The sequence below is a fragment of the Peromyscus maniculatus genome, chromosome 6 (assembly GCF_049852395.1).
Source record: "Peromyscus maniculatus bairdii isolate BWxNUB_F1_BW_parent chromosome 6, HU_Pman_BW_mat_3.1, whole genome shotgun sequence".
Taxonomy (NCBI): Eukaryota; Metazoa; Chordata; class Mammalia; order Rodentia; family Cricetidae; genus Peromyscus; species Peromyscus maniculatus.
In genome coordinates this window covers 117256134-117311575 of record NC_134857.1, presented here as the reverse complement: position 1 = coordinate 117311575, position 55442 = coordinate 117256134, and the positions used below count along the sequence as shown (strand labels likewise).

The 55442-nt window shown below is 42.6% G+C and overlaps 1 long non-coding RNA gene across 2 annotated transcripts; it reads left to right on the top strand.

The window, feature by feature from the left end:
- The first annotated feature begins 4799 nt into the window (after positions 1 to 4799).
- Positions 4800 to 39645, top strand: LOC143273997 (uncharacterized). 2 transcript variants are annotated; one of them, XR_013052385.1, is made up of 3 exons: positions 4800 to 6801; positions 28534 to 28652; positions 38585 to 39645. It is a non-coding gene; the product is annotated as an uncharacterized LOC143273997 (long non-coding RNA). The 2 variants fall into 2 exon arrangements; XR_013052386.1 differs by lacking the exon at positions 38585 to 39645 and adding an exon at positions 29599 to 29908.
- Positions 39646 to 55442: the final 15797 nt, after the last annotated feature.

Genomic DNA, 55442 nt, shown 5'->3' with positions numbered 1-55442 from the left:
CACCACCACCGCCTGGCTCCATTTTTTTTTTTTTTTAATTTTTTGAGACAGGGTTTCACTCTGTAACAGCCCTGGCTCTCCTGGAACTCCATTTGTAGACCAGACTGGCATCAAACTCACAGAGATCTGCCTGACTCTGCCTCAGGAGTGTTGGTATTAAAGGTGTGCACTGTCATACCTGGTTTTTGTTGTTAAAAACAAACAAACAAACAAACAAACACTATCTTAATTCTGTAGCCTAGGGTAGCATGGGACCTTCTATATATATATCAGGCTGAGTTCAAACTTGTGATCCCCCTGCCTCTGCCCTCTAGGTTCATACTACCATGCTTTTCAAAAAGATTATTAACCTTCTGAAAGCTCAAGTTCACACCATCTGTTCTGTTTTCACATAGCTGTTTAAAGAGTAAGGAAAAGGGTATGCAAAGTACATGATAACATGTGCTTGACTGACACATAGTAAATGCTTAATAAACAACTATAAAGATAGTAGGGAAGGTTCAGTGGTTTGAAAGAGAATGGCCCCGTAGGCTTATATATTTGAATGGTTGGTCCCCACTTAGTGGAACTGTTTGGAAAGGATTAGAAGGTATGGCCTTGTTAGAGGAGGTGTTGACTAGGGATGAGCTTTGAGGAAAGTAAAACTATGCCAGCCATAGTCTCTCAGCCTGTGTGCGTGCAGATCAGGCTGTAATAGCCCCAAGCCTGCCTGCCTGCTGCCATGGTGATCATGGACTAAGCCCCTGAAACTGTAAGCAAGCCCCAAGTTGAATGCTTTCTTTGATAAGACTTGCTTTGGTCATGGTGTCTCTTCATAGCAATAGAAAAATAAAAGAGGGATAAATAAAGTAACATATTCCTAATCTGTTTGTCCTGACTAGTAGTTTTGCTTCTTTTGACGTAGAAACAGCAACCAAAAGTGTGGTTGAATGAAAAATGTTGCCCATAGTCTAGGACATTCAAATACTTCGTCCCAAGTTTGGGGAGATTAGATATAGGTGGTGCAGCCTTGCTGGAGGAAGTATGCCACTCTGCAGGCTTTGAGGTTCCAAGCTTCACACCACTTCCATCTAGTTCACAGTGCTTACGATTAAAGATGTGTAGACAAAATTCTAAATAGTCCCAGTAAATAAGGAACACAGAGCCAAATACAGAGGAAATACCCAAAGAGATCAGAGTCATGACTACCTTATCTTACCTCGCCACCATCGCTTTCCCAGAGAGACCTTCTTCCTGTCTGACTTGTGTTTTTATTGCCTTTCTGTTCTGCCTTCTAATTGGCTCTAAACTCAACCACATGACTTCCTTGTCACTGCCTGTCTATACAGACCTCCAGGTCTCTATGGTTGGTACTGGGATTAAAGGTTCATGTCACCACGCTTGGCTGTACCCTTGACCACACAGAGACTCTGCCGGCCATGTAATTGCATTAAGGGCATGGGCTACCACCGCCTGACTGCTGTTCCTGGCTTGCTATGACCTCGGATCTCCAGGCAAACTATTTATTAACATATAAATAAAATCACATTTCAGCACAAATATCACCACAAAGATGTGAGTTCGTGGCTACCTTTTCCTCCTGCCGTCCCTGCCGTTTGCTTCTGTGCCTTTCCATGCTGATAGAGATATGCCCATTGGAACTCTAAGTCAAAACAAACTCTCATGTATGCTGTGGATGATTGATTGATAAATAAAACGCTGATTGGCCAGTAGCCAGATAGGAAGTATAGGCAGGACAAAGAGAGAGGAGAGGTCTGGGAAGTGGAAGGCTGAGGCTGTCGCCATGAGAAGATGTTAAGATACTGGTAAGCCACGAGCCACGTGGCAACTTATAGATGAATAGAAATGGGTTAATTTAAGATATAAGAACAGCTAGCTAGAAGCCAGAGCCATTAGGCCAAACAGCTTAAATAAATATAAGCATCTGTGTGTTTATTTTGTAAGTGGGCTATGGGATCTTGCAGGGGCTTTGTGGGATCTGGAGAGAAACTCTCCAGCATCACATGTAAGTTGCCATGGTCATGGTGTTTATCACAGCAACAGAAAGGTTCCTGATACAAAAGTTGGTACTGAGAATGGGGTGCTGCTCTAAGAACCTGACCATGTCAGTGGAGGAATGTAGAAGACCGTGAGACTTTGGACTACTTACATCATGGTTGCATCATGATGTAAGTAGAGCTTAACAGACCATCAAAGTCGGAGCCTGGAAGACAGTAGTGCTGAGAGCCACATGGACTGTGGGTCACCTGCCAAGGAGAACTGCATCCATGGAGCAGAGCCAGCCCAAGAAAGAGCTGTTTTGTAGACAGGAGAGCTGGGGGGTAGAACCCTTGATACCAGGAATAGAACTACAGAATTTGGTATTTGCCCTGTTGAGTTTGGTCTTCCATTGAGCCAGTGTAGCATGAATCCTAATTAGTTTTAATAAAAACCTCAGGATTTGTGCTACAGGCCACTATTTCCTCATTATGTTGCTAATCCCACTGGGTGAGAATAAGAACACTACCACGATTTTCTTACCAAATTTGAAGCAATCTTTATTAAATACTGTCCAGGACGATGGACACCAGCCAGATCTATAGCTGGGATTCCCAGAGTATAGCTTTGAATTACATTAGTCAGGGGCTTATAAAGGCAAACTCCACAAGCCTAAATACTTCCTGCTTTTGTCCAATCAGGGGCAAGCATACTTCCTGACATACTTCCTGCCTATATACCTCCCACCTACATGTGGTGAAGCACATCCTGTGTGGTTGAAGCAACCAACCTTGTTTACAGAAGTGAAAACGCGTGGCTTATTATCTTACATGAGCAACAGCCCCCAGCATTCCAGGAAGTTATCTGTCCTTGGGCAACTGGGGCTTACAGGATAGAGGAATTTTTGTTTTCTTGATCTCTTAAATACAGTCATTAAAATTTAAAACATAATTTTAGCCCCCACAATGTCCCTACTCCTCTCTTTTGGAATGATAATGTATACTCTGTAACATTATATATTGGAAGTGTGTAATTTGTTTTTTATGTTTATAGGGTGCTCTGTACTATTATATGTTGGAAGTATGCAATTTGTTTTTTTAATTTTACAGAGTGTTACAATAGATTTCCTTGAGTCTTAGAAGAGACTTTGGACTTGTAAATTGTGTTAAGACCGTGAAAGACTGTGGGACTTTAAAAGTTAGGCTAAACATATTTTACATAACGATTTGTCTACAAGCTGATGGGGACCAGGAAGTGGAACATTATGATTTGAATGAAAATGTCCCTGTTTTAGTTAGGGTTTCTATTGCTGTGATAAAACACCACAACCAAAGGCAACTTGGAGAGGCAAGGGTTTACTTCAGCTTAGTCAGTTATCCAAAGAAGTCAGGGAAGAGACTCAAGGCAGGAACCTGAGGCAGGAACGGATGCTGAGGCCATGGAGGAGTGCTGCTTACTGGCTTGCTCTCCATGGCTTGTTCAATGTGCTTTCTTATAGAAACCAGGACCACCAGCCTAGGGTTGGCATCACCCACAGTGAGCTGGTCCCAGCCACATCAGTCACTCATATGCACTATAGACTTGCTTACAGGCAGATCATATGGAGGCATATTCTCAATTTAGAGTCCTTTTCCCCAAATGACTCTAGCTTTGTCAATTTGCTGTAAAACTAACCAGCACAGTCCCTCATAGTCTCAGGCATTGAACACATGGTCCAGTTTGGTAGTGCAGTCAGGGGAGGTTTATGTAGTTCAGCCTTGTTGGGGGAAATATGTCACTGGGGGTGGATTTGCAGAATAACATTTCACTCATTTCACTTCCAGTCCACTGTCTCTGCTTATGCTCGCACTTGACAAGGTGAACTCTCGGCTTCCTGCCCCTGCACTCATGCCTGTCACTTGCTGGTATGCTTCCCTGCCATGATGGACTTTCACCCCTCTGGAACTGTAAGCCAAAGTAAACGCTTTCTTAAGCTGCTTTTGGTCACAGTCTTTTATCACAGCAACAGGAAAGTAACTAATATGCACAACCAGGTCACCCACCCTCCCAACTAAAACCCCGTTAGTTTAATACAGTAACAAAAGTTTTCCTTTTCTCTCCAAGAAGAAGCCAGTATTGGTTTATCTTCTTTTCACTGTATTTGTGTGATGATCTCCCCAGTCCCTTTCCTGGGCTGAAAAGGATATGATGCAACTGTGTTACTATTTGGGGGTTATCTTTGCTGTAGTTGTGGTCATGATAACACATGTATATATGTGTACATTGTTCAAAGCAATACCAATTTTTGTAGTGTGTGGTGCTGAGGATCACACCTAGGGCCTCCCACAGGGTAGGCAAGGACTCTACACAGAGCTACGCCCCAACCCCACAATTACCAATATAATAAATACTCTTATCACAAAAAATATAAAGTAGTAGGAAGTAGATGGTTCCTCTATTATGGACTTTACAGCTTTCTCCTAATAGACAGAGTGTCCATTAGCAGCTACTATCTTCTCTCAGGGGCCAGCATTGTCCTTAGCTTTTCATAGAAAGAATTTGAGATAATGTCACACTTGGAAATTCTAAATTTCGCCGGGCGGTGGTGGTGCACGCCTTTAATCCCAGCACTCGGGAGGCAGAGCCAGGTGGATCATTGTGAGTTCGAGGCCAGCCTGGACTACCAAATGAGTTCCAGGAAAGGCGCAAAGCTACACAGAAACCCTGTCTCGAAAAACCAAAAAAAAAAAAAAAGAAAAAAAGAAAAGAAAAGAAAAGAAAATTCTAAATTTCTCAATACATATTGCTTTAAATGCCTATTTTTAAGCAGAGAGGAACAGATTCCCAAGCTATTTCAAAAGATATTAACATTTATAGACAATGGCAGAATTTCTAACCAGAAAATTCATGTCAGAATCTTGATTCTCATAGGACATGGGGTGGAGGGACTTTAAGACTCATTCATCTGTTAGTAACTGAATTCCAATGTGATATGTACAAAATGTTGACTGAGAATAAAAGAAGCAGCCACTCACATTCTACATGGCTTCAAGAAAGCAAAGTACTTGAGCCATGGTTTTTGCATTTATTAAATAGCTCACAGAATCAGATAAACCAACACTGCATAATTGTGAAAAGGCTTACTAAGGTGAGAACATATACATTGATACATTAATATCCTTGTCACAGTAGCCATAGCTCTTCCAAATTCCTCACATAAACATAATTAAGAGATGCTTTGGGCCCTAAGAGAACCATTTAATTCAGTGGTAAAACTAAAGCCATGTGTTTATAGCACACTTCTCCTGATTCCTGATGCAACACTAATTCACAAATGTAGGGCATAAGTTGTAAACATAACCAGCAAAATCTACTCAACCCAGACTTTCACATCAGGAAAAAAAAATTGATAGGCTATGGACTCCATTGTATCCTTTAATTTTTAATACTTATTATTTGTTTTCTTAATTTTATTTTTATCTATGTGTATGGGAGTGTTGTCTGTATGTATGTCCGTGTACCCTGTGTGTGCCTGGTGCTCATGAAGGCCAGAAGATGGCACTGAGTCCTGGGGCACTGGAGTTACAGATGGTTGTTAGCCACTATGTGTATGCTGGGAATTGAATCCCAGTCCTCTGGAAAAGCCATCAGCGCATTTAGCTACTGATCCAAGTCTGCAACCCACTCTACTATCTCTTTTAACTCAGTAAACAATTCATATCAGAGTTTCAGAGTTTTTGGACATTTGCTGTTTTAACAAAAGTGAATGGTGTTTCCTTCTCATGATATTTAATTATCTAATATTGTGAATAGATATTAATGCTAATCTTTAAGAGTTATGTGATATAGGGAAATATGTCTATGCATTGATATTATTTTCTTAAATAAGATCTTAATTGCCTATATTAGTATTTTATAACTTTTCTCTCCAGGTAATTTAACAAATCCACATAACAACAAGGAGATGATTGCAGATTCTCAACATGTTTTGATTATTCTCGTGACTCCTTTTGTCTCCATATAATCAAGATGGAATACAGAGACATACGTTACTGCATAGGATATGCAACACTCCCTAGCAATGGAATATATGACAGCACCAGATTGGCTCCGCCAATCTCTTTGCTACAACAAGGCACGGTTAGCCAGTTGTTCTGTGTCAGGCATTCTGCCAAGCAGTAGCAGCTGGGAGAAAGGACATACTGGTCAGAGGTCTAGCTGAGGACATCAGACCAGGAGGAAACTTCAAACAATGATTCAGCCATTAAGACCATATTGACAAGGCTGTTACAGACTACAGAGCTGATGGGACACCAGGTGGACGGCATCTCTAGTTCAAAGAACAGAGCAAGTGTAGGGGTGCTTTTGAAGACTATGTTTAACTGTGTTAGTGTGGCTGGAGGGGCAGGTTGGTCAGAGGAAGTGGCAGTTGGAAGGTAGGTGTGGTAGAGATTTCCTGTTTGTAGTATAAATTAGTAAATTGTCACAGGCTGTGTATCCTTACTGAGGGCTGACTCTGAGAACAAGCAAATGTGTCTTACTTCAAGTAGTCCCCAAGTCTCCCTTGTCCTGGAGCAGACTGGCTCCCTGGCCCTGTAACAGAGAGAAAGGAGGACAGCAAACACCTAAGGCTATTGAAAACATTGTGCCCTTGGAAACAGCCAGAAGGCAAACAGCTCTGGTGAGGTTGCCATTGTTTGTCCTGGGGTATAAAAACACCCCTGTGGGGTTGGGGATCCCGAAGCTCATCCAGAGAGTGCTCTGCTCTGCCTGTATTCTCTCTCAGTCAGACACTCTGGCATGGCTGTCTCAACTAGGCTTCCCCAGTCATCTCTGATGGACGTTGTAAGTACCCGATTCGATGATGCTTTGCTGTCTATCTGCTACCTGCTATTGGTCCTTTTACTGTTGCTTGTCACATCTTTGATGAACTCGCTCACTGGACACTGAAAGCATGCTGTAGTGGTTCATCGTGGTGGCCAACTTCACTATATCTGGAAATAAATAAAACCCAAGCACCTGGACACATCATGAGGGGTTTTCTTGAATTATTTGAGGTGGGAAGACCCACCCTAAACCTGGATCATTTGAAGTTGGGAGAACTATCCTAAGTCTTGGCCAGACCTTCTGGTGGCAGCCAGCATGAAAGGACATGGAAGAAGGAAGCGGTTGCCTTTGCCTGCTCGCCCTCACTCTCACTGTCTCACTGGCAAGTTCATCTGTCCTGTTCCTGAGGCATTCCTTCGTAGCAGTTAGAATTCTTCTTCTTCTTCTTCTTCTTCTTCTTCTTCTTCTTCTTCTTCTTCTTCTTCTTCTTCTTCTTCTTCTTCTTCTTCTTCTTCTTCTTTTCTTCTTCTTCTTTTCTTTTTTTGGTTTTCCTAGACAGGGTTTCTCTGTGTAACAGTCCTGGCAGTCCTGGAACTCACTCTGTACACCAGGCTGGCCTCGAACTCACGGAGATCTGCCTGCCTCTGCCTCCTAAGTGCTGGGATTAAAGGCGTGCACCACCACCGCTTGGCTGGAACCTACTTCTTTAGGATTCTACCCCAGACTGAAAAGTGGCAGCTCTCTAGGACCTCCCTGGGACTCCAGCACCAGACCGAGACTGCCGAGAGAGACATCCAGTATCGAGAGCTGAAGAGCTACCAGGTCCTTGGCCCTTCTGTCAGGAGACAGCCATTGATGCACTACTCAGACCACAGCCCAAGCCATATATATATGGTCAGTCTATTGGGTCTGTTCCTTTAGAGAACCGATACACATGGCTACAGTGTTCATTCTCTGAGCCATGTCTGCTTTCCTATCTTCTTCAGCCTTAGAACTTACAGTTTTCAGCAGGACATAAGATAAGTTTGTTTTTTTGTTTTTTTTTTTTCAAGAAGGGTTTCTCCGTGTAGCTTTGGAGCCTGTCCTGGAACTCACAGAGATCTATCTGCCTGCCTCTGCCTCTGCCTCTGGGATTAAAGGCATGCGCCACCACCACCGCCCGGCTGCTATGTTTGTTTTTCAAGATAAGGTTTCATGTATCCCAAAATGTCCTCGAACTCTTGATCCTCCTGCCTTAGTCTCCCAAATCCTAAGATTAGAGCTAGAACACCACCATACTTGACTAGGACATAGGATGTCTTCATCCACTGCTTGCTGCTACAGAAAAATGCCTGAGATTGAGTAATTTAATTGTGCTTATTAATATTTTCAGTTAGTATACAAAATAATGAGTTGGTTATTTTTATTATATTTTTACTTATTGATGAACCCCTATATCAAGCACTGACTTTCAATGAATTCATTATGACATTTTCACACACACACACACACACACACACACACATATATATATATATTTACATACATATATGTGGTATTTTGCTCATATTCATCCCCCCAACTTCTCTCCATATGTCTTCTTCTCAACTCCTTATAGTTCTGGAAGCTAGAAAGATGACAGTGAGACTCCAGGATGTTAAATTATCTGATGATAGAGGCTTCTTAATACCAGGTTGGCACCACCAGGCTGCATCCCCTGGTAGGAAGGAGCACTGTGTCCAGTGGACAAAGAGTGAAAGTAGATGAGCTTCCTCAGGAAGACCTTTCCTAAGTGCCTCTGATTGTATTTGTGAGGACAGATTCGTCACGACACAATCACTCCCACTCCTGCACTGGGGGCTGTTGCATTGGTTTCTGTTGCTGAGATAAAACACGAGTCAAAACCTACACGGGGGAGGAAAGGGTTTATGTGGCTTTACTTGCCTGTCACAGTGCATCGTAAGGGAAGCCAAGGCAGGAAACCAAGGCAGGAGCTGACCCAGAGACCATTGAGGAATGCTGACTACTGGCTCACTCCTCATGTCTGGATCAGCTTGCTTTCTTATACAGCCTAGGACCACATGCCTAGGAGTGTCATGGGAAGGGTCCTTTCATATCGATCATTAATCAAGAAGACCCCCATTGGCATGCCCGCAGACCAGTTCGGTGAAGGTGGTTCCTAAATTGAGTCTCCCTTTTCCTAGGTCACTCTAGTTTTTGTCATGTTGTCAAAAATCTAACTACCACAGAGGTTAAATTTCAGCAGCGAGTTGAGAGGGATCAAAAACATTTCAATCAAATTACTTAGTTTTTATAATGTGTGCAGACAAATTTCTAAACAGTCTTAGGAAATAAGAAACACAGAGCCAAATACAGAGGAAATAGCCAAAGAGATCAGAGCAATAGCCAGGACTAACTTTAGCTTACCACCAGCAGTAGAGAGAGAGCTTCTTCCTGTCTGACTTGTCTTTTTATTGCCTTTCTGTTCTGCCTTCTAATTGGCTCAAAACTCAACCACATGACTTCCTCATCACTGCCTGTCTATACAGACCTCCAGGTCTCTATGGTTGGTACTGGGATTAAAGGTTCCTGTCACCATGCTTGGCTGTTTCCTTGACCACACAGAGACTCTGCCTGCCATGTGATTGGACTAAGGACGTCTGTCACCACTGCCTGACTCTGCTTATTGGTTCACTTTGACCTCTGATCTCCAGACAAACTTTATTTATTAACATACAAATAAAATCACATTTCAGCACAAATATCACCACAAATGTGTATTGGATACTTTTCTCATTGCTCTCACCAAATACCGGACAAGAAACTACTTAAGGGAGGTTTCATTATGGCTCAGGGCTTGAGGTGATGTCGTGGCAGGGAGGCCTTGGCTGCTAAGCACCAAGGAAGCTTACTGCATGGTGCAGATCAGAAAGGAGAGAGATAAAAGGGTGGCCCATAAACCTCAAGACCTGTTCCTGTGGTCTGCTCTCTCCTGTTAAGCCCACCTTCTAGAGTTTCTGCCACCTTTCAGAATAGAGCTGACAGTTGGTCTAGTGTGCACAGCAGCAAACCATCTGTAGAAATAGGAAAGCCATAAGCTGGGGCTGCAACTGGGTGGCAGAATACTTGCTTCTTACATCTGAAGCCCCAGTACTCATACATCCCAGGTTGACCCACAACTTGGTAAGTACCCAAGGATGACCTTGAGCTGTGGATCCTTCTGCTTACACCTTCTACTTGCTGGGATTACAGATGTGTGTGTGTGTGTGTGTGTGTGTGTGTGTGTGTGTGTGTGTGTGTGTGTATGCATATGCTACCACACCCAACCCTCTCAGTGTAAACAAAATCTGCAAAGCATACAGCTAAACAACTTTTAAGAGATCTGTGCCAGTTTTCAGAGGAATGTTGTTTACATTGTCCTCTGGTGTCTGTCCTAATTTTTCAAAAATAGTCATTAATTTCTTCAGCAAACCTCAACTGCTCAGAATCCTAACTGGAAGCAGAGATTTTTTTTCCTCCATTAATAGATTAGTCCAACTCCTCTAGGCAGGAACTGTCTAGACCATTTATCATATTTCACCACAGGATGTGGAAATTTACACTGTCTCTTTGTTCTTTTTTAATATCCTATCTTAAAACAGCATGCTTATCTTAATAATAAAAAAATGAGGGCTGGCTCAGAGGTTAAGACAGTTTATTGCACTTCTGGAGGACTGGAGTTCAGTGTTCAGCACCCATGTTGGGCAGTTTACAACTGCCTGTAAGTTTTGTTCTAGGGGATCCAATGTCTTCTTTTAGTCTCCAAGATATCTACACTGATACACACACACACACACACACACACACACACACACACATTTTTAAAACAAATAAATGCCTGGTGGTATATGTTTTTAATTATAACACTCAGGAGTCAGGAGGATCCCTGAGTTCAACATCGGCCTGATCTATATAGGGAATTCCAGGTCAACCAGGGATACACAATGCGACCCTGTCTCAAAAAAGAATCTAAAACTTATCTTTAAAAGCAACAACATATGGGTGAGGTGGCACACATCTTTAATCCCAACACTCTAGAGGCAGAGGCAGGCAGATCTCTGTGAGTTTGAGGCCAGCCTAGTCTACAGAGTGAGTTCTAATCCATCCATGGCTATGTGGAGAGACCTCAGAAAACAAAAACAAAGGAGCTGGGCAGTTATGGCACATGCCTTTAATCCCAGCACTTGGGAGGCAGGGAGGCATCTCTGAGTTTGAGGCCAACCTGGTCTACATAGTGAGTACCAGGACAGCCAGGGATGCACAGAGAAACCCTGTCTCAAAAAATAAAACAAAAATAACAATGAACAAAGCTGGACACAATGGCATATGCCTTCAATCCCAGTATTTAGGAAATGGGAGGATCAGGAGTTCAAGGCTGTCCTTAGCTATATGAAGTTCAAGGGCAGCCTGGACTCTTGAGACCATGCCAGACTCTTCTCTCCTTCAAAGCAAAAAACGAAAACATGGAACAATTCATTTTCCCACCAAACTACGCTGAAAATTTATAAATTTTATAAACTGTGGGAAAAACCAGGTAAGTACATGCTATTGTATCATTCTAATGTAGAAGTTCTTGTTTCATGTCATTAATTTGTGGCTTTTAAAAAAGATTTATTTCCTATTTGTATTGATGTGCACATGTGTGTATCTGCATGAATGTATGCCATATGTATGCAGATGCCAGAAGAGTCCAGAATAGGACATTGAATCCCTCAGAGCTGGAGCAAGAGGCAGTTGTGAACCACATGATGTGGATGCTGGGAACTGAGCTTTGGTCCTCTGGGAGAGCATCAAGTACTCTTCACTTCTCTCCAGCCCCCAATTTTGTGACATAGTAAAAATCTTATTCATTTGAAGAAAAGGATTTGTAGCTAGAGTTTTCCTGCCTTGCCCACAGTCAGGACAAATCTTTGTCACCCTCCAGTCCCACAGCCACTCAGACCCAACCAAGTAAACACAGAGACTTATATTGCATACAAACTGTATGGCTGTGGCAGGCTTCTTGCTAACTATTCTTATAGCTTAAATTAATCCATTTCCATAAATCTATACCTTGCCACGTGGCTGGTGGCTTACCGGCGTCTTCACATGCTGCTGGTCATGGCGGCAGCTGGCAGTGTCTCTGCCTCAGCCTTCTGCTTCCCAGAATTCTCCTCTCTCCTTGTCCCACCTACTTCCTGCCTGGCCACTGGCCAATCAGTGTTTTATACCAATCAGAGCAACAGATTTGACATACAGACCATCCCACAGCAGGGATTGGTCTGTTAACATTGTAAATTACAGAAAACTTGAAGACAATGTATGTGTATATGAGATGCATAGTATAAATGTATACTTCTGCATACAACCATCCAAAGCAGTGGTCCTCAGCCTCCCTAATGCTGTGACCCTTTAATATAGTTCCTCATGTTGTGGGGACTCCCAACCATAAAATTATTTTTGTTGCTGCTTCCTAACTATAATGTTGCTACCATTATGAATCATAATGTAAAGATCTGTGTTTTCTGATGGTCTTAGGTGATTCCCTGTGAAAGGTCCTTTGATCTTTAGAAGGGTCATGACCCACCACAGGTTGAGAACCACTGATCTAATTCAACAACAAACACTGATAAAGAAAAGGGATTATGGGCAATAGCATTAAATTAAAAAGGCGTTTACAGTAGCATCATCTATGTATGTATCAAGGCTGAAGAACTTTACAAGATGTCTACCTGGGGCTGGTGTGATGGCCCAGCTTGTAAAAGCTCTTCTTGCACAAACCTGATGACCTGAGTTCCCCAGGAACAGTGGAGGGAGAAAGTCAACTCCAAAAAGTTGTTCTCGGTAGTCATTATTTTCTATTGCTATGATCAAACTCCATGACCAAGGCAACTTGCAGAAGAAAGAGTTTATTTGGACTTTTGGTTCCAGAGAGATAAGAATCCATCATGACAGAGAAGTGACCAGGCATGGCTGCTGGGAGCTCACATCTCCAACCACAAGCAGGAAGCAGACAGCAAAACTAGACCTAGGTGAGGCTTTTTACTCTTAAAGCCTGCCCTCAGTGCCACACTTTCTCCAGTAAGAACATACCTCTTAAACCTACTCAAACTGTGCCACCAACTGGGACCAAGTATCCAAATGCCTTAGACTCTGAGGGCACTTTTCATCCACACCATCACATTCTCTGACCTCCACTCACACGCTGCTGTGGCACACTAATGCCAGAGCTACTCACACATCTGAGTCTACCATTGTGTTGTGTTTTCTATTAAGTTGGCTTCCAAATGTTGTTTACGAGCAGTTCAAACTCTAAGATCTGTTTCTAACGTCGTCGTTGGACTTTCACACGATTAGGACCTCAAGTATTGCCCTCCTACTCTCCGTTGCCTGTGGCAATGGATTGGCCTGAGAGACTGGGGGGCAGGTTTTGAAATGGCATTTTTATTCATTTACATATTTATTGAAAAGCATTTTTATTCACACTGCATATTTTTTGGGGAAGCCAAATCTCCCCAAAACTCACCCCTAGGAGCTGCGCCTTGAATGATTGCTGGTGTGCAAATACATGTATTTGTAAGATCATGTCTGTCGTAAACTTTCTGGCTCAGTCTGTTTCACACCTTTCCATGGGCAATTTTGAATACAGGGCAAAGCACCTTCTCACTTATGTGATCGTTCCGTGGGTTATGAACATAATTGCCAGTATAAATAGACCAAAGAATGGGAAGTAGATAATGAAAGTCCTGAGTGGCTGAGACCAGGTCATTGCTAACCATTGCTAACCTGTCCTCTTTCTAACCATTCCCTGGGGACTATGCCTTGCAGAGAGGGGCAGCATGTGATTGGTTCATGCTGATGTGCTGTTTCTACATCAAAGCTTTAGGAAATAAGCAGGCCTCCCTGCCCCCTTCTGTATTTGAGACTGGCGCCCGCCCCTGTGACTCTGAGGCAGATGTGGTGGTTAGTCTTGATTTTCTACTTGATGGGATTTAGAATTACCATGGAAACAAGTCTGAGCATGTTTGTGAGGGATTGTCTAGATTATGTTAATTGAGGTGAGACCCACCCTACAAGTGGGTGGAACTATTTCACAGCTGGGATCTCAGATCCAGTAAAAAGTAGAAAGTGGTCTGAGGGTATTAGCAATCTGTTTCCTGATGGTGGATGCCACGAAACTGGACCCCTCAGCTGCTCAGTCCTAACTTCCCACCTTCCTCACTGTGATGGACTGTGTACACTTGAACAGAACCCAACTAAGCCTTTTTCTCCCAGTGGCTTTGCTCAGGGTGTTTTCTCACTGGAAGAAGGAAAGTCAGTAAAACAGCAGCAGACAAGGGCGCATCTCTGAGACTGAGTTCACAGAGGGGAATCTCACAAGCAGGAAGAGCAACCATTCCGTTGTGTTAGACCACTAGGATGTTGTGTGGTACGGTGTTTAGCCCTCCCAACTAATAAAACATTTGTACCTATGAACTCTGTTATTATTAGGAGTCAAGCCTCATGCTTGAAATCTTGGGTTCAACTTCCAGCACAAATTAAAAAGACAGAACAAAACAAAATTATTCACTTATTTAATTTTTGAAACAGGGTCTCCCTGTGTGCCCTAGTTGATCTGGAACTCAGTATGTAGACCAGGCTGGCCTTGAACTCACAGAGATCCACCTGCTTCTGCCTCCCAAGTGCTGGGATTAAAAATGTGTGCCAGCACACCTGGCATTTGTTGTATTTTTAACGATATCTATAGCGTGGTGCCCAGTGGCTCACAGCACTTAACCTAGCACTCTGGAGACGAGAGCAGAAGATTGTAAGTTCCAGCTCCATACCAGGGCTGTGCCTCAAAAACACACACACACACACACAAGAAAAAAATACACTAAAATATTTAAAGATGAGATTAAACAACTTCTTGATTTTTGTTTTAAAATGTTCCAACCTGTTAAAAAAGAAGACAAAGAAGTCATCTTCATTAGGTTTTTATGACTATGATAAACATCATGACCCAAAGCAACTTGGGGAGGGACGTTGTAGTCCATCATGAATAAAGAGTCTGGTCAAAAACTCAGGGCAGGAACCTGGAGACAGAAGCTGATGTAGAAGCCATAGATGGACATTGCTTACTGGCTTGCTTCCCATGGATTTCTTAGCTCTTTTTTTATATATCCTAGGCTCACTTGACTAGGGATGGCATGGCCCACAGGGATAGGACCCTTCCACATCAATCATTAATCAAGAAAATACCCATACAAACTTGTCTACTGGCCAATCTAATAGAGGCATTTTCTTAATAATGATTCCTCTTCCAGATAACTCCAGCTTGTGTCAAGTTTACAAAATCTAGCCAGGACAGAGGTGGAGGGATAGAGAGGTAGGGTTGACTCTGGGAAGAACTGGGGTGAGCAGCGGGGAGCAAGTATGCTCAAGATACATTGTATGACATTTTCAAAGAATTAGTTAAAATATTATATTAAAAAAACAAAGATACCAACTTAAAAAAATTAGGTGCAGGAAAAGTAAAAACATGGAAAAATATTGATGATTGTTGAGGACTATACTCATGATTTAAAATTTTCAGAGGAGTTCAAAATGGAGGGGTAGGTAGTGGAACTATTGGAGATGGTATTGTTCAGGGATGAAAAAAACAGCTCTGCCACATGGTCGCACAGTTTGCCCTTTCTTGAAAACTTTATTCTTGGATTTTAGTTTGACCACCACCACCTGCTCCTCATTATCATCATCTTCCTCCTCCTCTTCCTCCTCTTCCTTTTCCTTCTTCCTTTTCTTATGAAGAACAAACTCATTATCTGAATTAAACCAGCTAGGCTAGCTTTGCAGCCCCTCTGGGCTTTACCACATAAAGGATATTTAATTGTTTGAGGCTGGGTTAACTGTCTTGAAAAGCTAATATTCATCTGTGTAAATATATTTGTTGCAACTATTATTTTGCGTGAGCTATACTAAAACAACACACAGGAACCTTGTGCAAACATTCGCATAGGGAACCATTGTAGACCATGAAAGACAAGAAGAATTGGTGCAGTAAGAAACAGAAGAGGAAACCTGAAGTCGGACAACCCAGATTTGACATTGACACTTCTCAGCTAAGACACACTAGTTTAATTAACTCTATGAATAATACCTCTGTTGAGCAAAATATGTTTGCATAAACTACAGGAAGTGCTTTGTCAACCCTAATGCATTCATCATACCAAGATGAAATAGCAAAATAGGTGGAGGACAAGTAGGCAAGTGTGGTGGACACATCTGTAATCCTAGAACTCAGGAGACAGAAGCACGACTATGGGGTTGAGGCTAGCCTGGGATACATCACAGTAAGATCCTGTCTCAAAAATAAGTAAATAAGAAAGAATACGTAGCATAACTTGTACAATGGCTCCTGCACAGAAGATAAAGATACAGAGAGAGAAAGGATGGCTGCTGTGGCATCAGTGAGATGTTCCTGGGAATGCAATCGTGACTTCACAGGCACACCCGTGGTGTGAGCTTTGGGCAGCATGCACCGCAGCCCCCATAGGGGTCTGGAAATTTGCCACAAAGGAAATGGGAACTTCAGATATGTGTATTGATAACAGGTGCAACAAAGCTGTTTGGGTCAAAGAATGGGCACTACTCCATATCCTTTCTGATAGCATTTGTCCCACAAACATGGTGGACGTGATTCAGCAAACAAGCTCTGTGCTTTAGTGACTTATGTCCCTATCACCATGTTCAAAACTCTACAGTGGATGTGGATACGAGCTGCCCAATGCCAAATAAAATCACAAGATACCAACAACAATGACAAGACCAAACTAAAATCAAATCCACCCTGAATGAGTGTTGACGAGCTGACAAATTTCCATTCTATACAGGTAAAGAGTTATTCACATTGATTTAAAAAAATTCTTTGACATTCACTTATTTTATGTGTATGGATGTTTGCCTGATTCTATGTGTGTATGTGCACCACACACATGCCTGGTGCCCGTGGAAGCCAGAAGAGGGAGTCAGACCTCTGGAAGTGGAGATAACGATGGTTGCCAGCCACTGTGTGGGTGCTAGGAACCACACCCAGGTCCTCAGCAAGAGCAGCAAGTGCTCTTAACCCCTCAGCTAACTATCCAGGCCCCACATTCATTTTTAAAATAAAACCAAGTAGCTAAACACAAAATTTCCTTTAAAATATACCTGAAATAATTTGAGGATGCTGAAAATGACTCACTTGACTACCTCATTCTTTTCTTGTTTGTTCTGGTCTCCAGCACCCCAGGCTGGCCTGGTACTCATTGTGTAGCCAAGGATAGCCTTGGATGTCTCATCCTCCTGCCTCTACCTCCCAGGTGTTAGAATTATGAGTTATAGTGCCAGAAGTCCCTTATTTTTAATATAGCAAGTTAGTATCTTTGTTGGCCTTTTTTGGCAAGGTTTCTCTATGTAACAGTCTTGGAACTCATTTTGTAGACCAGGCTGGCATCAAACTTATAGAGATACACCTGCCTGTGCCTCCCAAGTGCTAGGATTTAAGGCATGTTCCACCATGCCTAGCTTTCCATGTTGACTTTAATTAATTTCAGCACAAAACACAGTTTTTATTTAATTTATTTTTACTTTATGTGCATTGGTGTTTTTTCTGCATCTATTTCCATGTGAGGGAGTCGGATCCCCTGGAACTGGAGTTACAGACAGCTATGAGCTGCCATGTGGGTACTGGGAACTGAACCCAGATCCCCTGGAAAAACAGCCAGTGCTCTTAACTACTGAGCCATCTCTCCAGCTCCCACGAAATACAGTTTTATGTCTTAAAAATTTTGTAGGTAAATCAAGTCCCACACTGAGAAGTTCCAGGTCATGTTAACTGTTGTTTGGACTGCTTTTTTGGTATTTTATATTTCAATTTGAAGTAAATGCTCAGTGTTGTTACTTATTTGTGCTCAGCTTTCTAAGAAATTGTTTGAGATACTTAGTTAACCTTCATTAATAGAAAAGTTGTTCTTATAACATAATTTTGAGTCACTAAGGGAAAACCTGAACTTTTTACATACCCTCTTTGAGAAAGAGGCCACAGGCAGTACTCTGACCATCTCTAAAGATATTCATTCATGGCATGGAAAGATAGCCTAGTGAGTAAAGACAATTGCTGCCATCCCTGATGACCTGAGTTAGATCTCTGCAACCTATATAGTAGAAGAAAAAAACGCATAACTCTGTGTGCACCCCACCCACACCCACACATAAGTAAGTGTAAGAGGCTGGAGAGAAGGCTCAGCCATTTAGAACACATGCTACTCTTGCAGAGGGCCAGAGTTCACTTCACAGCACCCACTGTAGGCAGATTTTTTTCATCAGGACCGTCAATCATCTCTGTCTTGCCAACTGCTTCCCAAATAACCACACAGAGACTGAATATTAATTAATAATAGCTTAGGCTTGTCTCCAGCCAGCTCTTATGACTTAAAGTAACCCATTTGTATTCATCTGTGTGCTGCTCTGAGGCTCGTTTACCTCATCTATGAACTTCCCATGTTGTTTCTTCTGCATCTGGCTCCAGACTCACTCCTCAGAGTAATAGATATTTACAGTGTACAAAGATTGTTCCACAACAACCCCTATAGCAACTCACAGCCCCCTGTAACTCCAGAGAATCCAGCACCCTCTTCTAGCCTCCTTGGACACCAGATACACACATGATGCACATGAATTCAGGCAGGTGCACACATATACACATACACTAAATAAATATTTTTTTTTATTTTAAAAAATGAATCTTTTTTTAAATGTAAAAAGAAAAGTTCATTTACTTAATTGATGATTTAAAAACTACAAAGTATCTTGGAGATAAAACCAAATGTTTTTCTCCTGTCAGTCAACAAGAACCAAGTGTTATGTATCTAACAAATCTTCTTCAGTGAAATGACTGGATCGGCTGACAAATGCAGTGCTGGCTTCTTTCTAATTGTATTTTTATTAATTCTTTGATGATTTCACAGAATGTATTTTGATCATATTTACTCCCTACGTCTCCCACATCAACCCTCTCTATCCCCACTCCCTACTTACCTAACAACAACAGCTGCTTCTCCTCTTCCTCCTCTCCCTTTAAAAGTCCACAGAGTCCAACTTGTGTTGCCCATTTAGTATTGGGAGCAGGAACTGTGCTGGAGTGTGTGGGACCTGCCAAGGGTCACATCATTAGAAGATGAGTGTAATGGGCCCTCAGACCTTAGCACAACTGATGCCATGTTACATTCTGACCTTAGAACCCAGCACGTAGGCCCCAGCATCTGCCAAAATGGGAACAAAGATCTACTCCATCAAAGACCTAAGTCCATAGTTTCAGGACCGAGGAAAGTCCCTAAATGACTAATCTTGCCTTTTGGCTTCTGTCATTCTGCTGCTGGATAACTGTTTTTGCCATGTCACCCAGGATATGGTTTTTGTGCATAAAAGTCAAAGAGCTGTGAGGACCAGGGCTGCATGATTTGCAAGTTCCCTGCTCAAATAAAGACTTTCTATTCGGCTTTAAGAGTGTTCATGTGTGTTCTCTGGTGAGCTTACCTTGCAACACTATATTCTTGAATGCTTACTTGTAGAAAATCGACAAATAGTTGAGTAAAGTGTACTTTCCCACTGTTCTAGCTAGTTTTATGTTAATTTGACACAATCTAGAAGTCACTGAAAAGAAGGGTAATTGGGCAAAGGTAACTAAAATTCATTAAATATATGTATGAAAGTGTCAAAAAAATTTAAATAATTTTAATTGGCTCAAATTTCGCTTTGAGAAAGCAATAATATCTAGAAATTTAAGTAAAGTTCTTTTTTAAAATTCTTTGCATCATTGGAGTGGAATCCTGGGCTGCATACTTGCTTGGCAAGTGCTCTACCACAGAACTACATCCCTACTCTTAGCAAAAAGTGCTTAAGTGATGCTGTGGTTTAATAGTGAAACTTGGTTTTACATATCATGTTTATACATTATAATGGGTTGGTTTGCTTATGATTATTATCTGTCATGACATAATTTGTACTGTCTATCAGGTAATATCTAAATTTTTATAGTAATTCAAAGAGTCAACAACATGCTTGACTAGTGCTATATCTAGCTAGATTCAGTTGTATTGTGAGGGGCAGACTGTCGAGCATGGCTCCTTAGCCATAGGCACGACTGTGGCACTTACCTTGCTGACAAAGTATTCTGTAACTACAAGTGATATATACACTTTTGCAAAGAAGTAGATGCTCGGGTCTATCAGGAAACTGTGTGCGTGCCTGAGATCACAACTAGAGCCTTGTGCATGTTAGGTAAGCGCAGACGCTGCCCTAACTAAGCCACAGGGTCACCACCAGGAAATTAGCACTCCTGTGTTACTGCCCTCCGAGCTGTGTCAAGCCCACAGACCCCATTCAAGTGTTGACATTTGTCCTAGTCATGTACTTTACTGTGAGAGAATCCATTCAGTTCTGAAGCATGGAGTGCACGTGTCTGGTGTATCTAGTCACTTGGGACCACCCCTCAGCCTCTTTGGATTTTGACGCTAACTCTGTCAAATGGCTTTCAATTTCTATTCATCCTGTGTTTTCCATCTTTGGCAAGAATGTTGCAACCTCATCACATTCTATGTAGCTTATAATTCTTTCTCTTTTCTGCTTTTTTTTTTTCTTTTTCTTTTTCTTTTTTTTTTTTTTTTTGAGACAGAGCCTCTCTACATAGCCCTGGCTGTCCTAGAAGTCACTCTGTAGACCAGGCTGGCCTCTAACTCACACAGATTTGCCTAACTCTGCTTCCTGAGTGCTGGGATTAAAGGCATGCGCCACTGTGCCTGGCGAAACTTTCTTTCACACCCTATTTCTCACCAAAATTTTTATACAACCACTTATTTATTCATATAACATTGTCCTCGTTAGCTTTAATTGTCAACTTGACACATATGAGAGGAAAGCTTGAACTAAGGAATTCCCTAGATCATAGCACTTTGTGGGCATGTCTCTGGATTATGTCTTGATTATTAATTGATGCACATGGGCCTAGCCTACTGTGGGCAGCACCATCCCCAGGCAGGTAGTCCTGGGCTCTATGTGAAAGCTAGCTAAACAAGACATGGTGCATTTTTTCAGTCCCAGAACTAGGGAAGAGGATGAGGTGTATCTATCTCTTTGAGTTTGAGGGGACACATAGTGAAACTGTCTCAAAAAGAAAGAGAGGAAGGAAGGAAGGGAGGAAGGAAGGAAGGAAGGAAGGAAGGAAGGAAGGAAGGAAGGAAGGAAGGAAGGAAGGAAGAAAAGAAGGAAAGAAGTGTTAATTCCACTGATGGAGAATAAGACCAGTACCACAGTTTAAAGCCAAATTTGAAGAAAGCTTTAATTAAATACTGGGCAGGTGGATGGACTCTGGCCAGGTCCATACCCAAGAGCCTGGGAAATGGCCCCGAGTCATAGTGTGCAGCAGCTTAAGAAGGAAAACCCATAATTCACTGTGTTTCCCATCAGGTTCAATCATAAGAAAACATACATCCAATCAGGGGCAAGCACATATCCTGACCTATTTCCTGCCTGTGAACCTCCCGCCCACAATGTGATCAAGCACATCCGGTACAGATGGGTCAAACAAACTTGTTCAGGGGAGTGAAAAACGTGTGACTTCTTATCTCCCATAAACCAGAGCCTCCATCACTTCAGGAACTATCTGTCCTTGGGCAAGAGGCTTGCAGATCAGAGGCATTTTTGTTTCATGGATCTCTAAGGCATAGCAACTAAAACTTAAAATGTAACTTTGGCTCTTACAGAAGGAAGAAAGAGAAAGAAAGAAGGGGAGGGAGGAAGAAAGGAAGAAAGGAAGAAGGGAAGGACGGAAGAGGAGGACAAACAAGCTAGCTAGCTGAGCAAGAGTCTGGCGGCAAGCAAGCCACTGACAACAGTATTCCTCCATGACTTCCCCAGCTCGCATTCCATCAAGATGGACTGTGACCTGGAAGAGTAAGCCAGACAAAGCTTTCCTTCCCGGGCTGCTTTTGGTGAGAGTGTTTTATCACAACAACAGAAAAGCAACTAGAACCCATTTTATCTCCTGCACCCTGTGTTTTCACTGCCATGGATCGCTAGCATGCCTTGGAGGTCCCAGCTGGGTGGAGTTTGCTGCGGCCCTTTTTCCTCGTTCAGCACTCCCTCATCCTCCCTTGAACTCCTACTTCTTCAGAGTGGCATCAACTACATGGTGTCACCCCAGAGGTCTCCGGGTGGACCATCTTCCTCCTTGGAGCAGGACAGTGGCTTTTTTTTTTTTTTTTTTTTTTTTTTTTTTTTTTTTTTTTTTTTAAGATGCATTAAAACAAAAGTAAACTTATCGCCCAGCATAGTCCTTGTAGTTCATAGTACATCACCTATACTATGAGAGGGGGAGGGTCTAAATTGGCTCAAAGATGATTGCTAACTCTAAAATCCAATATCATGGGAGTAGGGGAAGCATTTTATCTCCTGAAAAAAAAAAAGAATTTTAAGTATATATGTCATTAAAGGGTAAAACACTTTACTCCTCATTGGAGAATCTCCAAAGGAGGGCAGGAGGAGCTGGCCAGAAATAAGATCTAATGGTGAGACACCCACAGGACTCTAAGAATAAGGCGTGGCTTTCTCTCCACTGGTACTGCATCTGAATACTAGGTACTGAGTCCAGTAACTAATTAGCATTTGAAGTAGGCTGCTGGGATTCCCCAGAAGGTAATTTCCCAGTGCTTTCTCAGTGTATGGCCAATTAGAAGGCTGCACTCCAAACTAACTTCACGAGGCACCTAGCGTCTGCTGGGTACAGTGCTTCTGGGGTCGGGACTCCCTCCCAGCTTCCCTCTTCCTACTTAAAGTGCACATACTCAGCCTGGCAGTTCCAAATTGTCTTTGAGTTTTTCTAGGACTTAAACCAATCATGTTGCCGACCTGAGACATTAAACTGAGGAAATTAGAAAATGAGTCACACAAGGTGGTGTAGACCTGCAGTCCCAGTACTAGAGGGGATGGAGGCTGAAAAAAAATCACCATACCAAGGAGAGTCTAGGCTATACATTAAGACACTGTCTCATAGACAGGGAAGGGTTACATATGAAATAGAATTCTACCTTTACTTTTTAAATTCTTTTAATTATTACATTTATTTATTGAGCATGCATACATGTGTACATGCCTGCATGGTGCAGGGACGGGGTTTCAGAGGACAACTTTTGAGAACCATTTACCTTGTGGATCCTGGGTCATCTAACTCATATGGTCAGGTTTGGGTAACTTGGCCACTGAAGCATATTTCTGGCTCTCTGTCCTTAGTTATATGTTTGTCTGCTCATGTATCTTCAGGTGTGCACATGAGCGTGTGTGTGTGTGTGTGTGTGTGTGTGTGTGTGTGTGTGTGTGTGTGTATGGACGCCTGATGTAACCTGTAGTCCTTCATTCAGTGCTGCCCATCTTCCTGGTTTGCTTACACAGCTCTGTTTCTCTGGCCTGGAGCTTGCCAACTAGGCTAGGCTGGATGGTTAGCGAGCCTTAGAGACCTATCTGTCTCTGTCTCCTCGGCACCAGGAGTGCAAGCATGGTACCACCATACCAGACTTTAAAAAAAAAATTTTTTTTTAAACATAGCAGCCGTCGATCAAACCCTGGTCCCTGTGCTTGCGAGGCAAACGCTTTACCAACTAAGCCATGTCTCCCAGACCCTGGCTTACCCTTTCCAAAGGCCTTTCCAGTTCTGGATGGCTACTGGGAGGAGGTAGTGGGAGTGGCCAACTGCTGAAGTTTCAGTTATGCAAGCTAAATAAGCTGTAGAGATGTGCTGTATAACATCCTACCCCTAGTCAACAAGATCATGTTGTACAGTTAAAAATGTGTTCAGAGAGTAGAATGCATTGTAAGTGCTCTTCCAATAATAAATTAAATTTCCAAAAATGATTAACTTGAGAGTTAGGCGTAGTGGTACAGGTCTGCAATCCTGGAGAGGCAGAGACAGGAAAATAGAGAGTTCAAGGCCATCTTCAGCTATGTAGTGAGCTTGAGGACTACATGACACCCTGTCTTAAATAAGCAAAGTGAAACAAAGCCAAGAGAAGAGGAGACAGGAACTGAGCGTGGCGGAGTAGAGACATATGCATCACCTCCATTTATTTTCACAGCAACTCTGTGAGTGTCACATTATTATTGCCAGCAGCAGTTTAGGAATGAAGAGACCAATCAGAGGAAAAGGAATAACTGGCTTCCTCTGCAAGGTTGGAGTCGTGTTGGGTTACTAACCTTTTGGCATCTGATTTAATTTTGGCTCCTCAGTTCTGGTTCTGCTCTTAGTTAGCCTATGATTTTTGGAAAGTTAATGTCTTTGATGCTCAGGTCTGCAAAGTGCCATGCAAAGAATAAGCCTTCCCCTATCTGATGGAGTTGTTTTTAGTACTGCCTAAGTATCTTGTTTCTTCGTGTGTTGATTAGTTCATAAAATGACAGTGACATGTGATTTTTCTAACCACTTAGTTCTTGTAACAGTGCCATAAAAAACAAATGAAGAGTATATGCTTTGCTAAGAGGGTAGATTTCATGAGCGTTAGGTGCATATTATAGCTTACGTGTGTCCCCCCCAAAGCTTATGAGATGGAAATTTAATCCAAGATTCCTATGGTGGTGGGTTTTGAAGGTAGGGCCTTTGGAGGTCAATGAGGTTAGGTTGGTCAAGTTGGGGAGGGTTGTAGAGGTGCAAAGATTCATGCTAGCCTGCTAGCTCTTTCTCGTCTCATAACCTTTACCTTATTACAGAATACCAAAAGAACTTCAAAAAGCCAAGACTGTGCCGCAAGCCCGACTTCCCAGCTACTGGGGAGGCAGAGGCAGAGGAAATTGCTAGACAAGTGTAGCATTGTCTTGTTTTTGTGAGGCCTCCAACTCAAGTCCGTCACTCCTCTACCTCCAAGAGAAGGCCATTACAGATGCCACAACACACTCTTGTATGCAACAGTCTCTAGAAACACGTCCTGAACATTACATTTATGCATTCAGAATCTGTGTGTGTAGGGGGGGAGCAGGGTGTGCATGTGTGTATCTGTACACATGCGGAGGTCAGGGAACAACTTGTGGGAGTCAGTTCTTTTCTACCACTGTGTGACTCTCAGGGACCAAACTCAGGTCATCGGGCTGAGTGGCGTGCACTTTTACTTGATGAACCATCTCACCAGCCCAAACCTTCTATCTTTGTAAATTACTCAGCCTCAGGTATGGAACATTCCTTTACATTGTGTGAATATGTGTTGCTGTGATTGCTTTAATAAAAAAGCGGACTGGCCAATAGCTGGACAGGAAAAGGTTGGGGAGAGCCAAATAGAATGCTGGGAAGAAGGGCAGAGTCAGGAGTAGCGAGCAGACACACAGAGAAGCGTACCGTACTGAGAAAAGTTACCAAGCCAAAAGTAACAGCTGAGCTATTGACTGAGCATTTATAATTAATCTTAGGCCTCTGTGTGGTTACTTGGGAGCAGCTTGCAGGACAGAGACTTCTGCCTACACTCAGGTATTATGTTATAACAGAAAACAAATTGTTAGTGACCTTTGTGAGCTGTATCAAATACCTGACAGAATCAACCTAATAAGTGGGAGAAAGGTTTATGTTAGCTTATGTTTTCAGAGACCTCAGACCATGGTCATAGGACTCTGGTGGTAGGGCTGGCATGTGGGCAGTGCACAGTGGTTGCTGTGTTTGATGGAAGAAGTTGTTCACCTCATGGCAGCTGGGAAGTAAACAAGAGGTGTGCAGAGCAAAGGGGTAAAGATAACAGCATAGCCTTCACTATCATGTTCCTTGTGAGCTAACTACTTCCAACTAGACCAGTCTCCCAAAGTTTCCACCACCTAAGGGCACCAAAGGCCAGAGAACAAGCCTTTAGTACGTGGGCTCCAGGTGGTCTTTTTAGATCCAAAGTATAGCATGGCAGTGATTCAGACTATTCTTTCAGGAGCTGGAAAGATGGCCAAGTAGTTAAGAGTGCATTCTGTTCTTCTAGAGGACCAGAGTTGATTTCTAAGCATTCATATTGAGTGGCTCACAGCTGCCTGTAACTCTAGCTCCAGGGAATCTGATGCCTTCTGTTGTGGAACATTAGTTGAAGATGTGTTACATTTGTTTATGATATGGAATATTCATTTAATGATCAAATATGTGTTCCATTATTTTATGTTGCATTTGTTTAATTCTGTGAAGCTGTGTTACTTTGCCTGTCTAAAACACCCAATTGATCTAATAAAGAGCTAAATGGCCAATAACAAGGCAGGAGAAAGGACAGGCAGGGCTGGCAGGCAGAGAGAATAAATAGAAGAAGAGAAGGGGAGGAGCAAGAAAAAGGGAAGGAGAGGAGGAAGCCTGGGCTAGGCACCCAGTCACACAACAAGCCATGTAGTAAGAAGGAAAGGAAGGAATATAGAATAGAGAAAGGTAAAAGCCAGAGGCAAAAGGTATTCGGGATAATTTAAGAAAAGCTGGCTAGAAACAAGCAAAGCTAAGGCTGGACACTCATCAGTAAGAAGAAGTCTCTGTGTATTTATTTGGGAGTTGGGTGGCATGCCCCCAAAGAGCAAAGAGGTAAAAATCAACAACAAAATAGCTACAGCTCTCTTCTTGACTCTGTGGTTACCTGCACATACGTGGCACACACAGAGACACATGATAAAAATAAATCTTAAAAAAAAGACCACATTTTCAGGGACTATCCTGGTTTGCTTTCTGTTACTGTGATGAAACATTGATCAAAACCAGCTGGGGAAGGCAAAGGTTTATTTCAAGCCTACAGATTACAGTCTATCATCAAGAGAAGCCAGGGGAAGAACTCAAACAGGAACCTGGAGGCAGGAACTGAAGCAGAGACCATGGAGGTACATTGCTTGCTGGCTTGCTCAGCTTCCTTTCTTATCTAGCCTAGACGCACTTGCCTCCTACATCAACAAACAGCTAAGAAAATGCCTCACCAACTTGGTCATGGGCCAGTTTGAACTTGGGCAATTCATTACCTGAATGTCCCTCTTCCTGGGATACTCCAAATTTGTGTCAAGTTGGCAGATGAAGCTGACTGTGACAGGGATCATTTCTATAATTTGTCGTAAGACAAGAATCTCTGGCTGTGTAGAGTACTGAGAACGATGAGGCAGAGGCACAGGGGACTCTCCAGAATCTGAAGCAGGCTCTTGGCATTGCTGTTGACATTCGAGAATGTAGTCTGAGTGGCTTTGAAAACAACACAAATGAAAAAAAATAACGACTGTTTATCAGCAGAGCAGGAGGAAAAGGCCACAGAAGTTTAAGGCATAGACTATGGTAATGGCTCACAAGTGTAAACTCATTCAATTATGTATATTAAGGATTACAGCTCTTTGTGTGTCAATCATAAGGTGGTTTGTAAAAGCCAGTATTGTGGTGATATTTGTATCCAAGAAATAAAGCTTGCCTGAAGATCAGAGGACAGAGCCAGCCACAGAGTTAAACATAGAGATCAGGCAGTGATGGCACACACCTTTAATCCCAGCACTTGAGATCTCATGCCTTTGCTACCAGTATTTGGGAAGCACACGTGTCTTTAATCCCAGCACTAGGAAGGTTGAGATAAAAAGTGAAATGGCTGAGTGGAGAAAGTCATATAAGGTGTGAGTAGTCAGGAACTAGAGGCCCCTTTGGCTGAGGACTGAGAGGCATTCAGTCTGAGGATTCATGGAGACAGGATCTTCTCTTTTTGGCTGAGGAGTTGGCGAGGTGAGAAGTGGCTGTGGCTTGTTTCCTCTGATCTTTCAGCATTTACCCCAACATCTGGCTGCAGGATATTTGTGATTCATGCAACTTCTGGCACCCAATGTGGGGCAAGAATTCATGAAAAGGCTGCTTGCCTGTGGCTTTGCAGCCACCGGCACAGACTGGAGCTAGACATGGCAGGAGTCTCCACCCCACCATTACTGAAGTCCCTGTCCTGTCGGCTAAGTTTTTGTTGCAGCCCCTCTGCAGAAAATCCCACAGGTTTATAGGCTCCAAAAACTGCAGGAGTTAGCCACTTTTGCACATTTCCCTGTTCAGACAGCTGACTCCACAGGCCCAGGCTCAGGCCCAGGCCCAGACTCGGACTCAGGTTCCAAACATGCTGGAATTAGCTGCTTTTGCATGTTCCCCCATGCAGATGGCTGGATCTTTTGCATCTCCCCATGTTAGCTGGGCAGGAAATCAGAGAAAGAGAGAAGGGCGGAGTTGCTGCCACCAAAGGAGCAACAAGATGCCAGCAGACCAGTAACACCATGGCCACATGACAATATATAGATTAATAGGAATGGGTTAATTTAAGATAAAAGAGCCAACTAGCAAGAAGCTTGAGCCATACAGTTTGTAGTTAATATAAGCCTCTGAGTAATTATTTTATAAGCAGCTGCGAGACTATAGGTAAGAGAGATTTGTTCTGGGCTGGGCGGGACACAAAGAAACTTCCTTCTACACAGAATATCCTTGAAAGCAGCTGGGCTGTGAGTCTCACTCGGCTCTGCTTCTAAGGACTTTCCCCCATCTCTGAAGTTGTTGAAACTCTTAATATTTTAGTTAATGTTAAAAGCTGTCTCATGCCAAACTTCAAGCAGATCCCTTAGCCTCTGCTAATACTTCTAATGAAACAACAGTGTAACGAGGATTTTATAACCCGCAAGGTTCCATTGCAAGCAGAGCATCAAGACCGCGGGTCATTTGTCACCATGATTTATAACCTTTCTCTAAACATCCTCCAGCTTCTTCTTCTTCCTGGGGCCCAAGAGCATTCTTCCTTCGAGGAGGCGTGCTTAGAGGACCTGCTTGCTGTCACTGCCACGTTTGTGCCTGCTGCCCAGGATGTTGTTTTATAGCCCAGGTATGCGGAGATCTCCCCTCCGCCTGATTTCTAAGCACTCTGTCTAGTCGATGTGATGGGCATTTATGGATTTGTTCTCTAATCTCTGTTGGCTTTTATTATCTGTAATAGGGACTGTCAAGCCATGCCTCTGCCTTAGTCTGTTTTCTGTTGCTATAACAGAACTCCAGAGACTAATTTATAAAGACAAGAGGTTTACTTTTGACTCTCATGGTTCTGGAAGGCTGCAATGTGCGTGATTGGGCAGCCATATCTGGTGAGAGCCGTGTATTATTTTTATCACAGCCTCTTTCACTTTGTAACTAATCCAGTCCTGTGAGAATGAGAACTTACTTTTAGGAGAAAAGTAGCAATTCCTGTAAATGGCTTCCCTCAATACTGTTGCTTTGTGACCTAAGTCTTAACATGAATTTTGGTGGCGACAACTTGCCTTCAGGCTACTGCAGAGCCCACAGCCTGCTCTGTACAGGCTGCTTGCTGGATCTGAGCCTTTGGCCTCCATCATGCCAAAGTATCTTCAACTGGTAATAACTGAGACTATACATCATACGAAGCCTCAAGGATTTGCTGTTTGGGCTTTTAGAGAAAGTTTTTGCCAGCTTTGGGCTGTAACAGATCTCCCTCCTCATCCACTGGGAATTCCGATCAGGGCTGGGGATGGCACACTGGTAGCGTGCTTGCCTAGGGTTTGGCACCTGTTGTGGCTTGCTTTCTATTGTTATGATAAAACATTGACTGAAAGGGTTGGGCATTTAGCTCAGTGGCAGAGCACTTGCCTAGCAAAGGCAAGGCCCTAGGTTCTGTCCTCAGCTCTGGAAAATAAAATAAAATAATAAAATAAAATAAAATAAAATAAAATAAAATAAAATAAAATAAAATAAAATAAAAAGGTGTGTGAAAAACAAAAACCAAACATTGACTAAAAAGGGTTTATTTCGGTTTACAGGTTAGAGTCCATTATTGAGGGAACTCAAAGCGGAAATCTTGAGGTAAGAACTGACCCAGGGACCAAGAAGTGCTGTTTACTGACCTGCTCCCATGGCTTGCTCAGCTTTCTTGTCCAACTCAGGACCACTTGCCTAAGGGTGGCTGTCACCACCCACAGTGCTGTCCCATATCGATTGTTAGTCAAGAAAATTCCCAAGAGGCCTGTCTGTAGACTGATTGTACGGAGGTGTTTTTCTCAGTTGAGGCTCCCTCCTCGCTGACAGATGACTCTAGCTTGTGTCAACCAACAACTACCACCACCACCACAACCAACAACTCCCACCACCACCACCACCAGACAAACAAACAAACAAGCAAGCCTAGGCTGTGTGAGACTCCTGTCTCAAAAATAACAAATAAACAAAAGGTAGAGTAACATGCTGAATAAATATTTTATCACTATACACTTAACACAACTTATAGATAATCACAGATGAAATAGGATAGAACGCATTTTAGTTCTCTGGCACTGATAAAACACCAAGGCAAATGGTATTACTTGGTTATTAGAAGATTTATAACACTGGATGGCTAAGGTAATGGAGGAGAAATAGATAATAAAAGATGATTCATCAAAGGAAACTTTGGATGGATCAAACAAATCCCAAGTATTTGCTGAAATCGAGGAAACTAAGGATTAAGCTCAGGATCACCAAATGAAGACTTACAAGCTGGTTATCATGGTTGATTTTAATAAGTCCGACACCTCAGGAACATCCTCGAACATACGAGACGTAAGTACATAAAGAGAACTCTGGCCTAAAGGTTGGGTTAGTGAATATAAATTTTAACAGACTAAGGGGAACATGGTGACTGTGGAAGGCAAGGTCTGTTGGAGGTGTGTCCTGGGGGCTGTCTTGTCTGGCTCCCTTCTGTTCCTGCTCCACCCTGCTGTGCTTCCAGACAACCAAGAAGTGCCTTCCACCTCTTTGCTGCCCCTGCCATGGATTGCTTTTCTCCTTTTAAGTTGTCGACCAATAAAACAACAGCTTACATCAAACATCCTGTCAGTGATGGGATAGCTGAGGGACAGCTAATGTTTATTGTTAGTCCAGGCAGGGACAGAAATCACAGCAGGTGGAGAGTCAGCTGAGGATGGCAACATCTGTGGGCGATGACACTCTCATGTATGGTAACCATGGATGCTAAGGAGAAAGGAGGTCTGATCCTGCTGGCAGAGCACTCACTGCATTGGAGAGTCCTTCTGCAGAGTGGAATAAGTCAGTGGCACAGGTCAGGAAAAACAGGTATCTATCTTACCTGTTCTTGATGTTTCTCGGTGAATGCTATTTTCTGAGCCATAAAGGCTACGGCCTACACACATCCATCAAGCACATTTTTTGTAAGAAACAATGTTACTTTATAATAGTTAAGGCTGAACTTACAATTGGTTCTGTCCTTTTATATAGGTTGTTTTACTTTTAGAGAATAATCTCAAAATTAGATTATTTCTCATGGAATCAAGCATAGTCATATTGATTAAATAAATACACACACACGTATAATATATCAAATATATTATTAAAATATAATATAATATATATTTTTTACTGAGAATTTCATATGTGCATGTGGTGTGTTTTGATCAAATCCAACCCCAATTCTTCCCTCCAATTCCTTCCTTGTCCTCCTGACCATTTCCCTACATCCAACTCTAACTTCATGTTTGTGTCCCGTGTCCCCCTTCCTGCCCCTCCTCCCCCAACACACTGAATCCAGTAGCTCTGTCTGTGCACTGATTAAAGTCATCAACTATACCCTTGAAGAAAGCTGACTCTCTTCCCCGACTGTCATTCATTGCCAAAAGCTTTTCAGGTAGGGGTGGGACTTCATGAGGCCTTCCCCTGTTCATACTTGGATTTTGGATAGCTTGATCTTGTACAGGTCTTGTGCATGCTGCTACAGTCCGTGTGAGTTGATGTGCACAATGGACCTGTGGTATCCAGTAAATACTGTTTTACCACAGACATTCACTCCTTCTGGCTATTATAACCTTTTTATACCTCTTTCCTTAAAGATCCCTGAGCCTTGGGGAGAAAGGTATGATACTGACATCCCATTTAGAGATGGATGCTCCATAGGCTCTTATTCTCTGCACCTTGACCAGTTGTGTGTTTCTGTACTGATTGTCATCTACTACAAAAAGAGTATTCTCTGGTGAAGTTCGAGAGATGCACTAATCTTTTCCCATCCTTTTACCCTAAGGGGGCGTCTGTCTTTGATGGTGAGGTATGATTTTTGAAGGCATTAATGAGGTGGATCCAGTCTTCTAATCCTGCCTTTTTATCAGGGGAATGAGACTATTAATATTAAGAGTAATTGAACAGTGTGCATTAATATCTGTTCTTTCCTTGTTTTGGGGTGCTATTTAAATCTCTTCTGATTAATTGTTGTGGAATTTTTTACTTATTCCTGTGGATAATTGGGTGTTTTTAATTCTTCTCTTCAAACTGGTGTCTCTTCCAGTATTCTCTATAGAACTGTCCTAGTGGTCATAAATTTCTTTAATCTGTCTTCACCATGGAAAGTTTAGATTTTTCCTTCAATTTTAGTATTTGAGGACATGCAGGGGGTTGGGGGCAGATATTATGCTGATGAGTCTGTTTTTACAAGTAACTTGGCCCTTCTTACAGCTTTTAATACCCTTTCTTTAGTCTGTGCTTTAACTCTAATATAAGAGTTTCTTTTCTGGTCCTATTTGTGTTTCTGTGGGCCTCTGGTGCAGAGAAGAACATCTTTTTCTTTAGGTTTGGAAGTTTTTCTCCTAGGAAAATATTCTCTATGCCTTCATTATGTTATTCTCTCTCTCTCTCTCTCTCTCTCTCTCTCTCTCTCTCTCTCTCTCTCTTGCTCATAACTTGAAAGTTAGTTCTCTTCATGGTATCACAGAGCTCTCTCACATTCTGTGCATCCATAGTTTCAAAACTTTATCATTGACCTTTATCAAGTGACCCAACCAATCCCTGTACTTTATCTTCCACCCCCATTCTACAAGGTCTATTTTCTTCATTATCCAGTCCCTTGGCTTATTAAGACTTTCATTTCCAGAATCATTTCAGTTTGGGTTTTCTTCAGCAATTCTTCCTATCTCTTTGTTGAATTCCATTTTCACATATTGGATTGGCTTTCTTATTTCATTCAGCTATTTCCTTTTGTTTTCTTGGAGTATATTCATGTCTTCTTGGAATTGTTTGAACACATGTATCAGTCTTTTGTATTATTTGTCTAGAAGTTCTTCTACTTCATTTTCCTTAGGCGCCATCACTACAGGATTAGTTGTTGGCGGTGGCGCACCTATGTTTGGACTTTCGTGTTCTTTCAGCCTCTTTTCTGAGACTTGCTCAGCTGCTGTTAGTTTCTTGATTAAATTATTAACTTAAAATATTAAATTTTTCTCTTTCTCTTTTTAAATCCAAACCTCTCTCCTTTAAAAAATAATTTTGTACTTACTTATTTTATGTATATAGGTGTTTTGCTTACATGTATGTCTGCCTGCCATGTGCATGCCTGGTACCCACAGAGATCAGAAGGGGGTGTCGGATCCTCTGGAGCTGGAGTTAAGAATGATCTTCTGTAAGAACAAGTGCTCTTAACCGCTCAGCCATCTCTCCAGCTCCCCTCCCCACCTTTTTTTCTTTCAATGGTGACATTCAATGTTCAGTAAAGGAAAAGACATAGTAGAGTTGAGCTACTGGCTTCCCTCTGGGGGACTGAGGGTTATTTCAGGTTGGAGGCATTATCTGAAGTTTCCATTCAAGGGTCAGTTATGGTCTTGTGTAGCTCAGGTCTCCTGCCTGGGTCTGCAGCTCTTGTGGCCGTGGCACTTTTCACACAGTGGGCCTGTATGTCTTACCCACAGTTAAGTCTGGTCCCTACCCCAGGTCTGCAGATTTGACTGAGGTTGCTGTCAGATAACTGTTAATGTACTATGGGCCTAACCCAAAGTCAAATCCACCTTACCCTTGGCATTTCACCTCTTCAATATGTGGAACTCTGTAAGCACCAACAGACCTTACCCTTGTTTAGGACTGGTCCCCTAATTACAGAAAATTCTTCAAATGTTACAAAATAGCTGTATTTTTAAAATTACATTTATTTATTTACTGTGTGTGTGTGCGTGTGTGTACATGCTGGAGAGCCACAGGGTACTTGTAGAGGTCAAAGGACTATTTTCAGGACTTGATTCTTTCTTCCCATGTGGGCTTCAGATAAATAATTTTTTAAAATAATTTTTTTATTATTTTAAGTGTGTGTATATTTGCTGTGATTTATAAACACTTTCTTTTCTTTTTGAAATATTTAAAACATTTGATAGAAAATTCAAATTCAAATTAATTTTTAAAAGTTCAAGGCCCTGGGTTCGTTCCTCAGCTCTAGAAAATAAAAAAAAAAATTAAAAAAATTTTTTAAAAAAGGGGGTTTGGGTATTTAGCTCAGTGGTAGAGCACTTTGCCTAGCAAGCGCAAGGCCCTGAATTCAGTCCTCAGCTCCAGAAAGATAAAAAAATAAATAAAAAAATTTTAAAAAATGAAATATTCTTTCTAAATTTCTTCATGCATTTTGGCAAATAACTTTTGCTGCCTCCTTCACCATACTCATACATTAAATTATATCTTCATAACTTTGAAAGTCCAAATGAATTAAGCATTTGTGCTTATTGAGAGTTTAATTTTCAGTTATGGGGAAAGATCATTTCTTTCATGCCTTGATAACCATCAACCTATTTCTCAGAAATAGTAACAATCTTAACAATAAATTATTTTAAATTGAAGGGATTTTCATGTGTGTAGGTTATGTGTGTACAGGTGTATTTGCCTGAAAGTGCATATGAGAGGCTAGTGATCAGCATGGGGTATTTTCCTCTATGCTGTTCATAGTATCATCATCATTGTTATTATCATTAATTTTAATATTTACCAACTTTATGGAGAAAAGAGCATTGCTGAAGTTTCCTGGCTACCAGTTTCCAGCTTCTGTGATAGATCTGGTTTCAAAGGAATAAGGCAGAGAGTGAGAGAGTAGAACACATGTGTGTATACACTGCACACACATACCCCCCCCCTCGGGGGTGAGAGAGAGAGAGAGAGAAAGGAAACACAAAAAATGTTGGTTATGACACAGCTAATTGTCAGTCAAAATGGACGATGCTGAAACTGATGGATTTGGGGATTAAAAGCAAAGTATATAGGGCATTTTCTCATAAAATATTGAGAGGAATCTTACAACTGCAGAGCTTTTAACATGCTGAGTGACAATTCTCCTTTCTAGCAACACCTTTGAGGTGCACACAGAATGCTGGAGTCCTGTCAATGAGCTAAGCTGACCTCAAGATTCACTTGGGGCTGGAGGAGCAGGGACAGCTGGCTTGTGGCCACTGGGGTGCTCTTTAGAATCTTTACAAGCAGAGAGGTTACGAAGGGGGCGGGGTCTCCAGGGCAACCAATGACTTGGCTAAAGTTTGTGTGGAAAGAACATTTTGATAGGATCATTGGCAAGGCCTTTGCTGCTAGAGTTGTTTCCTAGGTCTGCTTTGCAGCCACGTTTGAAGCATGGATGAGACTGCATAAGAAAGAGCTTTGCAAACTCCAGGCCCTACCAATGTGAGCAGTGAAAGAGAGGCTGCTATCTGCAAATGCCTGACATTAAAGTCCAGCAGCTCTTCTGGGGTGACAGACTCTCCCCACACTTTGTTTGTTAAAGAACTGAACCCATGCTGGGCATGGTGGCACACGCCTTTGACTCCAGCACTCAGAAGACAGGAGCAGGTCAACACCCGAGTCTGAGGCTAGCCTGGTTTACATAGTGAGTCTCAGGCAAGCCTGTGCTACGTAATGAAACCCTGTCTTAAAAAAAAAAAAAAAAAAAAAAAAGATGTAACCTATGTTGTACAAATCTTCCCTGAGGGAATCCAAGGAAGCAATTTCTAGCTAACAAAAAGTTGTATTCTATAAATTATTTTTTCCTGAAGCACAGGAATCTCCTTTCCATCCTGCCCTAGACCTGTGGGGAGAGGGAATGCCAGTGTGTCTCTCCCAGCCACACCGAATATGCGAATATCCACAACTAAATGTTCTCACATAACCTAGGAGTTAACCACTGTCATTCCTTTATACTTAGTGGTATTCAACACCGTTGCTGGTCTGACAACTGCCAACGGTTCTTTGTTTATTTATGCCTCGATAGTGTCTAGAATGCAGTCCAATATTCTAACCCATGCTGTGAGTAATACAGGGACAATAATTTCCCTTCTCCCGAGCCCTAACTTTCTATTAATGTCTTACGCTCTTATTAAAGAATTAAGCCAAAATCTTGACTCCTTTTTAAAAAGAGGAACAGTTGGTTGAGACATGTTTACCCTTTACCCATTCCATTTCTCTGAAACAGCTTTGAAAGATTCAGTTGCACAGACTCAGTCTATTTCTTGTAGATTTTGTCCTGTCAAATGCAAAAGCAGAAAAAGAAAACATTATTGCCTGCAAGTTCCCATGTCATAGAAAACCCAAGCTTGCATTATATGCAAACCAAGAAGAGCACTTCTGCACCCCCTGATGTTAGCTCTCCCAGCTGGCTTGAGCTGGTTTCTGCTCAGTAAGCTCAAAGCAGCTCTGGCTAGAGCACATTAACTTAACGGGGCTTCACCTTACTTCACACATTCTTGCAGGCAGGCGGCCAGCCTAAAGGAGTTCTCCCCAATGAAAAACCTTACCGGAGACTAGTAGGAAGGGGAGAGAGTTCCCTTTCCTACGAGTCTTCTGGATGTAGAGTATGGAGGAAGCACTGCCTTGCACGTGAGGAAGGACTGTTTCAGGAGAGGAAGGTGACGAGGAGAATGCTTGAAATAGCACAGCACTTGGAGTTACAGATGAAGGTTAACGGAGGAAACAACCTGATTTTGCTGTATTTGCGTTCTTTGGCTTTGGGTGTGTCTGGTTTTTTTGGCTTTAGTTTCTCCTTACAAGTCAGGAGTCGGGAGAAACTGGTGCTGGAGTGATGGCTGTGTGGTTAAGAGCACCTGTTGCTCTTGCCGGGGATCCAAGCTCAGTTCTGAACACCCTTACAATGGCTCACACTGTAATTACAATCCCAGGGTATCCCATGCCCTCTTTTGGCCTCCACCACGGGCACCTGGTGTACACACAGGGTACAGACATACATGCTGGTAAAACATCCATACACATGAGAGAAAAACACATACATTTTTAAAGATTGTTTTAAAGACTCAGGAGAAAGTGAACAACAGGAGTCTATGATCTTAGAGATCAAGACATTTCACGATCAAGTGTGAGATGGATGGGTTCCTCGGGCGGGTGAGGGGAAGGTTTGATTCTGGCCTCTACCCTGGACTTGAAGATGGCATCTTTTCCCTGTGTCTACATATCATCTTCTCTTTGTAAATGTCACTATGTCCAAATTTATTCTTTTTGTAAAGACACCAGTTGTATTGGATTTGGGCCCATCCTAATGATCTCATTTGAACTTTATTACCTCTGTAAAGAACCTCTTCCCAAATAAGGCTACACTCTGAGGTATTTGAGATTAGGACTTCAACATACGAATTTGGGGGAAGGGTGATGCCATCAATCCATGACTCTAATCTGGTGGGTGATCTAAAATAACGAGTGTGCAGTAGTGGCGCCCAGGAAACTGCCAACAATCCCATTGGCTGTACTGGCTTCTTAGCTGGGAAAAAAGCAGGGTCAAGGACCAAGATGACAGCATCCCCAAATGTGGGCAGACCTGAGGCCTCTTAACTCTGTTAAGGACAAAATTACAGCCGAGTCTTTCTGGGATAGGGCAACACTGAATTCCACGAGCTGGAGTGCGTGTTCCGCCTGTCTGGCAGAAGTTGGTTTTATAGACAGGGAGAGACTGGAGGAAGCAGGAAGAAAATGAAAGAGAACGATGAGCGGACAGGCCGATTTCCTTCTAAGGCCAATGAGAATGCTAACCGGTTGACATCCGGTTCTACTTTCTGTGAGAAGTAAACAGAGGGAAATTCTTGATTGACATGGAGACCTGCTTGGGAAATTGGGCTGTTAGCTCTCTAATCCTGATGTCTCAGGAGCACGGATAAACAACTTGGAATGTGAATGACACTGTTTGGGTTTTGTCTGGTCTGCTTGGACCCAGTACAGGAAGTCAGCCCTCAAACAACAGCTCTTTTAATTTTTATTGAACACTATCCAGTCTAACCTGGAACCCACTATGTAGCCACTGAAGAGGAGGATTTCTGGTCTCCTGCTTTTCGCCTTCCAAGTGTTGGGATGCAGATCCATTCTGCCACACCCACAAATATGATAAAATTTACTTCTTTTAGTTTCTCTGAGTTTACCTGTGTTTACAGGAAACCATATACAAAATCATATATAAAATTCTATCTTATGAACAAAAATCTCAAAACTCATGGTAAGTATTTTATGAAAAACTTTGTTTAAATTACATTGCAATTTATTATTATTATTACTATTATTATTATTTTATTGAGACTGGCTCTCCCTCTACAGCTCAGGCTGACTTGATGATTGTCCTGTCTCAACCTTCTTCTAGTGTTTTGGCCAGACACGGCATTCAAGTCTTCTTTCTATTCCCAGTACCTTCATATTCCTTCTTAACATTCCTTTTTGCATTTTAGCAAGTCATACATACATAACAAATTTAGCAAATTACACACACATTTCTATCATAACCTAGAAGAATTATGGGAACCCTTCTTCTATTTGGTCTCAGCATCTAGTGGGGCTCCTTCTTAGTGCCTGGTGGAGCAGGGTTCATTGATTTGCGTGTGAGTGGGCAAAACAACCACACGATGGCAGCGTGCTGAAAGACTAAAGAATTAAGAAGGCTTTTTAAAAACTGTTTTAGAAATCTGCATGAACAAAGAAGAAAGGCTGATTCCCAAATCCCTGACTCATGTCAACTGTTTTTGTTTTGTTTTTTTGGAACAGGGTCTCCCGTAGCTGAGGCTGGACTCAAATTTGCAATGCGGATGAGGCTGGCTTTGGATCCTGACCCTGCTGCCGCCATCTTCAAGCGCTGAGATTATAGGATTATGCCACAAAGTCCAGCAACTCTTCTAGATGCAGGAGATAAATAAGTGATCAGATCTCAGGTCCTAAAATAGCAAGGTAGAAGAGACCAGAATCCAGTTGTTCTTAGATCTTTAATTGGGAATCAAACAATCAGACTGATTGATACTTCAAATGGAATGGTTTTGGTAATCAGTATGGGCATATCTGATGAACTATAAGGAAAATACAAGGTAACTTAAGATGGTCTCTGATATTAATATACAACATTTATGCAAAATGATCTGATTGTTTTTCTGATGGCATAAAAGTGTCCTAGGTACATTCAGACATGTGCTATGTACTTGGAATGACTAATTAAAATATTGCAATAATGGGTTTATACAGCTCTTTGCTTTATTATCTTTGGTTGAAGATTTTTGTTTGCTTTTTTTTCAGATGGGGTCTCACATATCCTGGGCGGGCATCAAACTTGCTCTGCAGCTAAGGAAAACTTTGAACTTCTGCCCTTCCTCTTGTACCTCTTGAGTGCTGGGATTACAGGCATGGGTGTGAAGTATGTTCTTTGACAGGACAGAGCCTTTCTTGGCTCTTGATGAGCTTAACTCAGGGAGTTAGAGTGTCAGTGATCAGTCACCAAGGCCACCCTGAGTCTGTGGCTTCCCAGTCTGCGGTCTCACATTCCCAAATTAGAAAACACAGACAAGGAGCGATCAGAGCAAACAGATTTGTTAAGGAAAAGAGCGGAAAATGTCAGAGAATGAGAGGAATTAGGGATGCATAGGCGCTGCTCTGCCCAGCACCTTTTATGGGTCTTCTGGCTGGAGTTGGATGAGGAGATGGAGGAAATCTTTATTAGGATTGTTCGTTTTGGGGGACATGGAAGCTCAGCCAATGAGGTGTCTATACATGTTTCCTAGGCCTGGGGGATCTAGTAGGTGAGTGGTTACTTTGGATATACCATGGGCCTTACTGCTTAAGGGGAGCTAGCTCATCATCACCCTCCCTCCCTCCCTCCTTCCCTCCCTCCTTCCCTCCCTCCCTCCCTCCCTCCTTTAATTGTCAAGCAACTTAGCCTAGTACTCCGGAGGCTGAGGTAGGAAGAGGGAGAACTCCACTATGAGCTTACTCATTGATACAGGAGGGAGGGATGAAGGGAGGGTCGGAGACCTGGGGTCTGGTTTCCCTTGGTAAACCTCTTTTCTTCTTCTCAAGGTCACAGACTGAGAATCCTTGACCAGGTCTCCAAAGGGCAAACCAGTGTGCTTAAGGACAAAAGGAATGCCAGGCAGTTAGGAACCATAGCTACCCAGTGACGAAGTTTAAAAACTCCAAATCTTACCTTCTAGTATATGAGAAACATTTTCTTAAATCAAGGGTAGCTAGCTCACCAAGAACCATTATTCCACAAACCTTCCCAATCCTGTCATGTGCCTGTTTGCCTGACCCCTAAAACTTGACTTAACCCTTTTAATCTTCACACTTTTCTAGTCTTCAAAGATTAGCCAATCACATCAGACGGTAAGGCCAAACTCCCACCAATGGAGTAAGACACAGTCACCACCTGCATTAGAATAAACACAAGAGAACTTTCTGCAGACACAGGATTCTTCCCAGGACTGCCTTCGGGTTTTATGGCTTGCTCTGAAACTGTTGTAGGATATTTGATCACACTGTGAACCCTGAGATTGTGTTTTTACTGGAAAAACCTGTTTCTAGTTGTGGTGTGGTTCAGCCCTAGCACACACTTTTAATCAAAGAGCTTTCTGCTTGAATATTGTAAAGAAAATTAAATAAAATCAACCATAGGAGGTCAAGAGGCAGAGCAAGCATCCAGTTGATAGGAAATAGCCATAGAGAGAAAGAGGAAGCCAGGAGGACACAGAGAGGTGCACAGGAAGTAGACGGGAGGGGCATATGGTTGGAGAAGTCTTATTTCAGATGGTATAGGAGAGAGTTCTCTTTCTGAGATGTCAGTGGAGGAGGAAGGTCAGAGAGGTACTTTCTCTGCCTCTCTGAGCTAGCAGGTTTTCATCCCAGCATGTGGCTCCTGAGTCTTTATTGGTAAAATCAAATGATAGAGATTTTGATAAAAATAACATGGACCCATTATTATTATTTGCTGTTTCTTGTAAGTAAAAACACCTGTCAATTAAAAAGTCTCAAAAGTATGCAATCATTACTGTTGCTGGAGGGCTTCTCTCCAGGTTCCCCAAGCCCCGCAGTCCCACAATCCACTTATAAAATAATCACTCAGACGCTTATATCACTTATAAACTGTATGGCCGTGGCAGGCTTCTTGTTAACTGTTCTTTTATCTTAAATTAACCCATTTTTATAAATCTATACCTTGCCACGTGGCTGGTGGCTTCCCAGCGTCTTCACATGCTGCTTGTCCTGGTGGTGGCTGCAGTGTCTCTCCCCTCAGCCTTCCGCTTCCCAGAATTCTCCTCTCTCTTTGTCCCACCTACTTCCTGCCTCGTCACTGGCCACCAGTGTTTTATTTATATAGAACAATATCCACAGCACTTGCCCTTTTTTCTTTTTTTTTTTTAAAAAAAGGAAGGTTTTAACTTTAACATGGTAAAATTATATATAACAAAACAATTACCGAGCAAGAATTACAGTTACAATATTAAAGAAGATGTCCTATCTATCTTATATTTTTGAGTTTAAGGTTTTATAGCTAACTTATCTTTTATCATAACTGAGGAAATTATGACTATCTAGTCTTCAACCACATCAAAGACCTGAGAAGGAACATAATGGTACCTGAGAAATGGTAGATGGATGCAAGCAACTTTCGGGAATCTTGCAAGAGTAGACCAAGACAGCTGGCAGCCTGGACAGTCACCTAATGTTTCTCAGCATTGTTGGTGCATTCAAATTGGCTACAGGCCTAGAGTATCTGACAGACCATTTTTAGAAGCAGGAATTTTAAGAGACCATCTTACCCTGTCTTGGCAGAGTACAGTGGTCGCTTTCCTTGTGTCCCGCTTGTCCAGAAAGGACAGCATTGCATTTGTACTGTCAGCCATCAAGGCAAGGGCAGTTCTTTGCCCAGTAGGCCATTTTGTGCCAAGAAGACAAACTTCCAAATGGAAATGTCTTAGAAGCCCAACATTCTCTCGGGATCAAATTGGTGCAGCCAGGAGCAATTGTGTCTCATGTCAACAGAATTCTAAGTTATTTAAATGCCATATTCTCTAGGTCTATGAAGTGTTTGAAGATTACCTATCTATCTGAAATATATCTATGTATACCTAGAAGACTTAACTAACATGGCTACAGATATGATTATCATAGATGACTAATTATTAATCTATTTTTTAATTATCCATTACAATTTTAAATGAGTTATATAAACATAATACCTCAAACAAGAATAGAAATATATATATACAGTATAACAAAATTAACTTTAAATTTGTATCAATGAACTAAAATTTATACCAATGTAAAACATTTTAAACATAAACTAAAATCTATACCAATGTAAAACATTTTAAATAAGTTGGTCTTTAAAAGTAGGTTCATTAATCTACCCTTTTATCTTATCATCTCCATATCGTCCTATATATCATATCCCTTTTTCTTTTTTAGAAAGAGATCATATTCATAATCAACCTGTTTTAAATAAAAATATTGGTTTTTCTCTGTATAGAACAATATCCACAGCACATTACACTTAATTTGTGACATTCCATGTTAGTGAGTATCCAAGTGTATTCTTTTTTTTAAATTAATTTATTTTTATTTCCATTGGTATTTTGCCTGCATGTATGTCTCTATGTGGTATCAGATCTTGGAGTTATAGACAGTTGTTAACTGCTCTGTGGGTGCTGGAATTGAACCTGGGTCCTCTAGAGGAGCATTCAGTGTGCTCTTAACCACTGAGCCATCTCTCCAGCCTTGTGTATTCATTTTCATAGTAAATACCTTAAAAATTAAAACTTAGTTAAGAAAGGCTGTGGGTGAATTTCCTTTGTGTCTGGATAAGGAAATCAACTTCCTCAAAAGTGAAGATTTGCCCAGCTGGACCAATCAGCATTGGTAATCTTCAAAACTACTCACTTTTGAATGACTGTTTCATTTAGGGAAATGGTCATGAAAGTGAATGAGCATCCATGATTAAAATAGCTTCTGTTACATTTAATTGTGTGTGCACCAGAGCTTAGAATTCCATTTTGGAGTCCTAAGGCATATTTTATGTCTTGTCTTTATTAGCAGTTATGGATACTTACTATCTCTCTCTACATGCCTTGGACATGTCATCTTCAGTACCCTAAGAAGCAGGTGCCAGTGTGCCCATTTTATAAATGGAGAAAGCAGAACATAAATGTATGGTGATATTTCATTTGTAATAAAATGTGATTTGTATGTTAATAAATAAAGATGCCTGGGTGTCAGAGCTAATAGCAAGCCTTAGCAGAAGCTGGGTGGTGGTGGTGGTGGTGGTGGTGGTGGTGGTGGTGGTGGTGCACGCCTTTAATCCCAGCTCTTGGGAGGCAGAGCTAAGCGGATCTCTGTGTGTTCAAGGATACAGCCAGCATGGAGACACACGCCTTTAATCTCAATACCAACCACAGAAGACCTGGAGGTCTGTACAGTCAGGCAGTGACTAGGAGGTCATGTGGTTGGGTTTACAACCAATGAGAAGGCAGAACAGAAACACTATAAAAAGACAGACACAGGAAGTAGGTCTCTTTCAGAGAGGTAGGACCACAGCGACAGTGAAGGGTAAGGTTTTAGCTCTTAGCTTTTGCTCTGACCTCTTGGCTTTCATCTCTGTATTGGCTCTGTGTTTCTTATTTAATAAGACGGTTGGTTACATCTACATAAATGCATTCTAGAACTCACCCCAGACTAGTAGTTCTGTAACTTTCTGTGCTAAGATGTCCCCACCAGAGTGGTTTTGTTAATATGTAAATCCCAACACAGTAAGTCAAGGATGGGAATAACCATTTTACTTTTATTTTTAAAAATCATCGAGACAGGATCTCCTATAGCCCAAGCTAGTAACACACCCCTTGTTAGCTGAGGGGGATTTGAACCCCTGATCCTCCTGCCTTCATCTCTTGATTGCCAGGAGTATAGGTATGTACTACTATACCCAGCTTGGGATGAGTGCTAGTGTTCCAAGTGGTCAGAGGCACAGGATCTCCTGCAGCTGGAGCTGAGGCAGTTCTGAGTCACCTGACATTGGTGCTAAGAACCCAACTTGGGTCTTCTGTACAGCTGAGCCATCTCTCTGGGCCCTGCTGCTCCATTTTAAGCAGCTCCAGGTAAAAGTCAACACTATATTGTGTGAACCACACATTGAATAGAAAGGTCTTATATCATGTGCCTTAGCATCTCAACTCTACCTTGTTTTACATGTGTGTACATTTTCAATAGCATATTTAATTACATATAATGTTTGTTTCTTTTTTTTAATGAAGTTTAAGTAAGTGCATATAAATTTAATATTTTATCCAGTTCTGTTTCATTTTCCTTGTGTTCATAGGTTGATTCTGACTCGTCTTCTGTTGCTGGTTTTTTCGTTTGTTTGTTTGTTTCAGATGGGCTTTCAGATAGCTCAAGCTGGTCTTAAACTTGCTCTGTAGTTGAGGCTGGCCTTAAACTCCTGATCCTTCTGCTTCTGCTTCCAAGTGTTGGGATTGCAGGTATATGCCACTATACTCTGATTTATCTGCACTTCCTTCTGTGGTGTTATAGTTATAACATACACTAAAAAAAGAAAGAGTTAGGTATGGTGGCACACGCCTGTAATCCCAGCACTGAGGAGGCAAAGATGAGAGGGTCATCTTAAGTTCAATTCCCCGCTATATTGTGAGTTCAAGGCCATCCAGGACTACACAGTGAGACCCTGTTTCAAAAAACCAAACCAAGGCAAGCCCAACAGCACTCACACACACCTCCCTAAAGAACAGCCAATTAGCCACATTTCATGCTTTCTTAGTTTGTTTTTCTATTGCTGTGAGAAAACACTATGATCAAAAGCAAGTTGAGGAGAAAAGGGTTTATTTGACTTACACTTCTACATTGTAGTCCATCATGAAGGAAGTCAGGACAGGAACTCAAACCAGGCAGGAACTTGGAGACAGGAGCTGATGTAGAGGCCATGGAGGGGTGCTGCTTACTGGCTTGCTGCCCATGGTTTGCTCAACCTGCTTTCCTATAGAGCCCAGGACCAACAGACCAGGGATGGCACTGCCCTCAATGGGTTGGGCCCTCCCCCCATCAATCACTAGTTAAGAAAATGCCTTACATTGGCATCTCATGGAGGCATTTTCTCAGTTGAAGTTCCCTGCTTTCAGAAAACTCTAGTTCGTGTGTCTAGCTCACATGAGACTAGCTTGCACAATTACTTTGATTAAAATAGCCTGGGGCCAAGACTTCCTTTCACTGTTCAGGTGAGGTAGCCTGCTGGACCTATTTCTATCAAGCCCAAGGACAAAAAAATTGGGACCGTAGCTGGGTGTTCAGCATAAAAACTGCCAGCGACAACGTTAGTTTTAGGGAAAGGGTCTCTTTGTCTTTTCTGTTTCCCTGGGTGTCTGTTCCTTTCTCTGTTCTGGGGCTGGAGAGAAGATGGAAGGTGCCTGGACTGTATAAAAATATGCTCCTCAAGGGGCATGCCAGGTCAGAAACACTAACTGTTCTGGTGAACACAGACTAGTGGAGAGTCTAACTACAGAGAACAATGGTGTTCTGGAGTCTTCGGAAGCAGAGAGAAAGAATTCAGGCAAATGACACACTCAATGTTGGCACAGTCTTCCCTGGAAGTTCAGGGTTGCACCTGCCAACCCAAGGATTAAATGGGAGGTAAGTGTTTAACTCCAGGACATGTGACAAACCTGGGCAAGGTCTAGGAATGCCATCATTTTGTTTTCTTTTTCTTTTCTTTTTGACTTTTTCGAGACAGGGTTTCTCTGTGTAGTTTTGGAGCCTTTCCTGGAACTCACTCTGTAACCCAGGCTGGCCTCGAACTTACAGAGATCCACCTGTCTCTGCCTTCCGAGTGCTGGGATTAAAGTTGAGCGCCATCACCACCTGGTGCCATCATTTTTTAAACCAGGCACATAGAATGAGAACCATATTGTGTTTCCTACAGGGCTCCAGAATTGAGTTTATAAATGGATTTTTGTCAGTCTCTGGTAAATGTATTGAAGATAGATTCATTCAAGGTTATAATACATTACCAAAAGAAAAACCTCAAACATTCTGAAAAATTCTTTCATCGGCATGTTAATTATTCATAATAGTGTGTTTCATTTTGACATGGTCATACATGTACATGATGTATTTTTATTATACTCATTGCCTACCCTTTCTTGTCCTCCACCTAGTCCCATAATTTCTCTTCCTTTTCCCAACTAGCAGTTTCCTTCTGTGTTCATGTATCTTGTGTGTGGCCCAGAGCTTTTCCTTAGATTTGGTTACCAGAGCATGGGTGGGAGTTTGTTTGCGGGTAACTGTGTACCTTACCGATGGCTGTGCCACTGAAGAAAATGTTTCTCTCCCGTCAACCTGAGCAGATAATCTTCAGGAAGGGGTGGGGCCACGTGAAACCATCCCCCTTCCATGAGGGAGTGTAGACAGGTTGAAATTTTATTTCTATGTGTGTTTTTTTTTTTTATCTATGTAGTTAAACCTGGCCTCAAACTAGCCATTCTCATGTCTCAGTCTGTGGTGTCTTAGGATCATAGGAATGCCTCAGTAGGCTTGGCTTGTATCAGTACTGTATATTTTATATATATACACAAATTTTGCAAGCCGATTATCCCATTTGTCTATATGGGTCCTGGGACTCAAACTCAGGTAGCAAGCACCACGATTTCTGTGATGGTCAAGTCAAGATGGCATTTTCTCAACAGATGGAAAAATACAAGTCAGGCTTATCTGAGGCCTCTGTGGCAGCTAGAAATATAGCACCAGGGCTTTTAAAGATGCCAGTCCAGATTTATAGTGTTCCTTGTGGCTCCATTGACAAATACATCTCTTTGCATTTCCCTTCTCTTATCTAATGGCTAGTGGACACTGTATACCTGATACCCCCCACCCCAGAGAAATGAAACCAGGAGGGATTTCAGCATGTATTAAATAAATTAGTTCTTACTTGCACACGTGCAAGAGTGCACATGCACACATACACCCTCACAGACACACACACACCACATACATGTAACACACACACACACACACACACACACACACACACACACACACTTTTTATTTAATCCCTTTTCGTGGCTTTGGGAGTCCTTCCAATTTCCTTATCTCTTGATCAATCATTTTCAGTACCAAAGACATAAGAATCATTGGAGCTGTGAGCAGAGGCTTCCCTTTTCTTTGGTGGGGGTATTTGTTTAAGGTAACAAATGTTAAAAGTAAATCTATGTTTTGTTTTGCGCCCCCCCTCCCCGTGTGTGTGTGTGTGTGTGTGTGTGTGTGTGTGTGTGTGTGTGTGTGTGTGTGTAGCATGAATCTTAAAAGTTCTTATTAATAAAATCAAACCCGGGGCCAGTTATTGGGGTGAACATTGGAAGATCAGAGAGACAGAACAAGCCACAGCTACCTCACCTCACCAACTTCTCAGCTGGTCTTGTTTCCTCAGACTGGAAGCCTCTGTGTCCTCATTCCAATGGCTCTCAGCTGAACTGTGCTGCTAGAAGCCTGAAAGCTTAACCAGCTAAAAGCTTAACCAGCCAAATGCTTAACCAGGCAAATGCTTCTAGTTTCTGGTCCTCACACCTTATATACCTTTCTGCTTTCTACCACCACTCGCTGGGATTAAAGGCGTGAGTCACCATGCCTGGCTCTTTCCAATGTGGCCTTGAACTCACAGAGATCCAGAGGGATTTCTGTCTCTGGAATGCTAGGATTAAAAGCTAGGATTAAAGTGCCACCATTTTCTAGCCTTTGTATCTAGTGGCTGCTCTGTCTCTGACACCAGATACGTTTATTAGGGTGCACAATATTTTGGGGAACACAATACCACCACGTGTGTGTGTGTGTGTGTGTGTGTGTGTACAAGCATTCATATGCCACAGTGCTTGCGTGGAGGTCAGAGGACAATTCAAAGGAGTCAGCCTGTTCCTTCTACCACGTGAGTTCTGTAATTGAATTTAGGTTACCAGCCATGGTGTCAAGTGCCTTTACCTACTTGTTAGCCAATCTTTCTTTTTGTTACTTACCATCTCATGTAGCCAAGCCTGGCCTCTATCTCACCATCCAGCTAACAATGACCTTGAATTCCTGGTCGTCCTTCCTCCATCTCCTGAGAGTACAGGATTATAGATGTGTGCCACCATGGCTGAGCAAATCTAGGCATTCAGCACATATTCGGAGTGGAGCTGTCCTGAACAGAGAGCACCATCAGCGGAACACCACTCACCATGGGCTGACACTGTACCAAGTGCTCTGAGTGTTACCACACTTGATTTTCAAATCTAGATGCCATGGATGTGTCGACCCTATCATCCCCACTCAGTGAATGAGGCAGATAAAGCTTAGGGCTTAAGTAACTTGCCCCATATCACACAGCTGGTAAGTGGCAGAAGGTGAATTCAGGTCTGATCCTGTTCCATGTGACAGCTCTATTATGCAAATTATACATGGATTATCTTCACTTAGGAGTCTTCCCTGACTCTGCATGGCCTATTAATATCTCTGAGTTGTTTACAGTTAAGTGGTTTTGTTTGTTTGTTCATTTGTCTATTTTGTTTTTGTGTGTGAGCATATGAGAGTGAGGGTGCATCCCTGGAGGCCAGAGGTGGATGGCAGGGATATCTTCATCGTGCTCCCCTTTTCTGTTGTCATTGCTGTTTGTTTTGTACATGGGATCTTACTATGTAGCCCTGGCTGGTTTGAAGACAAGCAAGGGACTAGGGCTGAGGGAAGAGACCAGGGAACATAAACATATTGCCGATGTAGTCGCATTCTTTGGAACCATCTGCCTGGTGCCTGAACCCAAACAGCAAGTGTATTAGTTTCTCATTCCCATGACAAATAACTGGGAGAAATAACTTCAAGGAAGGAAAGAATGATTTTGGCTCACGTTTCTGAGGCATCAATCCATGTGTGGCTGGCTTTATTCCTTTGGGCCCAAGGAGAGGCAGAACATTTTGATGGCAGGAATATGTAGAGGAGAAGGCTATTTACTTGATGCTAACTGAGAAACAAAGACAGAGATGTGAAGACAGGAGGGGCCCAGGGCTAAGATATACCCTCATGGAGATGTGACCTCAGTGGCCTGCATCTTTCAGGCAGGGCTGCTTCCTGAAGCTCCACCACATCCCTTACAGTACCATCAGCTAGGGAGCAAATCTTCAGCAGCACACGTGGGGCAGTTTCATCTCTAAACTGTACTTTGTGTGATTTGTATGATTGATAGTTAAAGGGATTTTAGATGCTTTATTTATTTGTTTGTTTGTTTGTTTATTTATTTTGAGATAAGGGCTTATGTATTCAGGCTGGCCTCAAACTCACTTTATATTTAGACTAGGCTTGAACACCTGATCCTGATGCTATCATCTCATGGGTGCTGGAATTACAAGTCCATGTCTACAAACTTAATTAAAATCTATTCAGCTGGGTGTTGTGGCACAATGCTGTTATATCAGCACATGGGAGGTAGGGGCAAGAGGGTCAGGAGTTGAAGGTCACCAGTTACATAGCAAGTTCAAGGCTAGCCTGAGCTCCATGAGACCCTTCCTCAAAAAGGAAAATGGGAATTTTTATATGTGAAATGTAATATGCATGGAGGCAATGTAATCATCTTTACTCAGGCAACACAAACATTAGTGCCAGCTTCTGTGAAATCTAGATACTCATTTCAACAGCTTGCCTTGCTGCATTCTTTGAGCCAGTGTGGTCCAGAACAAGGCGTTGGTCCCTGCTCTCTCTCCCCAAGCCAAAGCTACACCTAGTCTTCTTATTTTGGTGACTGTAGTCCTGTGAGTAATAAACCTAAGGAAATCTCTTGCCTATCAATCTACATACATAATGTTATTGTTAACATAATCATTTTTTTCCTTTTGTTTTTTCTCTCCTTCCTTCTTTTGACAAGATATTACTATTTAGCCCAGGCTGGCCTTGAACTCTTGACCATCCTGCCTGTCTCCCAAGTGCTGTTATAGGAGTGCACTATATATCAAGATAATGGTTCTTTATAAGTCTTTAAAGATATTTGTGTGTGTGTGTGTGTGTGTGTGAGAGAGAGAGAGAGAGAGAGAGAGAGAGAGAGAGAGAGAGAGAGAGAGGGAGAATGTGTGTGTGGTGCTAAGTTTACATGCCATGACGGAGATGTGGACATCAAAAGACAACCTGCAGGAGTCTTTTTTGTCCATCTATCTACCTTGTGGGTCTGGGAGTCCAACTCAGGTCACCAGGCCTGGTGGCAAGTGCCTTCCACACTGAGAATCTGCTGGGCCTCATTAGGATACTATTTATGAGTGTTACTAATTTTTTTTTTTTTTTCGAGACAGGGTTTCTCTGCATAGCTTTGCACCTTTCCTGGAGCTCACTTGGTAGCCCAGGCTGGCCTCGAACTCACAGAGATCCACCTGCCTCTGCCTCCCGAGTGCTGGGATTAAAGGCATGCGCCACCACTGCCCGGCATGAGTGTTACTATTTTATAAAGATTCTTTTAGTGAAACTAGCATTATGTCCCTACATCCACTTAACTTGTCATATTTAAATAGAAATATAACCAGTATGTCAAAGTCCATGAATGAACTAACGGGACTCACAGCTGTGTTATAGATATTAGTGGGCAAGACGTATAGTATTGTTTTTAGCTTTTAGTCATGACACTGAGAAGACAAGATGAAGAAATATAAATTGGGTGTTATTTATTGGGGAAATCATTAAGGCCACTCCACGTAGTTAAAAGGGAGGTTTATTTAGTGGCATAACTTACAAATGAAGGGATAGGGAGGTTGCAGGGTCTGGGGAAGATGTAGTGCAGTCCGGCGGTGTTCTCTGGAGAACTCTGCTGGGTCTACCCTCTAGTGTCCAGGGTTCAGGAACCAAGAGAAGGCAGTGCATCCGGATCTCGGGTCTTCAGGGCCTGCTCTTGGCCCCGCCTTGTAGGCGTGACAGTTACTGAAGCCTCAATGGGGGTTGGAACTTCCAGATCAAAGCTGGAATGGCTACCCACTACAGTTATTTGTAGGAGGCACGGAGGTCCTGAGCTCACAGATAAGCATTACGGGAACCTGGAATGCTAAATATACACAAAATTGTTCCTCAAAAGAAGGAATACACAACCTGTTATCCAACCAGAAGACTGGGAGCAGACATGGTTAATAGCCTGGTGACGCAGTATCTGTGTGGTGGAGACGACACTGGAATCCCCCCATCAGACCCTATGGTAAGCTTGTTTTTCTCAGTCAATCTATAGAACTTATTTTTATGGATGCTGTCACATGTACTTTACAAAGAGTTTCAATGTGGTCACCCCTAGTCTTTATTTAGCTTATTTAATTCCTCTATGTATGCTTTGTTGTGTACACAGGATTGAGTGCATCATCACCAGGCATGTTTTTACCAACTTGTGTTGTGCTTACAATATGGCTAAAATAAACTATGGGGCGGGGGCTGTCAGACTCCTGAGCTTTGAACCAACACTGGCTACTTCGCTGTGCTGAACCAAGCTGCCTTCTGTCTCCCAGGGGTCATTACTCTGCCGACTGTGGGGGCCGCAGAGACTGCCACCTTTAATGAAATAAAACCGCAAAAGAAATGGAAAAAAAGCACGGTCTCCCTTTCTCTCACGCCCCACATTCAAACAGCAGAAGCATGGGTGCTTTCAGAATCCAGCTCCTTCACTATTGCTTTGTTCCACAGCTGATCCAGCTGCTCCGGGGTCTCCACACTGTGGCCTGCATTCTTCCAACCACTTCCTCGGGGCTGTCCAATTCCTGCCCTTCCCCCTCTTCTGTGTTCCCGCAGAGATGGGAACACTACCAATAAAACATGCTGGATCTTATCAGTTTAGGGATCTGGGTCCGCAGCCATGCGCCCTCATGAGTGTGTTTTCAGGAGCTGTTTCTTCTCAAGGTCTGAATGAGGGATGGCCTGACTCCAGGTTCACGGGGCTGCTGGCAGGCAAGGGCCTCTGCTGAGCGGAGGCTGGAGACATCAGTTGTTTATCATGTGGTCTAGCTTAGAACAATGTGGTAATGAGAGTGTGCCGTGCACATGTGTGTATGCGTGCATGCGTGAGACACACACACACACACACACACACAGAGAGAGAGAGAGAGAGAGAGAGAGAGAGAGAGAGAGAGAGAGAGAGAGAATGAGTGTGTGAGTGATTCCCTGTTGCCTTTGGATTCTTTAAACTTCGCTAGGAAATTTATTACTATTTGGAATATTATGTATGATTTATTTTCTTTCCTGGTGCTGGGGACTGAACACAGGGCCTTTGGCTTGCTCGGAAAGTGCTCTCTCATGGAGCCAAAGCCCCAACTCTGCTCTGCTTTTTTACATATTGTCTTTCCTAATTTCTCCATCTACCCCAATTATAATATAAGGCACAATGGGACAGGACATTGTGTTTATTTTGTTCCTTATTTTATCTGTAATCATTAGCCAACCTGAGCTACATGAGACCTTGCCTCAAACAAATAAAAACAAACAAACAAATAAATAAATAAATAAATGTAGCTGGAGTTTTCCTGCCTTGCCCACAGTCAGGACAAATCTTTGTCACCTGCCAATCCCACAGCCGCTCAGACCCAACCAAGTAAACACAGAGACATATTGCTTACAAACTGTATGGCCGTGGCAGGCTTCTTGCTAACTGTTCTTACATCTTAAATTAATCCATTTCCTTAAATCTATACCTTGCCACGTGGCCGGTGGCTTACCGGTGTCTTCACATGCTGCTGGTCATGGCGGTGGCTGCAGTGTCTCCCCGCCTCAGCCTTCTGCTTCCCAGAATTCTCCTCTCTCCTTGTCCCACCTATTTCCTGCCTGGCCACTGGCCAATCAGTATTTTATTTATTGACCAATCAGAGCAACAGATTTGACATACAGACCATCCCACAGCACTTCCCCTTTCTTTTTTTTAAAAGGAAGGTTTTAACTTTTACACATCTCCAAAGTCAGCTTGGTATATTTGGGAATTTGGGCGTAGCTTCTCTTACTACTTCCTGCTGGAGGGGGGCGCTGTATCTTATGGGGACACAAAGAAAATTTTAGGATCATGGAGTAGTCTGTGAGACCGTATCGTCTGAGCCAGTTGCCTTGAAATGATTCTGGATTTTGGATCATCTGGGCCATGGTGTCATCGGAGACCTTTCAGGTGGTCTTGGCTGGTCAAACCTGATGTATCTTAATCTGGAACAAATCCATAGCCTCTGGCTTTCTGTGGAAACAAAAGCAGAGCCTCCTTTCCAAAGCAACATATCCTTACATCCAAATTTTGAAGTTAAGGTACCTTTAAAACACACATTTTGGCATAACTCAACAGCTTTTGCAATCAAATGTTTCTCTTCAGTTACGAATATCAAAGAGAACATAATCCACATTCTCTGTGTGGTAGCCATCTTTATGTGGCTTATGTTTTATATTACCTTGAGCCTATTGCTTTAAACTGCAGCCTTTTAAGCCTGAAACAGCGCTGTGGCTGCTGGCTCCACCCACTTCAGCTTCCCAACATGGCGGTGGTACGTTTTCTGCCAGCTCTGGGAGCCATCGTGGGTCTGTGCTTTTATCCAAGCAGTGTGTAGCCCAGAAACCTCTTTTTTTTTTTTTTTTTTTTTTGTACTAGCAAAGGCTAAATCCACCATGCAGCTTAATGTGCCACTTGCAGAGGCCTCATTCCCGCCATACTGCAGGTCAAGCGCACACGCCAGGAACCCGCCAGTAGCTCAAACCGGCAGGCTGCCGCTCATTTGAGAGAGACAATTAGGAAGCTGTTTTTAGTTCTGTTTTAGAATCTTTTCTCAGGTTTTAGGTAGAAACTCTTGCCAACACGTTGGGCGCCATTTGTAGCTGGAGTTTTCCTGCCTTGCCCACAGTCAGGACAAATCTTTGTCACCTGCCAATCCCACAGCCGCTCAGACCCAACCAAGTAAACACAGAGACATATTGCTTACAAACTGTATGGCTGTGGCAGGCTTCTTGCTAACTGTTCTTACATCTTAAATTAATCCATTTTCTTAAATCTATACCTTGCCACGTGGCTGGTGGCTTACCGGTGTCTTCACATGCTGCTGGTCATGGCGGTGGCTGCAGTGTCTCCCTGCCTCAGCCTTCTGCTTCCCAGAATTCTCCTCTCTCCTTGTCCCACCTATTTCCTGCCTGGCCACTGGCCAATCAGTGTTTTTTATTTATTGACCAATCAGAGCAACAGATTTGACATACAGACCATCCCACAGCAAATAAAAGTTAAAAAAGAAATCAGATTTGAGGAGTCTCAAAAACAGAAATCTAAGGCCAGGAATGGTGACACATATCTGTAATCCCAGCACTGGGGAGCCTGAGGCAGAAGTATGGCCACAAGCTTGAGGCCACAGCCTAGGTTACATAACATAAGGAGCTTCAGGCCATCCTGGGCTCCATAGTTAGACTCCATATCAAACAAAACAAGAAGATGTAGCTTATCATGCACAGAGGTCTGGGTTCAATGCTCACTCAGTTCCACATAAAAACCCGGCTGGGATGATACAAAGCAGGAGGATCATAAGTTTAAGGTCATTTGAGTTCAAAACTAGCCTGGGCTACAAGAGACCCTATCTCAAACAAAACAAAACAAAAACAAAACAAAAGCAACCCCCTATACAACCAAATCCATAATAAAAATGAGACATCTCTTGGCTGTGTAACCCGGAGGCACACAGACATCCTGTAAGAGCCTATAGTCTGCTCTTGAAGCAGACTAAGGGGTGGGGTGAATTACGGCATACCTCCACCCAACACACCCCAACCTAAAGCAACAACGTGCAAAGAATATCACAACTGCCTCCCAGGCTCCCTCAAGCAGATTGACACAAACATGGCAACATGGTTACAAATAATCATTAATTTCCAATTGCAGCTTTTGGTCTTAGAGTCAAGGAGAGCACCACTGAGCTTGGTTTGGGGGATAGAAGCGGCATCCTCGTCTTTCCGAGTAGGGGAAACCTGCCCGAAAGGGAAGGTGATGGTCCCAGTCGCTTTTCTAGTCCTGTGACCAAACGCCATGACCAAGGCACGTTATGAAGAAAGTGTTTAGTCTGGCTCACTGTTTCAGAGAGCTGGAGTCTGTGGCGGTGGAGCAAAGGCAGAAACAGCTGAGAGCTCACATCCTGACCAGCAAGCAGGAGGCAGAGAGCACACTGGGAAATGGAAAGTCTTTTGAAACCTCAAAGCCCAACCCCTGTGACCCACCTCCTCCAACAAGGCCACACCCCTAATTCTTCTCAAACAGCTCCACCAACTGGAGACCAAGTACTCAAACACGAGCCTATGGGGGCCTTGTTTCTCACTCAAACACCGCAATGGTGGAATGCACTCTGTTTCTAAGGAGGACAAGGTCCTTCTCAGAAAGCCAGTTTGGCCCGAGCAAGAGGATCGGCTTGTGAGCTGCCTGTGCTGAGGGAGCAGTCTGAGGACTTGCTGCATTTCAAGGCTGTCCCACAAGAGGTATTGCCCAGGATGAACTGACATCACAGAAGATATTTTGCTGCTTCTCTGAAAATAATAATGACCTTACTGATTTGACTGCTGGACGATGTGAATTTGTTTGAGGGTACTAGTCCATTGACAGGCTTGCTTCTCA